The sequence below is a fragment of the Pristiophorus japonicus genome, chromosome 18 (assembly GCF_044704955.1).
Source record: "Pristiophorus japonicus isolate sPriJap1 chromosome 18, sPriJap1.hap1, whole genome shotgun sequence".
Taxonomy (NCBI): Eukaryota; Metazoa; Chordata; class Chondrichthyes; family Pristiophoridae; genus Pristiophorus; species Pristiophorus japonicus.
In genome coordinates, this window is record NC_091994.1 from 76,111,356 (window position 1) to 76,183,444 (window position 72,089).

Genomic DNA, 72,089 nt, shown 5'->3' on the forward strand with positions numbered 1-72,089 from the left:
TCTGTCAAGCTCAATTTCAACCTTCTCCCTCATCATGTATGGACCAGACCGAGCTTCATGATAGACAGGCCTTGAAGTGGAGTCCAGGTGAATCTGCACCTTGGCTCCTGTAAAATTACCAATGCCAGGTTCAAACAAAGAAGGAAACTTTTTCAATACTTGAGCACACGAAGTATCAGCCACCGAGGACAACATCTTGACATCATTCCAGTTCAGTTTGATTTTCTCGAGCCAATTCCTGCCGAACAACATTGGACCATTACCTGGGATGATCCATAATGGTAGCTCGTGAACCACACCGTCATATGACACCTCGATTGCTGCACTGCCGAGCACCGGTATGAGTTCCTTAGTGTAAGTACGCAACCTGGCATTGACTGGACTCAGCTTTGGTTTCGCAGCCTTAGTGTCCCACAGCTTGTCCAATGTCCTTTGGCTCATTATTGACAGGCTCGCATCCGTGTCCAACTCCATTGATACAGGCACGCCATTCAGCTTCACATTAACGACTATCGGCTGGCTCTTGCTCAGGAACGAATACAGTCCATTCACTTCCTCCTTGGGTTGTGTATCCGGGCCATCACTGAACTGGTCCTCATCAACCACATGGTGACCGACACCACGCTTGCTTCGTTGTGAACATATCCTGTGAAGATGCCCCACTTTAGAACATTCATTGCATGAGTATTGTCTAAACCGACACAGATGAGGCCGATGATTGCCCCCACAACGCCAACAGGGTGAAATCGGGATCGAACCAGTTGGCGGCTTCTGAGCAGCGACAGGTTTCACATAAGCAGCTCTGCCCGAAAACGACGCCATCTTGTTTACAGTACTTGCCGTGGGACTCCGACTCGTCGATGATATCTGCCTCAAATTATCATCCGTCGTCATGCATGCCTGGGCAGTCGTGATGGCCTTTTTCAAATCCAGCGTCTCTGCAGCCAACAGCTTCCTGAGGATCGCATCATGGCTGATGCCTATCACGAAGACATCACGCAGCACGTCTTCCAGCATATTCCCGAACTTACACAGCTCAGCAAGACTTCTCAGGTCGGCGACAAATCCCGACACGACCTGGCCCTCAGCACGAACATGTATGTAGAAATGGTAGCGTGATATGATGATTCCCTCTTTTGGCTTCAGATGGTTACCCACCAATGTACACAATTCCTCGTACCCTTTTTCCGCCGGACATATAGGCGAGAGAAGATTGTTCATGAGGCCGTAAATTTTCAGACCACAAACAATGAGGAGAACTGCCCTGCGCTTAGCTGCGTAGACCTCTGCCTCCATGCCGTTGGCCACAAAATACTGATCCAGACGGTCGACAAAATCCGCCCAATCCTCGCCGTCCATGAATCTCTCCAGGATTCCAACAGTGCCCATTGTGCATGCGAAGGTTATTAAATTACCTCATCGCCAATTGTAATGACTCAAGAGTCTGGTTACTGTAAACTCACTCAGGTGCAACCGGATCCATCTTTATTCCAGCCCAAGAGTGCCAGCGTGAGAAAGACATCCAGCTTATATACAGGTGACCAAGCACACATGCCACATGCGTACAGCCCGATGACCTCCGACCGCGGCGCCTTCTGGTGTCTGGTGACCCCCAAACATTAATAAATAACATATACGCTGGCAACATTTTATACAATGAGCAAAATAAATGTGAATGAGGCTTGGAGGGTTAATGTGTGAGTGTGATACTAACGCATACCAAACGTAGTGGGGAACCAAGGGGCTAATGAGAGTGAGGAAGTTAAAGTAATTAAGATCAGTAGAGAAAAAGCACTTGAGAAACTAATGGGACTAAAAATTGACAAATCCCCTGGACCTGATGGCCTACATCCTAGGGTACTAAAATGCAAGGTCGCTGCAGAGATAGTGGCTGCATTGGTTGTGACCTTCCAAAATTCCCTAAATTCTGGAATGGTTCCAGCGGGTTGGAAAGCAACCCCTCTATTCAAGAAAGGAGGGTGAGAGGAAACAGGGAACTACAGGCCAGTTAGTCTGACATCAGCCATCAGGAAAATGCTGAAATCCATTATTCAGGAAGTGGTAACAGGGCACTTAGAAAATCATAATATGATTAGGCAGAATCACCCTGGTTTTATGAAAGGGAAATCATATTGAACAAATTTATTAGAGTTTTTTGAGGATGTATCGAGCAGGATAGATAAAGGGAAACCAATGGATATAGTATATTTGGATTTCCAAAAGGCATTCAATAAGGTGCCACATAAAGGGTTATAAAGGCTCATGGGATTGGGGGTAATATATTACCATGGATAGAGGATTGGTGAATGAACAAAAAGAGTCGGGATAAACGTGTCATTTTCAGGTTGGCAGACTGTAACTAGTGGGGTGTCGCAAGGATCAGTGCTTCGGCATCAGCAACTTACAATCTATATTAATGACTTAGAAGAAGGGACCGAGTGCAATGTATACAAGTTTTCTGATGATACAAAGCTAGCTGGGAAAGTAAGGTGTGAGGAGGACATTAAAAGCCTGAAAATGGTATAGATAGTGCAAGTCACTGGCAAATAAGATGGCAGATGGAGTATAACATGTTGAAATGTTATGTTATTCACTTTGGTAGGAAAAATAGAAAAACAGAATATTTTTTTAAATTGTGAGAAACTACTAAATGTTGGTGTTCAAAGAGATTTCGGTGTCCTCGTACAGGAAACATATAGTTAGCATGCAGATACAGCAAGCAATAAGGAAGGCAAATGGCATGTTGGCCTTTATTGCAAGCGAGTTGGAGTACAAGAGTAAGGAAGGCTTGCTACAATTGTACAGGGCTTTGGTGAGACCGCACCTGGAGTACTGCATACAGTTTTGGTCACCTTATCTGAGAAAGGATATACTTACCTTAGAGGCAGTGCAACAAAGGTTCACGAGGATGAGAGGATTGTCCTATGAGGAAAGATTGAGTAGATTGGGCCTATACGCTCTGGAGTTTAGAAGAATGAGAGATGATCTCATTGAAACATAAGATTCTGAGAGGGATTGACAGGGTAGATGCTGAGAGGTAGTTTCCCCTGGCTGGAGAGTCTAGAACTAGAAAAATAGTCTCAAGATGAGGGGCTCAGCCATTTAAGACTGAGATGAGAGGGATTTTCTTTACTCAATAGGTCATGAATATTTGGAATTCTCTACCCCTATGCTGAGCTAGTTAGAATTTTGGACTCGAGGGGAATCAAGGGATATGGGGATCGGGCAGGAAAGTGGAGTTGACGTCAAAGATCAGCCATGATCTTATTGAATGGTGGAGCAGGCTCAAGGCGCCATATGGCCTACTCCTGCTCCTAATTCTTATGTTCTTATGCATATAGTGCAGGCTTATCCACCAGTCTGTGCTGCGTTAGTTAATCTCAGGGATAACTAAGCCACAACCGGCCTCAGTGACCACAGGGTAGTAAGAAGATAAATCAACCAGGATTCCTGCTCCTGATCGCTTGGCGACAACTCTTGCTGTAAAGCACACGTGAGCGGCTGTTGGGGTCTTGGTTGGATCAAATTGTTCGGTGATGCTCTCTATGGTTGAACAACCAGCCAACATGTTTGCCGTGTCAACTTGTTGTCGCGCTCCTGTTTCTGAGTCGGAAGGTTGTGAGTTCATATCCCACTCCAGGGACTTGAGCATATAATCCAGGCTGACACTCCAGTGCAGTGCTGACACAAGATTCCCAAAGCAAGCGCTCTACTCAGAACTCCTACATGGCAAGTGAGCCCCAGGTGGGCAGAGGAAACATTTCAAGGACACCCTCAAAGCCTCCTTGATAAAATGCAACATCCCCACCGACACCTGGGAGTCCCTGGCCAAAGACTGCCCTAAGTGGAGGAAGAGCATCTGGGAGGGCACTGCGTACCTCGAGTCTTGTCGCCGAGAGCATGCAGAAATCAAGCGCAGCCACGGAAGGAGCTTGCAGCAAACCAGTCCCACCCATCCTTTCCTTCAACGACTGTCTGTCCCACCTGTGACAGAGACTGTAATTCCCATATTGGACTGTTCAGTCACCTGAGAACTCATTTTTAGAGTGGAAGTAGGTCTTCCTTGAGTCCGACGGACTGCCTATGATGATGCTGAGGGTGAGGAAACAGAATTAATAAAATGCTTCTTGTTCACATTTGAACACAGGAAGCCTTGGTGATATCATGCTGCATGTCAGTCTGCAGCTTTTGTGGAGGTCATGTGATGATTTGGTGCTCCAGGGAAGTAGCTGCATCCACTGGGAGCTTACTTCCCCGAATTGTGCATCCATTGTGGCTGCAAAATCTCAAGAGACATGCGCCCAAATTCCCAATAAGCGACCCTGTTAGGTGGATCTCCGTGCCACAAACATGAATGCGAAAATTATCCTTTATAATGTCACTATTCAGCTCTTTCTATTCCACCCTTCCTTCGACCATCCGTGCTTGATAGCCCTTCGTCTACAGTCCTTACCTTTTGTAATGTATTTGCTTCATGGGTTCTGTGCTTAAGAATTTATAGCAACACGTTGCTATTAAGGGTTTATTAGCAAAGGTTTAACAATCACACTACACATTACCAGTTCATCCCTCATCTTGGATCCCCTGAACCCAACTGGCTGGGGTTTTATTGAGTCTTGTGAACATCACGTGACTGGCTAAGCCACTCCCAACTCAACAGCTCTACAAACCTGTGAGCATACTCACAGGAGCATATATCACACCTTTTCAAGTGAGCATTTAAAATCGGGTCAGAACACAATTCGATAATTTTGACCTGGTCAGATTGCAAACTTAGGATGGCACAATACAGGTCAGGTGTCAAGCGGCAGAGAGACTCAACTTCTGGTGTCATGGTGAATGAGTTTATTGGACAGAAGAAATTAATATAATCAGTTCAGTAAGGTTATGCTGGATCTATTGCTGCATCCAATGATGTGTCAGCCGTGGTCCAGTTAGCAGCATCCTCACCTCTGTGTCAGAGGTTGTGGGTTCAAGTCCCACTCCAGAGACTTAAGCACAAAACATCTAGGCTGACACTCCAGTGCCATGCTGAGGGAAGTGCTTTACTGATGGAGGTGCCGTCTTTCGGATGAGACATTAAAACAAGGCCCCATCTGCTCTCTCAGGTGGATGTAAAAGATCCCATGGCACTATTTTGAAGAAGAGCAAGGGAGTTATTCCCAGTGTCCTGGCCAATATTTGTCCCTCAATCAACATAACAAAAACAGATTATCTGGTCATTATCACCTTGCTGTTTGTGGGACCTTGCTGTGCGCAAATTGGCTGCTGCATTTCCAACATTACAACAGTTACTACCATTCAAAATGTACTTCATTGGCTGTAAAGCACTTTGGGACATCCGGTGGCCGTGAAAGGCGCTATATAAATGCAAGTTGCTCTTTTTTCGAAGAATCCTTGGTTTCTAAAATTGGAAAGTCTATCTATATAATAAAAATATAAGATTGGAGCAATTTTTTTGTCCTGCCAGTAAAGCTATTGGCCTGGTTCATAAGGGCCCTAGATGCTGTGGGATTGTGCCTGGCCATACCCAACAACATTGACCTCCCCAACTGAGTTTGAAAGGTCAATGGAAGGGCATTTCATTGGCACGGGGCTGGCGGGAGCTTACGCCACTTGGGGGCGACTCTGTGTGGTCCAGCATGCCCCAGCAGCCTGTCACCAGCCCAGGACCAGTGTGGTCCACACGTGGCCTGCTGAGGTTCGCTATGCCTCATCTGTCTCCGAATGCGGCTACCACGCTCCCAATCCAGGGCCCGGAGCAGAGACTCCCAGTTTAGGGATTCCCCAGTCCATCACTCGCCCTGTAAGGAGGTTCTGCCCCTTATAAGTCAATGTGGAAACTGGCAGGAATGATGGAGAACCGATATAACTGGAGCCCGCCCCCTCCTCAAACTCTCGGTTGGGGGTTACGCTGATCTACAGACGTCATGACTTGCAACCAGTACAACTTCCATCCAGTACAACTTCCATGACAATTCTGGGGCTAAGAACATTTAGAAACAGGAAAAGGCCATTAGGTTAAAAAACACATCATGTTTTGATCGATCAACCTAGCTACCCAGCTTCTGACTATAATCTTCAGTTCCTTCTCTCTCCAGAGACACATCATTAGCCTCTCAAACCCCTTTACACTGTCCGCTTCAGTGGCTAACTTATTGAACAAAAGTATTACCCATTGAGTGGAAAAAGTCCTACCTGACATTTCCTCCTAGTTCTCACTCCCAATTTTTGACCTAGTACTAAATTGCCTAGATTAACATCATCAAATTTCTCCATTAGCAGAATTTAGGTTATGGTTAAATCTTCACTTCTCCAACATAAACAAGTCTAACTTCCTTAATCTTTGCCCATTGCTTAATATTCTGATAGGCGAAATTGACTTTGTTGTCCCCTCCCTCTGTACTGTCAGGTTACTAATCCTCAGAAAAAGACAGACCATGAACTAAAAAGAATTTTGAGTGATACAAACTTTGGAATTAAACTGGACAATTAAGAACACCCTGTGAACAAGAAGCAAAAACTGACTTCATGTGTAATTTCATGCATAACAACAATGGAATGTTACATGAAGCCCTGAACTCGATTGACCAGGGTGGGGAAATAGCCATTTGGAGATGTCAAGTCTGTAACAACAAAGGACCACCCGCCCCCCAAGGTGCAAATTTTTGGGCTAACAGCATTTCAGCATATGGAAATATATTTTGCATACACATCAGGAGCAATTCAACCACATCACCAAACAGTTAAATGGATCATTAAATCGAATCTTGTCACAGTAAGAAACTTATTCAAAACCTGGATATATATGGACACGGACGAGCAATGAAAAACAGGAATCAAGGAAAGACAACACAGGAAGAAACACAGAAGCAACAGCTAAGCAAAAGCAGGAGGAAGAGACAGAAGGACAAGGAAAGGAACCGAAGCTGCAGTTAACTGCCAGAAGAAGAACCACGAACTTGCAGCCAGGAATGGTGATTGTATGTCTTAAGTCAATTTCTCTCGGCAGTCCAGTCCTGTAGTTCTTAGTCAGTTTTTTTGTTGCGTAATAAAATGAACACTGGGTTAAGCCTAAAATGTTGTGTCACGTGTTGTCCTTTTCCCACTATAAGTTCCAAGGTCTGAGAATCAGAGTAGAGTGAAAAAACAAGCACCCTACAGGACCCTCTTGAGTGGTGAAATATTCTGCTTATGCTTCGGTGCCTGGTACAGCACACAGTCCTCCAGATGGAAGGACTATTTATATACTGTTTATCAAGCTTGCTGAGGACATACAGATGAATATTAAAACTGCACCAACCTTTTCTCCACCTTGACCCAATATTGTACTCTGTACATAATCTGAGCTGACAGTTCAGTGCATGAAGTGCAGTCACTGTAGTACTGAGGTAATGCTACATTGCTGGAGGTACTGTCTTTCAGGTGAGATGTTAAAACTAAGACCCATCTGCCTGCCTAAAATGGATGTAAATGTTCTCGTGACAGTATTCACAAAAGAGCAGGTAACTTGACCCATGTGTGTGTCAGCCATGGCTCAATGGCTAGCGCCCTCTCCTCTCAGTCAGAAGGTCGTGAATCCCAAAAGTACCTTTGAAGTGTAGTCACTGTTGCAAAGTAGAAAAAGTGGCAGTTAATTTGCGCACAGCAAGATCACACAAAGAGCAGTGTGATAATGGGCAGATAATCTGTTTTTTAAGTGAATGGAGTAAATTATGCTGAGGATCAAAATTGTTTATACCAACTGAGCTGCAAAAGGTTGCACCCCAGGAGGATAGGATGCAAACGAACAAATTGAAAGCCACTAAAGGGAGGAAATCACACAATGAACTAATGAAATATTCATTGAATGCTATCTTGCCACCCCAGTGTTGAACTGTGGTAGTATCGGCTCCTTGTGCAGTGTCGTGATGTGAATGCTAATGGTTTCCTGTATGGTTTAATTTCACTGTCTACAGTACATGGTTATCGGGTGCTGAAGGAGACCGGCGAAAGTCAAATTTCTGTCGCCCGTGTCTGAAAGTTGCCACAAAGCTTTTCACCAATAACCAACTGCTTTGCCCAGCAGCTTCCTACTCTTTTGCAACAGTAAGCTGTGAGGAGAACACAAAGGGAGAGAAATTGCCCCGAGTGAGAGCGGTAACCTTCCGGGAAGCTCCGCGCTGTCTCCTGTGGGGGCGCTCCCGAGCCATTAGCGTGGCGCTGCGTTCAGCGCTGCACGGAGCAGGCCAGCATTCTGTGGATCCTCCACGTAGCGCTGATGTGCCACAATGCCCATCCCCATCTATTAAAGGGGAGGGCCCTTGTGCATGCCGCATGGCCGCCAATGGGCCTCTAGGGACGCGATCGACTGGGCCAGCAGCCCGGCAACCAAAACAGAGCGCTAGGCTGCACAATGGAGACCTGGTTGAAGTGAGGGCCAACAGTATCGGGCTGACCCAAGAGTCAGCCGACACATAAAGATGGCGGCCCGGGGGCGCTACAAGCCTCTCCTTTAAGTGGCGCCCCAGCAGCGAATGTCCGCCAGCTTCGCGACCCACAACCCGTGAAGCCAGCAGTGACATCCGCCTGTGCCAGCCTCGGGTCCCATGGGGAAATTTCCCCCGTGGGGCAAAAAGGAGTCAGCAGTTAGCACCCCGAGCCGGCACCCAACCGGCGATTTCAAAACTTCGACCCACTGGGCCACCAGGGAGGATTTCGGCCAGGCCAATGGCCTGGCATCCAAGAGGATGTGCCAGGCTGCCTGTTGGTGGCCCGGCCAAACCCGGGGGCATAATTGTCGGGCCGACATGTCAGTCAACTGACAAAAAAAACCATGGCGGCAGCGGCGGTGCGCCCTCCCCTTTAAGGAAAGCCGCACCACCATTGCAGAAGGCCACAGCCTCACTGGACCACCGCGAAAAACAGGTTTTGGCACCACCGGGCTGGTCGATGATTTTCACAGTGGAATGTCGCAATCGGGGGTGGGGGGGGGGGCGGTGTGGCGGGGGGGGGGTAGATGGGCAGGGATGCGGGGGGGGGGAACGGGTCACCGCTGGGAAACGTGGAGAGGACAATTGGGCTATCAGCGGCCATGTCACGAGAAGTCGCCGCCACTCCACTCTGCAGTGTGGCCGCCAATTTGCGGTGGTAACAGGCCATAAGGAAAGGGGCAATTTCGGCCCCCTGGAATATTGTGCACAGTTTTGGTCTGCTTATCTAAGGAAGGATATACTTGCCTTGGAGGCGGTGCAACAAAGATTCACTAGATTTATCCCTGGGATGAAAGGGCTGTCCTATGATGAGAGACTGTATAGAATGGGCCTATACTCTATGGAGTTTAGAAGATTCGAGATGATCTCATTGAAACATTAAAAAATCTGAAGGGGATTGACAGGGTAGATGCTGAGAGGTTGTTTTGCCTGGCAGGAGAGTATAGAACTAGGGGTCACAGACTCAGGATAAGGGGTAGGCCATTTAAGACAGAGATGAAAAGGAATGTCTTCACTCAGAGGTTTGTGAAACTTTAGAATTCTCTGCCCCAGAGGGCTGTGGATGCTGAGTCTCTGAATATATTCAAGGCTGAGAGAGATAGATTTTCAATGGAGATCAGGCAGGAAAGTTGATTTGAGGTCAATGATCAGCCATGATCTTATTGAATGGCAGAGCAGGTCCGAGGGGCCGTATGGCCTACTCCTGCTTCTATTTCTTATGTTCTCTTATATTCTTGGCATTTACTAATGCTGAGTAAAAATGAACCGACAGTTCTCGATAAAAATATCAAAATATCCGTACGTTTCTCTTCTGTAGCCGCGCAGATCAAAAAATCGGTTGAGTGCAGGTAACACTGAGCTACAATTTCATAGCCGCTGACTGTCGGGATGACAGAGAGCATGGCTTCCATGCGTGTGATGATGCAAAGAATCTTGGCGGTACGTTTTCAACTTGCCAACAGGGCGTGAAGCTGACGTTGTGGCTCGGCCGCCAGTTACACAACGGAAATGGAAATTGGGCGATCGATTGGTAACTTCGAATTGAGAATCTACCCCTGATCGCAATATAGTAAGGGTGCAGGGTGGAGAAATAGAGTGCGACAGCGGCTTAGGAAAAACAAGAGAAGGAATTCTAACAGTTGGAATACTATTGGTAAAATAAAGTTGAAAAAAGTTGTGAGATAAATAGTTTGGAGTCCAGAGGGGAGAACAGTGCTTGCAACTGGCCCAGTTCTGCTGCCCACTTTGAATTCTAATAATTTGACTCTATCATGTCACGGTAAATTTGAGAGCCTGTGACACGCTTTGTATCCTGTCCAGCAGTGTGAGAGAAATGCTCGGAGATTTCCTTAACAGATGAGATCGCCTTGAAAGAACGATTGGGCTGTCAAATCGGACAAGTTGTTTACTTGCTATATCAGAGCGGATCTAAGTGTGATGGATGTTAACCAATTTGTATTATACAACCTCAGGTAATCTTCTGGCCGAATTCAACCTAAATAGTATACAGCACTAATTCAGGGTCCAATTAGAGCCACTCTGTGCTCCAGAGATATCATCTCTTGAATAAAATAATTAGCATTCACTAGATGGTGCTGTTATCTTTCCCACAGTATTGCAATTAAGCACTTTAGCTTATCTTTTATAATAAATAATGATCCAGCCTTGTGATGGTATTTTGAATATTCTCAGTGCTATTTTTAATGGTCTATTCTGTATTCATTGGGTGAAGATGCAAGCGACTGCATCAAACACTCAAAGCTCGTGAATTGCACGCTATTCAACTCTCTCCAGACTCTGCCTGATTAATCTCGAGCAACCCCTACCGTACCAGCATTGCCATGTGCATCCCCATAGCACCTGTCCTGGTGGCCTCTCTGAATGCAATTAGCCAGTTAATCGCAACCGATGCTAAATGATGGTCTGTTTGGAGTCATAGGATGTTCACTGCTGGGAACTGGGTTCAGGTCGTCCAAATTAATTTCACCGAGGTCATTTAGCAGTTGGCAGAAGGAAGTAACTTTATTCCATCCTTCTGGGCCAGATCTGACCCCAGACTCCACGGGTAAATCTGTTGTGTTCGAAACCCCTTGTAAGCCATTGATTACTGAGTGGAAACAAGATTTCAACTGAACGTAATGTCGTCAGGACTGGCAGCAAAGTGTATCAGGGCACTGTTCTGAAATACTATTCTCTCACACTTGGGGCATGATTTTTAAACCAGTCACCAGTCCGCTCTCTACTGGCTATTAAACAACTCAAGTAAAAGGCAGTAGGCAGAAACCAAATCCGGTTCTTATTGTACCTCAACCCTGAAATCAGCTTTCAACCACATATCCACAACATAACTAACACCGCCTATTTCCACCTCTGTAATATCGCTTGTCTCCGCCCTTGCCTCAGCTTATCCACTGCTGAAGCCCTCATTCATGCCTTTGCTACCTCTAGACTTGACTATTCCAACGTACTCCTGGCTGGCCTCCCACATTCTACCCTACATAATCTAGAGGTGATCCAAACCTTGGCTGCCCATGTCCGAACTCGCACCAAGTCCCACTCACCCATCACCCCTGTGCTCCCCGACCTACATTGGCTTCTGGTTAAGCAATGCCTTGATTTCAAAATTCCCATCCTTATTTTCAAATCCCTCCATGGCCTCGCCCCTCCCTATCTCTGTAATCTCCTCCAGCCCCACAACCCCCTGAGATATCTGTGCTCCTCTAATTCTGCCCTCTTGAACTTCCCTGATTATAATCGCTCAACCATTGGCGGCCGTGCCTTCTGTTGCCTGGGCCCCAAGTTCTGGAACTCCCTGCCTAAACCTCTCTGCCTCTCTACCTCTCTTTCCTCCTTCAAGACGCTCCTTAAAACATACCTCTTTGACCAAGCTTTCGGTTAGCTGTGCTAATTGTTACTTATGCAGCTTGGTGTCAAAGTTTGTATCTCAGAATACTCCTGTGAAGCACCTTGGGACGTTTCACTACGTTAAAGGCGTTATATAAATGAAAGTTGTTGTTGATGTTGTTGTTCTAAAGCTGTCATTAGATATTAGAGAAATGGATAAACCCAAGTATATATGAATAAAATAAAGGTGCTGAGTTTCTGCACAACTTCAAGAGGGAGCTGGATCAGTTCTTGACTGAGTTGCATCATATAGTAGGTAATCGATAACAGTTGGTCCATGTGATCCCCTGGACTGCCTTTGTTCACCTTTGAGGGTTGGAGAGGAATTTTCCAGAGTATTTCATTTCTTATCGACCCTGGGTTTTGCTCTGTTATTTTTGCCTCTCCCAGGACATTAGATGGCTGCGTGGTGATGGTGGCTGGGGGGGGGGGCTGTACGGGGGGGGAGGGGGAGGGGTGCTGTGTGGGAGACTGGGGGAGGGGTGCTGTGCGGGGGGAGGGGGAGTGGTGCGTTGTGGGGGGGACGGGGAGGGGTGTGGTGTGGGGGACTGGGGGAGGGGTGCTGTGTGGGGGAAGGGTGGAGGAGGGGGAGGGGTGTTGTGCGGGGGGGGGCGGGGGGAGGGGTGCTGTGTGGGGGACTGGGGGAGGGGCGCTGTGTGGGGGGGAGGGGGAGGGGAAGGGGTGCGATGTGGGGGGGAGGGGGAGGAGTGCTGTGCGGGGGGGATGCGGAGGGGGAGGGGTGCGGTGCGGGGTGGAGGGGGAGGGGTGCTGTGCGGGGGAAGCGGGGGGAGGGGTGCTGTGTGGGGGACAGGGGGAGGGGCGCTGTGCGGGGGAGGGGGTTGGCGGGTGGAGGGGTCCTTGGCGGGGGTGGGAGGCAGAGGTAGGAAGGATCTAGTCCTGAAGTTCCAGCCATTATGAGTGTGGGCCAGGCTCAATGGACCAGCTATTCCTTTCCTGCTTGTCATGCTCCTTTGAATCCAGATATCCCACTTTAAGCCATTTCAGATTATCTGCGTAAAACGCTAATTTCAAACCAGAATCTCACCAACAGCAGATTTGATTTATCTTTATTTGTTTACATTTTTGTAGAATTGACGCTGATTGCTTTGCTGATGCAGGTTGTGTCCATTTATCATGTGAGAGTGCTGCAGGAATTTACATTGATACAATAGCGAGTCTCTTGGCATATTTGTCAAACAGGAATAGCAGTGTTACACTCTTCAGGATCAGGGTGTTTTCTTGGTCATCCCCATGTTACATAATCACATCTTACCTCTTATATCCCTCCTTAAGCATAAGAACATAAGAAATAGGAGAAGGAGTCGGCCATTTGGCCCCTCGAGCCTGCTCCGCCATTTAATACGGTCACGGCTGATCTGATCATGGACTCAGGTCCACTTCCCTACCCGCTCCCCATAACCCCGTATCCCCTTATTGGTTCAGTGGGTGTGCTATGTAACTGGTTGGGGCGGGTGCTGGAGGGCGAGGACAGTCTTGTATCTGCCTCGAGTAAGAGGTTCCGATTATTTTGTGCTTATCCTCCTTTAGGTGAAGGATGTATATCCTAGGGATTCTAATACAGGAGCATCCGTACTTTACTGTTTCCATGGAGCCTTGTGAACTACATCTAAAACTTAAATCAGTGATCCCTGAAATATCGATCTAGCTCAATCTGTGATACTGACAGATCTTTTTGTCTTGATTTGGGATTTATAAACCAATGTGACAACATCGCTTTCCAAACCTCGAGGTTTGTAAAATTCAAACAGAGCAAGAGAACAAGCAACAGTTACAAGCAGGAATGTAACAGAACAGTCTGGACTCCGTCGGCCAAATTGTCAGGGTTTGAGGGCTGGGAGTGGCCCATGGGTCATACTTTGGAGGTTCCTATTCTAACCGAACATTCCCTTTAGATGCTAAAGCATGTTAAACTGATCAGTCTTTCAACGTGATGTAACTATTTTGTTGTCCCTTTGGGACTGTCTGTTCAGTTGATCACACGCTGGCATAAGCAAGAATGAATAAATTACAATATTTCTGCAGTAGTTTATAAAGCACAGCTGAGAATGATATTACCCATTGTTGCCCTTTGGGTAGAAGACATGACCCGTTCACCGTACCACCGACTCACACATGCTTGTTCACCTATCTGGTGCCCGCCATGGCCCTATTGCACTGAGAGAGAGAGACCCAAACCCCCGAGGATATAGCCCCAAAACCAGAACTGTGGAAAAGTCCATCCAATCATAAGAACCTTGGGTCTCCCTTGTCTGTCTTTTAGCCTTAGACACAAATGGGCTGGATTTTCCGGGCCTTTGCGCTCAGGGCTTTCTCCCTGGAGCAGTGTGAATGGTGGCGGTGAGCTCCCTGGAGCAGTGTGAATGGTGGCGGTGAGCTCCCTGGAGCAGTGTGAATGGTGGCGGTGAGCTCCCTGGAGCAGTGTGAATGGTGGCGGTGAGCTCCCTGGAGCAGTGTGAATGGTGGCGGTGAGCTCCCTGGAGCAGTGTGAATGGTGGCGGTGAGCTCCCTGGAGCAGTGTGAATGGTGGCGGTGAGCTCCCTGGAGCAGTGTGAATGGTGACGGTGAGCTCCCTGGAGCAGTGTGAATGGTGGCGGTGAGCTCCCTGGAGCAGTGTGAATGGTGGCGGTGAGCTCCCTGGAGCAGTGTGAATGGTGGCGGTGAGCTCCCTGGAGCAGTGTGAATGGTGGCGGTGAGCTCTCCTGTGCCACGTCATGATCCTCCGGTCCCTTTATGTGGCGGCGCTGAGCAGCACGGCCGGGGAGAGCTGCGCCGGTGTGCAACGCCTCTGGTTGCGACAACGGCAGGAGTTTGGACCTTTGCCCGATCCGTCCGCCTGCAATGATCGCCTGGGAAATCAGTGCGGTCCGGCATAGCCGGCGGTGGTGAGGAAGGGAAAGTACGCCGCAGGTCAGTGCAAGTGTGTGTTCTTTTAAAGTTTTTAGCGTGGGTAATGTTTTGGGAATGTTTTTGTGGTTTTTTTTCAGGTACCCCCCCACCCACACCCCCATCTCCCCCCACCCCCCAGAAGTCTCTGGGAGCGCTCCCGGCCTGGCACTTTAGCTCGGGAGTTTCCCATCCTTGCGCCACGAGAGATGTACAACGCCTCCCTTAGCGCTGTGTCCCCTGACTCAGGGCCCAGATGCCCAAACTTACCGACTGAGGCGCAAGCTATTCCCGGCTGCTAACTTTCCCGCCCCGCCTCCGTTTTCACCCCGAAAACTGAAAAGCCTAAAATCCAGCCCAAACTTCTTCTGTTCCGACAATTGCTGATGCAGCCTATGGACCTCGGAAACCACAGAGTTCGAACTGTACATAAAACCTAGGTTCAGCAATCCTCCTCCCCAATTCTAGCAGAGGAGAAATAAAACTGAAGAAATAAAACTGTAAACTACCAAACGTAATATCAAACTGCAATCTAGCAAAGCTTAATACTGCACTGAAAAATAGTAAAATATTTGACTTTATTTCAACAAATAACGACAGCTCTCAGCGCTACCCACAGTCAGAGAAGAGAGATACGGAATAACGCTGTGGATAGCTTCAAGTCCCAAGCTGTTCTTCCCTCCCTTCTAACAATAACGATCAGTTTGAAAGGATACATGTAATCGTTCATCATCCTGCACCTGCAAACAGTCAGCCTGAGAGTGCAAGAGCAGTGTACCTTGCAGAACAGCAGCTCCAGCAAAATATTCAGCTCATATAACTCTTTTGAGCCCAGACCTTCTAAACACCATCCCAAATCCACGGGCTCAGTTTTCCCCAGTGATTTGCGCCGTTTTTTGGGGGCAGGTTGCTTTTTTGGCCTAAGTTGAAAAACCACAGTTTCCCCGATCAATTTGCACCAGCGTAACTCAGTTAGTTACAATTTCTTTAGGTAAGTTTTTTTTTCAGCCAGAGGGGGTGTAACCTGCCAGCCGCGCCAATTCTGACCAGTTAGGCAAGTTTGGCCAGCTGAGAGTTACTCCAGTTCTTCTTAGGCCGGCATATGTGGCCTCTGCAGAAAAACCAACTGGAGAGTTAAAGAAATCGGCGCAGGTAAGGAAATCGGTGCAGGTAAGTGCAACAGATGCCCGGACAGCAGCAGGAAAGTTAAAAGAGAGGGGGAGTGAGAGAGGTGGGGGGAGGTAGGGAGGGGGAAGCCTTTCGGGTGTAGTTAGGTGCAGGGACCAGGAGGGAGGAGGCCACTCGGCCTGGTCTGGGGCGGGGAGTGCAAGCCCTTTGTCCAGGGCTAGGGGCGGGGCTAGCTGGACCGGCTTTAATATGGAGGTAAGTTGCTGCAATATATTTTAATGTGTTTTTAAATTGATGCAATGTGTTTTAATGTGTTGCGAGCTGGCTGTATGTTTCACTTTGCAGCCTCAGCTCGCATTGTGTCCCTGGTTAGCATGGAAACCTGATCTTTATGGCGCAGATCAAGGCTCCACCCCCAAAACTAAAGGACAGGATATGCCATGCCAAAATGAAGAAATCCAACGGGGAAATTAGAACGGGCGTAAATCTTCAAGTACACCGAAAAAAATGCTTTGGGGAAAATTGAGCCCCATATTCGTACACTGTATACATTATTTTCCAATAACAAGGGCTTACACTTGTCAATAGGACTGCTGCTATCATTATCCGATCAAGAAGCTCTACTAGTGGGACAGGAGCAACAGGGCTGATGTGATGCAGAACTAAATATTGACGCAATTTATTCACAAGATTATTTTAGGAAGAGAGATCACACATAGAGGTCAGTCTCCAAAAGCCATAGATACAGCACTCATTCCTACATCACAACAGTGAGCACGCTTCAAAAGTACTTCATTGGCTGCAAAGAGCCTTGGGATGTCCTGAGGTCAGGCAAGCCACTATACAATTCCTTCCTTCCTTCCTTCCTTCCTTCCTTCCTTCCTTCCTTCCTTCCTTCCTAGATTATACCCCCTAGTCTCCCCCATCAGTGGAAACATCCTCTCTGCATCCACTTTGTCAAGCCCCCTCATAATCTTATGTGTTTCGATAAGGTCACCTCTCATTCTTCTGAATTTCAATTAGTAGGGGCACAACCTACTCAACCTTTCCTCAAAAGTCAAGCCCCTCATCTTCAAATGTTGGGCTAGCTACTATTGGGGTGTGGCACGCCACTGGGGTGCTATAACTCAAGTTGGGCCAAGGATGGGAAGGAGATAAAGAGGATCAAGTTGTCTTCAACCTGCTCTGCCCAAATGCCACTTCCAGTTAGTTATCACTGAGCTCCATTGACCACAGTCCCTTCGAAGATACCAGTACAGGCCTTTCTCCTCTTCCAGTTGGAGGGGAATGTATGGCAGAAATTAGCCAGTGGGGAGAACCACAATTGAAAAACGGTATTTCCTTTTGCTGAAAATAAGAACAAGGAGAAAAAATGAATTAGCTGAAAAGGCTTTAAATAGAGTTAACTGTCCATCACTGAACGGGTTCACATCTTAAATCATCAGCAAAGTAGATACATTAAATCCATCCATCCAGTTAATAATAGAAATACATTAATTATTCCGGTGTCTTTACCAAATATAGAAGCAGTAGCACCTTGCTGCTTGCTCACAGTCTCCTGCAGAGCAGCGAGAGTGATAGTTCCTCGCTCTCGACAGATGTTCAGCGTGTGACACTTTGCCCGTGCAGCCTCCCTCTCTCCGCTTCCCGTCAGTCCTCTGTTAGCTTTTCATTTTCAAGGAGTTCCATTTCGTAAACCAGCGAATGCGAAAGCTACAGACTAGGCCCAAACTAAAGGTTAAGATGTTATATTTTATGTATCCACTATCAAACCTGTGGAACAGAGAGCACGCTCATTAGTCACTATTATATACAATGTGAGTGACACTGAACTGAATCTAAATTGCCTAATCTGTAAACCTGGATTGTTGAAATACTCTTAACAGTCGGTAGGAACTAATAGAATTACAGATATTCTAGACTGCACATTGGTATCTAGCCTGACATGCCACAACCTTCATGATCTCTGCACTATGGGTCTGCAGCATTACATATAAACCTAAAGAAAGACTTGGATTTATATAGCGCCTTTCACGACCACCGGACGTCTCAAAGCGCTTTACAGCCAATGAAGTACATTTGGAGTGGCGTCACTGTTGTAATGCGGGAAACGCGCCGCCAATTTTTACACAGCAAGCTCCCACAAACAGCAATGTGATAATAACCAGATAATCTGTTTTTGTTATGTTTATTGAGGGATAAATATTGGCCAGGACACCAGGGATAACTCCCCTGCTCTTCTTCAAAATAGTGCCATGGGATCTTTTACATCCACCTGAGAGGGCAGACGGGGCCTCGGTTTAACGTCGCATCCAAAAGACGACATCTCCAACAGTGCAACACTCCCTCAGCACTGCACTGGAGTGTCAGCCTAGATTTTTGTGCTCAAGTCCCTGGAATGGGACTTGAACCCACAACCATTCTAACTCAGAGACGAGTGTGCTGCCCACTGAGCCACAGCTGACATACAAAACATGCAAAATTGATGGGCAGGAAAGGACAAGCTGGTCTATCAAGCCTGCCCCACATCATCATGGCTAAACATTTCTTCCTCTACCTCCCATCCACCACCAGCCATGTAACCTCCTGGGAGGGGCAAAGAAATCAGAGGAAAAAAACCCAGGGCTAATGAGGGAGAAAATACACTGGAAAATTCCTCTCAGATTCCCTCAGGTGATCAAAACCAATCCAGGCGGTCAATCCAGACTCAAGTATTATCTATAAAGATACTTAGCTTCTATATAATCAATCTTTGCCGCAGTCAAAAACCAGTCTAGATTCCTCTTGAACGCATACAGTCAGCACCCAACGCACCAGTGCTGGTCATGATATTTGGGGAGGTGCAGAGAAGACCCACAGGAATGGGAGGAAAAGTCAGAGAATGAGTCACCTGGGGGAGAGGAGGAGACGGAGAACTCTCAAGGCTGAAAATCACCAGGTGGGATCGCTTGACAGGGGAGAGATCCTTGGCCTGATGAGATTGAAAGACAATTACAAACTTGGCCCCGATTTTAACTCCAGGTGGCTTCCACGCTCAGAACTGAGTTAAAATTACCGCCGGGTCTCAATGCTGCCACAGGGCCACAACATGCACAAGTAAAGAAGGACCCTGTTGCCTCCGGCTGCCTGCTCAGGAGGAATTGCAGATGTTGCGATCATGGAGGCTTTCGGACGAGTATGAGCCAGGGTGATTTTAACTGCTCGTTCGCCTGGTTTCTGCTGAGCGAGTAGGGTTAAAATCGCTTCCTATAAAGTGGCATATGACTTGTACCGAATGTTCACTGTAAACTGTTGATTCACAGGCTCCTGGAATTTACTGAGGAACGAAACCTGAGATACTGAATCAAGAGGCACCACTGTCACCAGTTCTGAGGGTCTTCAGCAGTCTCACCCTCTGGAACAGTAAGCTGTGAAAACTACTGCTTTCTTGGTCACAAAGAAACGCTGTTTAATATCTGCTGCTGAGTACAATTTAATGAATTGTTTGGTGTTATTATTTTACTTTAATCATATAGTTCTAAGAGCTGTATTTATTTCCCACTGTGCTGATAATAAGATGTCTATATACAGGCTGAAAAACGTTCTAGTTTTCCAGTGAAATTAATGCCCCTTTAAAAGTGTAACGAAGCAACTCCTCTTGACTTAGTCGATAAAGAGCAGGTAAATGCTTGGCCTGGTAGAGGGCTTAACCAATCAGATTAGGTAAAGGCTTGGCCTGGTACAGGGCTTGACCAATCAGATCAGGTAAATGCTTGGCCTGGTAGAGGGTTTAACTAATCAAATTAGGTAAAGGCTCGGCCTGGTACAGGGCTTAACCAATCAGATCAGGTAAAGGCTCGGCCTGGTACAGGACTGAACCAATCTGATTAGGTAAAGGCTTGGCCTGGTAGAGGGCTTAACCAATCAGATCAGTTAAACACATGGCCTGGTAACTAATTAGGCCAAAAAGTTCCCCAGGCTTACCTTTGCGCTGGGCTGGTTCAGCTGATTGGGCCTCTACAATTGGCCACAGTGCCTCGAGGTTTTAGAGCAGGGTAACACAGTAGGCTTCCCACGCACAAGAGGTCAGCAGGAACAGGTGGAGGGCACCCATGCTGAGTGCTCCTACTGAATCGTATAAACAGCTGAAGTATATAGAACCTCATTTGTGTCATAGGCCGGAATTTTTGGAAGATAAATGAAAACTTTACAGAAGCTTCTGGCAAAAGATTTAATTTCAATAGAGTCCATGATAGGCATTGTCTGTGAAAGGAGCAGGTTGGTTGAAATGAATGGCCTTTTTTGGTTCCACGCCTTATGTTAAGGGCTTGAAAAAACTGGCCCATTGAAGGACCATAATTAATTGTTGTCTTTTTTTCACAAAGACTCCTCCCAAGCAAGAACTGCAAGTAAATAATGAAAGTTCCTCTTTATTTCTAGAAATATATTAAACCTTGCACGGAGCATACCTCTCCCTAGGGGGAAGGGAATGTGTTCTTCTAAGAATGTTGGCAATTATGAATGGTTCCTAAGTTCCTTTAGGTTGAGGTTGGAAGTACTTGCTTATCAATGGATGCCAAAGTGAAAAATAATTCCATTGCAAGCATGGACATCCCTGAGCTAAAGGCGGGAGATGAATGGTCCCATTATCAGGGTATCACTGGCTACTGTGAATTTGACTGAGTTCACTTTATTTCCCAGTGCAGTGCGTCATAGACAGTGGTGAAAATAAGAAAGACTTAAATTAGTCCTTGTTATACAGGATTACATAGAATATACGGCACAAAAACAAGCCATTCGGCCCAACCAGTCCACTCGAGCCTCCTCCCGTCTTTCCTTATCTAACTTTATCAGCATAACCCTCTATTCCCTTCTCCCTCATATGCTTGTCTAGCCTCCGCTTAAATGCATCTATACTATTCGCTTCAACTAGTCGCTGTGGTAGCAAGTTCCACATTCTCACCACTCTCTGGGTGTTAAGCAGTTTCATCTGAATTCCCTATTGGATTTCTTGGTGACTATCTTATATTGACGGCCTCTAGTTATGCTCTTCCCCACAAGTGAAAACTTTCTCTCTGTATCCGCTCAATCAAAACCTTTCATAATTTAAAGACCTCTATTAGGTCACCCCTCAGCCTTCTTTTTTCAAGAGAAAAGAGACAGCCTGTTCATCCTTTTCTGATATGTCTACCCTTGTATTTCTGGTACCACCATGTAAATCTTCTCTGCACCCTCTCCAGTGCCTCTATATCCTTTTTATAATATGGCGACCAGAACTGTATGCAGTAGTTTAAGTTTGGTCTAACCAAGGTTCAGTACAGATTTAGCATAACTTCCTTACTTTTCAATTCTATACCTCTAGAAATAAACCTTAGTGCTTGGTTTGCTTTTTTATGGCCTTGCTAACCTGTGTGGCAACTTTTAATGATGTGTGTATTTGTACTCCGAGATCCCTTTGTTCCTCCACCCCACCTAGACTTGCACCCTCCAAGTAATAAGTGACCTCCCTATTCTCCCTACCAAAATGTAATACCTCACATTTATCTGTGTTGAACTTCATTTGCCAATTATATGTCCATTCTGCAAGTTTATTAATGTCCTCCTGTAATTTGTTGTAGTCCTCCTCAGTATTGACTATGGCCGCCAATTTGGTGTCATCCGCAAATTTAGAAATTGTGTTTTTGATTCCAAAGTCTAAAGCATTAATGTAAATTGTGAACAGCAGTGGTCCCAGCACTGATCCTTGTGGGACATCACTACCAACCTTCTGACACTGTGAATAGCTGCCTTTTACCCTTATTATCTTCTTTCTGTCTTGAAGCCAGCTAGCTATACATTCTGCTACTTGTCCCCTGACTCTGCATTCTCTGACCTTGTTCATCCGCCTATTTTGGGGCCGTGTGACAAACCAGTCCCACCCACCCCTTCCCTCAACGACTATCTGTCCCACCTGTGACGGAGTCTGTGGCTCTCATATTGGACTGTTCAGCCACCAAAGAACTCACTTCAAGAGTGGAAGCAAGTCTTCCTCGATTCCGAGAGACTGCCTATGATGATGATGATGATGACCTGATCGAAGGTCTTTTGAAAATCTAGATAAATTATATCTACTGCATAACCATTGTCTACTCTCTCTGTTACCTCTTCAAAAAATTCAGTGAGGTTTGAAATCTGTGCTGACTATTCATTATTATATTTTTGCTTTCTCGACGTTCTTTTATTTTTCCCTTTAGTAGGGATTCCATTATTTTTCCTACCACCGATGTTAAGCTGACTGGTCTATAATTCCCTGGACATTTCGATCCCCCTTCGTAAATATAGGTATTACGTTAGCTATCCGCCAGTCCTCTGGCACTACACATTTTTCTAACGAATTATTAAATATGTGTAGTAATGCCTCTGCTATCATTTCCCAAGATTCTTTTAAAATGCATGGTTGCAGGGGTTTTATCCTCTTTGAGTTTGATTTATTTAATATAATCCCCTCTTTTTATTTTAAATGCACTTATCTCATTACTAATCTCATCTTCCAATGTCTTGGCCACCTGTTCGATCTCCCTTGTAAATACTGAAACAAAATAATTATTTAATATTTCTCCCATCTCGCTATCTGTGGTATTACCCTGTCTATCCCGAGTCCCATCCCAACCTTCCTTTTCTCATTGATGTGCCTATAAAATATTTTACTATTTTGTTTTATGTTCCTCGATAATTTAATTTCATAGTCCTCTTTGCCTTCCTAATTGGTTTTTTGACATCTCTCCTAATCTTTTCGTATTCTCCCTTATTATGCTCTCCCCTGCTGTCTATGTACTTGATGTATGCCTCTTTCTTTACCCTTAATTATTGCTGAAGGGGTTAACCCCTCTTCTTACTGCATAAATAATATGAACTGGATCGGATGCAAATATTTAGCAAGCAGAATCATGGCTGATGGATTCATGGTAAAATGAGGGACTTATTAAACTTTGTTGTTTTAAGTAAACTTTCCATAAATATTTTATGTCGTTTTTTTCAAAAAAAATTGTCACCAAGATTTTTTTCCTGCTGGTGTGATTGATTATCTCAGCCTAATGTGCAGCCTCTGGGTGTAAGCAAAATAAAAATGATCAAACTGGAGGTTTATAATAAGCCTCAAGCATAAGTTTTGAGCTGCTTCACGCTTATTAAGATTCAATAGGACACTTGTAATGTACAATTTACTGTTAGCATTGCTGTGAGAATGTTCTGAGATTATTACATCCTATCTATTACATAGCTAAACAAATTGCTTTGCTTTAATATATAAACAGACACAACAGGTTGAAATCAGTTGCACACGGAATGCAAAAAGCAAAGGAAACGGACCCGTCTACATAGCACGTTGTCTCTGTGTGGATGCTTCATTAATATGATGCTATAAAAGATACACAAGGGCAGAAGCATTACAAGATAACATTTAGGGGATGATTCCGTGACCCTGCAGGAATGACATTTGAAAGGAGTCCGTTGTCGGAAATCACGGGCAACGCACCCATGCTTTCCCAAAAAAGACTGGATTGACTAGGCTTATATTCACTGGAATTTAGAAGAATGAGAGGGGATCGCATAGAAACATATAAAATTCTGACGGGATTGGACAGGTTAGATGCAGGAAGAATGTTCCCGATGTTGGGGAAGTCCAGAACCAGGGGTCACAGTCTCAAGATAAGGGGTACGCCATTTAGGGCTGAGATGAGGAGAAACTTCTTCACTCAGAGAATTGTGAACCTGTGGAATTCTCTACCACAGAAAGTTGTTGAGGCCAGTTCGTTAGATATATTCAAAAGGGAGTTAGATGTAGCCCTTATGGCTAAAGGGATCAAGGGGTATGGAGATAAAGCAGGAATGGAGTACTGAAGTTGCATGATCAGCCATGATCATATTGAATGGTGGTACAGACTCGAAGGGCCAAATGGCCTACTCCTGTACATATTTTCTATGTTTCTATGTTTCCTGTGAGTTCTTCTCCTGGCTAGATGCACTGGATTGTGGAGTCACCCCTTTAATGACATAATGTCTTAACTTTTGCGAGAGCGTGGGAATCTCGCGGCATAGCCTGTGTAATGTTGTTGTTTCATGGGTTCTTTGCTTAAGAATTCAAGCAACACATTGCTATTAAGAACGAGTTGGTTTATTAGCAAAGGCTTAACAATCACACTACACGTTAGCATTTCATCCACCAGGCTCACAACCACCTGCTTTATCGTGGATCCCCCGAGCCCAACTGGCTGGGGTTTTATTGAGTCTTGTGAACATCACGTGACTGTCTAAGCCACTCCCAACTCAACAGCTCTACAACTCTTTTTGGTTGTAAACAAAAAAAAATCAATTAAATCAAGTGCCCCCTGATTAAAAGGGTGGGGGGGGGAGGGGGGGGGGACATTACAAACACTTTTGAAATGCCCTCTTTTTTAGGGCAGTAAAAGCACACAAATTATACAAGTGTAAAGGGCGGGGGGGAGGGGGGGGCGGTGGGGGAGACACTAAAACCCGGCACAATAAACCAATTAAACTTTAAAACATATCAAATCAAATTAAATTTAGTTGCCGGGGGTGATGATGCACTCCAGTCCCTCCGGCGTCCACCTCTCGCGGAAGGCCGTGAGCGTACCGGTGGACACCGCGTGCTCCATCTCCAGGGACACTCTGGCTCGGATGTAACCGCGGAAGAGAGGCAGGCAGTCAGGCTGAACAACCCCCTCGACCGCCCGCTGCCTGGACCGGCTGATGGCACCCTTGGCCGTGCCCAGGAGCAGTCCTACGAGAAGACCCTCGGACCTACCCGCTCTCCCCCCACATAGGGTGCCCAAAGATCAAGAGTGTGGGACTGAAGTGCAACCAGAATTTGAGGAGCAGCCCATTCAAATAGTGGAACAGGGGCTGTAACCTCGTACATTCCATAAAAATGTGGAACACGGACTCTTCCAGACCGCAGAAATTGCAGGCAGCCTGGGAGCCCGTGAACCGACTTAAAAATTTATTGCACGGGACTGCTCCGTGCACCACCCTCCAGGCCAAGTCCCCGATAAATAGTGGGAGGACTCCCGCGTAGAGTGCACTCCATCGGGGACCCCCGCCTCCTCCGGACGGCAAGATGTTGCGCCATGGCGTGTCCGGACGGCAGACGAGGATGGCAAGGTTGAGAGTGTGCAGGTGCAGCCCGTACAGGAAACCCTCCGCGCAGAACTGAAAGGCACAGAGGGGATTTCTCCGAGGCTGCTCAAGTTGTGAGGTGCCGACTTCTGAGGGAGGTTTCGAGGCTTGGCGCCGATGAGGAATTCCGTCCGGACGGGGGTCAGTTCGGACGGGATCTCCCCACGTGCTTGAGCCTCTCGACACACCTAACGGAGTCAGGGCCCAGAGCTGCTTTTAGTGACTCAATGGCATCGGCCACGCGGCGGGCAGCGGCCCAGTTTAGGCACCGTGCCAGCATGTCTGGCACCATCCAGCCCACTCCTCCACCATCGAGCAGGTCCTTGATCCTGGTCACCTCGCCAACCACAGCCCTCTCGTCCGCCTGCCATCTAAAACCTCGGTCGTGGAGGTACGGATTCCTGAGCAGCGGCTCCTGCAGGACAGCCGCCACTCCAGCCGGTGGAGAGCTGTGCTTGGTGGCGACTCTGTTCCAGACCCTGATGAGTTCCCTCAACAGCTCTACAACTCTTTTGGTTGGAAACAAAATTAAAACAATTAAATCAAGTGTCCCCTGATCTGGGGGACACTCCAAACATTTATCAAGGCCCTTTTTTGTTTTTTTTGGTGGTTTTTTTGGCACTAAAACCATAAAATTACAAGTGCCCCCTATAAAAAGGGTGGGGGACACTAAAACCGGCAATTAAAATAAATTAAACTTTAAAACATATAAAATCAAATTAAAATTTGGTAGCCGGGGGTGATGATAGAAACATAGAAATATAGAAAATAGGTGTAGGAGTAGGCCATTCGGCCCTTTGAGCCTGCATCGCCATTCAATGAGTTCATGGCTGAACATGCAACCTTAGTACCCCATTCCTGCTTTCTCGCCATACCCCTTGATCCCACTAGTAGTAAGGACTACATCTAACTCCTTTTTGAATATATTTAGTGAATTGGCCTCAACAACTTTCTGTGGTAGAGAATTCCACAGGTTCACCACTCTCTGGGTGAAGAAGTTTCTCCTCATCTCGGTCCTAAATAGCTTACCCCTTATCCTTAGATTGTGACCCCTGGTTCTGGACTTCCCCAACATTGGGAACATTCTTCCTGCATCTAACCTGTCTAAACCCTTCAGAATTTTAAACGTTTCTATGAGATTCCCTCTCATTCTTCTGAACTCCAGTGAATACAAGCCCAGTTGATCCAGTCTTTTTTGATATGTCAGTCCCGCCATCCCGGGAATCAGTCTGGTGAATCTTCGCTGCACTCCCTCAATAGCAAGAATGTCCTTCCTCAAGTTTGGAGACCAAAACTGTACACAATACTCCAGGTGTGGCCTCACCAAGGCCCTGTACAACTGTAGCAACACCTCCCTGCCCCTGTACTCAAATCCCCTTGCTATGAAGGCCAACATGCCATTTGCTTTCTTAACCGCCTGCTGTACCTGCATGCCAATCTTCATGACTGATGTACCATGACACCCAGGTCTCGTTGCACCTCCCCTTTTCCTAATCTGTCACCATTCAGATAATAGTCTGTCTCTCTGTTTTTACCACCAAAGTGGATAACCTCACATTTATCCACATTATACTTCATCTGCCATGCATTTGCCCACTCACCTAACCTATCCAAGTCACTCTGCAGCCTCATAGCATCCTTCTCGCAGCTCACACTGCCACCAACTTAGTGTCATCTGCAAATTTGGGGATACTACATTTAATCCACTCATCTAAATCATTAATGTACAAAGTAAACTGCTGGGGCCCCAGCACAGAACCTTGCGGTACCCCACTAGTCACTGTCTGCCATTCTGAAAAGTACCCATTTACTCCTACTCTTTGATGGACCCTATATAATTGCAATAAGAAGTCTTTACTCTGATACTCAAATCCTCTTGTAATAAAGGCCAACACACCATTTACTTTCTTAATAGCTTGCTGTACCTGCATGTTAACTTTCAGTGATTCATGTACAAGGACACCCAGGTCCCTCTGAACACCAACATTCCCAATCTTTCACCATTTAAAAAATATTCTCCTTTTCTAGTTTTCCTACCAAAGTGGATAATGTCACATTTCTCCACATTATATTCCATTTGCCATGTTCTTGTCCTTGCACTTAGCCTGCCTATATCCACTTGAAGTCTCTTTGCATCCTCCTCACAACTTACACTCCCACTTAGTTTTGTATCATCAGCAAACATGGATATATTGCATTTGGTCCCCTCATCCAAATCATTGATATCAACTGTGAATAGCTGGGGCCCAAGCACCGATCCTTGCGGCACCCCACTACTTACAGCCTGCCAACCCGAAAATGACCTGTTTATTTCTACCTTCTGCTTTCTGTCTGTTAACCAATCCTCAATCCATGTTAGTGTATTACCCCCAATCCCATGAGCCCTAATTTTGTTGAATAACCTCTTGTGTGACATCTTATCGAATGCCTTCTGAAAATCCAAATACACCACATCCACTGGTTCACCCTTAATCTATTCTGGACTTAGCTTGGAAGGAAGGTAGCTGAGAGATGATCTTGTAAGTGGCATGTTAAATGTATAGAAAAACATAACCTGGAATATTATTCCAAATTGAACTGTGGGTAGAACAATGGGGCATGCATTTAAACTCATAAAAGGTAAATTTAGGACTGATATAATTAAAGAAATATTTGGCTGCTGCAATGGGTGGAGTTTAGAATTTCTCTGGACGGCTGAATTAAGATGGGCCGAAAGGCCGCCTTCGTGTGTAATTATTTTGTGATCTTATAATACATACATACAAAAACTTATTGTGTTTGCTTGAAATTCCTCTCCTTACTATTTCAGCACCCCATTTAAACGGGTTAATGCCACTTTCACACAATGGAGCGAGAAATTGGAAATTACTGAGCCTCCAGGGCTTAGTTTCCCACAGTGCTGTCTTTTATTTCTCTGAGTTTTGATGTGTGGTAACAACATACATTCACAAACTAGAACGTGTCGGACTTTCTCTTTGATTTATATCCCCTTTTTCCCGGACATCTGTGTCTCAGGCTGGGATCTGGCTCCTCAGCCACCAGAGGTCCTCAAGCCCAGTTGGACAGTTTTTCCGAGTCTGGACAGTGAGTGGAGGTGATCTAGCTGAGCCCAGTCCCGACCTCATCTGGAATCCGCACATGTGCATTGCTCACTAGAGGTCACACACGGGTCATCGATCAGGAATAGGAGCCTGCGGCTGATCCATCCCCTGTCAGCTGTGGCTCAGTGGGTAGCACTACCTCTCGCCTCTGAGTCAGAAGGTTGTGGGTTCAAGTTCCACTCCAGGGACTTGAACATGAAAAATGAAGGCTGACACTCTAGTGCATTGCTGAGGGAAGTGCTGCACTATCAGAGGTGCCGTCTTTCAGATGAGATGTTAAACTGAGGCCCCGTCTGCTCTCTCAGGTGGACGTAAAAGATCCCGTGGCACTATTTCGAAGAAGAGCAGGGGAGTTATCCCCGGTGTCCTGGCCAATATTTATCCCTCAATCAACATAATAAAAAAACAGATGATCTGGTCATTATCACATTGCTGTTTGTGGGAGTTTGCTTTGCGCAAATTGGCTGCCGTGTTTCCCACATTACAACAGTGACTACACTCCAAAAGTACTTAATTGGCTGTAAAGTGATTTGAGACATCCGGTGGTCGTGAAAGGTGCTATATAAATGCAAGTCTTTATTTCTTTCTCCAGGGGTGCTGAGGCTAATGGTAGCAGTCAGCCAGCTGTCGAGGCTATGAACAACTAGACTGAGAAACCAACCTAGAACGTTGTAGACCCAGGCGATGCTGGACAATATGTCTATACACAGAGGCATCAGGGTGGTTTATCCTTTTTTTTAACACTGTGACCAGTAAGCATTTTGATTTGAGAACATTGCAGAAATTCCTCTGATTCTAATTTACAATCAGCATTGCAAAGCATGGAAGATTAATTTCTGCTTTCTAACAGAAAATAACCATTATTTTTATTGCTGCACAAGCTTATCAATTTTGGCATATTAATTGTAGCTGGAAGGATATGGACTCTTTTATACAGCCCATAATCATAGATTTAGTGAACTTCTTATTGCTTACAGTCAATGAATGTAATTCTTTTATATCGAGCATAGTTAATTACTCAAAGCTGCAGTGCGTTTTGGCTTTGTAATCTGCGGACTGTGGGGGCATTTTATGGATCTTATTTCGTTTTAATACTTCCAATTTTTACACCTCTCTCTTTTATTTTATTCCTTCCCTTCCCCTAGCTGTGAAACGGCAACAGTTTTCAACAGGGCAACGAGGAAGATTAAATCACACACGAGAGCAGTCAATTTCAACAGCAACAACAACTTGTATTTATATAGCGCCTTTAATGTAGTGAACCGTCCCAAGGTGCTTCACAGGAGTGTTATGAGTCAAAAATTTGACACCGAGCCGCAGAAGTAGAAATTTGTGCACGTGACCAAAAGCTTGGTCAAAGAGGTAGGTTTTAAGGAGCGTCTTGAAGGAGGAAAGAGAGGGAGAGAGGCGGAGAGGTTTAGGCAGGGAGTTCCAGAGCTTGGGGCCGAGGCAACAGAAGGCACGGCCACCTAAGGTTGAGCGATTATAATGAGGAATGCTCAAGAGGGCAGAATTAGAGGAGCGCAGACATCTCGGGCGGGGGGGTGGGTAGTGGGGTTGTGAGGCTGGAGGAGATTACAGAGATAGGGCGATTATTACAGTGAGTTGGAGATCGGTGGAAACACTACAACCCTACAGAAGGACAAGGGAAAGAGGAAACGGTGGATGTTTTCCTCGGTGAGTGTGCAAATGAAAATCAGGTAGAAAGGGATCAAAGTACTGGAGGGATGAACCTTCAACCAATAGCACAGGCTCAGATTTTAACTCCCCTTGCCTGGCGGAAACTGGGCGGGGGAGGGGGGAACTGTTAAAATGAGCTCAGCAACTTACCCACTCCAATCCCGCTGCATTCCCGATGGGTCCGAATATAAACTGGCTCATTTGAGCAGGCTTGCGGGACAGGCAACCCAAGCCGGCGTGGTCCTGTTTAAATAAAATTAATTACAGCTGTTTCAGCTGTGGCTCAGTGGGTAGCACTCTCACCTCCAAGTCAGAATAGTTGTGGGTTCAAGTCCCATTCCAGGGACTTGAACACATTAATCTCGGATGACACCCCAGTGCAGTGCTGAGGGATCGCTGAGTTGGAGGTTCTGTCTTTTGGATGAGATGTTAAACCGAGGCCTCGTCTGCTCTCTCAGGTAGACATTTATGGCTGATCATGCAACTTCAGTACCCCATTCCTGCTTTCTCTCCATACCCTTTAATCCCTTTAGCTGCAAGGGCGACATCTAGCTCCCTTTTGAATATATCTAACGAACTGGCCTCAACAACTTTCCGTGGTAGAGAATTCCATAGGTTCACAATTCTCTGATCACATGGCACTATTTCAGAGAAGAGCAGGGGAGTTATCCCCGGAGTACTGGCAAATATTTATCCCTCAAACAACAAAACAAAAAAAAACCAGATTATCTGGTCATCACCATAGCTGCTTGTGGGATTAGCTGCCACGTTTCCTACATTACAACAGTGACTACACTTCAAAAAGTCCCTTTGGCTGTGAGGCGCTTTGAGACATCCGGTGGTCATGAAAGTCTTTCTATATGCAGATTGGGCCCCGATCTGTTACATTAGTCTGAGGCCTGAGCGAGGGGATGGGTGATGGCTTCTCTCAGCAGCCCAAAACTGCCATGTGGGCCTGAAGAGGCCCAGGCAGGTAAGTCTTTAACTTTTTTTCGCGGTGACCTCGTGGACCAGAAGGAGCAGGAGTGCACCTCCCTATAAGGAAGGTTTAGGCCTTCCTTGCCATAGGCTCCGTGTCCACTTCCCCCCCAACCCCCCACCCCCGACCCCCAACCCTGATTGCATCCGGAGACCTCACCACCAATATTTGATTGCTGGAGGCCAAGCTCGCCCCTCATATTCCTCGCTCCCGCTGTCTGTGGATCCGGCCTAGGTTGGGCGGGAGGCAGGGATAAGTTATGGTAATGAGGACTGGCCGTTGAGATCGGCCGGCTCCTCCATTCCCCAGACTCTCCAGGATTGCAGCTCACTTCAAGGCTTGCGCTTACCATCCCAGCACTCATGCCCTAACTCCCTACCCGTTATAATCGGACCCATAGTCTTCATTTTCAGAACTGCTTACTGTACCACATTACTTCCGATTCATTGCACACAATCATAGAATGCTACACCCAGAAGGTTTGGCCCATCATGCCTGTGCTGGCTCTTTGGTAGAGCTATCCAATTAGTCCCACTCCCCAGCTCTTTTCCCATTGCCCTGTAACTGTTTTCCTTTGATGTATTTATCCAATTCTCTTTTAAATGTTACTATTAAATCTGCTTCCACCTTCCTTCCAGGCACATTATTGACCTTGTGTATTTAAACTGATACTAAAATCCCAGTCTATGGGGAAAGCCACAGAATCCTGGGGCCCTGTGCCACCTATTAATGTAAGGTGAAATTACCTTGGGTTCTTCTGCAAATTGTCTTTGCTGAGCCTGCAGTGATGACTTTGCAGTGAGGTCCGGTGCATGTCTCGGTCATCATTTACCGGCTCATTGAGAAATGCGTACGAGAGAAAGAATCAAGTCACTGGCACTTTAATCTCATGGTTAGTGAAGCAACTAAACCCTTGGACCAAGTTAGGACTTTGTAACTCATTCTCCGAGATCGATTCTGCACCTGAGAGAGCTCGCCAAGATGCCCCAAGGGCGGAGAATCCACTGTGCAGTGTGATACTGAGCCAAAGATGGGCAGAGGAAGCATTCCAAGGACATCCTCAAAGCCTTCCTGATAAAGTGCAACAACCCCACTGACACCTGGGAGTATCCCTGGCCAAAGACCGCCCTAAGTGGAGGAAGTACATCCAGGAGGGCACTGAGCACCTCGAGTCTCATCGCCGAGAGCATGTAGAAATCAAGCACAGGCAGCGGAAGGAGCGTGTGGCAAACCAGTCCCACCCATCCCTTCCCTCAACAACTATCTGTCCCACCTGTGACAGAGACTGTGGTTCTCGCATTGGACTGTACAGCCACCTAAGGACTCATTTTAAGAGTGGAAGCAAGTCTTCCTCGATTCCGAGGGACAGCCTATGATAACTGAGGTCTAGTCCAAAGGCCCAGCTCCTCGTCCATGAATTGTTAGCTCATCTTCTTCTGTCACAAGGTAGTAGCAAAGTAAATCAAATGTCAATATCTAAGTCAGATCTCCGGGTCAAAGCTCCCGGTGTAACAGCGTGGATATCTTGTAGGCTGCCTGAGAATTCCCTCTGAGGGCAGTGATCAATGATGTGCTCCAGGGTCTGATTAGGAGCTCCACAGTCACATGATGGGAATGCTTTAATCTTCCACTTATGAAGAAGGTGGCAGCATCGAGCATGACCGCTTCTGAGGCGGTTGATGGTTGTCCATTGTTTGCGAGGAAGGTTTGATCCTTCAGGTTGTACTGTGGGCTCCTCAATAAGGAAACCATTCCGTATGTCACAGATCTTCCAAGATTTTTACCATCAGTCATCAAGGTTGAGGGAGATCGCTGAAAGGCTTCGGTGACGGTGCAGAATGGCCTTCTAGACTTGAGACAGGTTGGTGGCAGGTTGTTCAAGTCGGCCTGGATCGGCTGATCTTGCTGGGGTGGGGTTGAGGGGCTGTACAATGGGACTCCGTAGGGGCGATTTACAACTACCCATTTGTCATATGAAAATCAGGGGCCTGGCAACTGATAATTCTGGAAGTGGGGAGGGGAAACACTTCGGCCGTCCCATCGATTCCCAAGCCTCACCTGACACAATTTTCAGGCGGGCGGAAAGGCCTGCAACAGGCTGCTCAAATATGAACACTGGGGTCCTACGCAGGTTGCAGGATCCCGATTGCGATTGGGTGGATCGTGGGCCACGCAGGCTCCGCCCCCTTGTACCAGGTGGTGACCAATCTAACCAGCCAGCCTTAAAGTGGCCGCACAGAAAACAGGAAATGTTAATTTTAGTTTTGGTGGGGCGAAGGGAAGCATAAGTGTTCCTGCTGGGCCCACACAACCTGCATTTATATAGCGCCTGTAATGTGGCAAAAGGTCCTAAGGCACTTCACAGGGGCGTTTTTATCAAAATTGTCACCGAGCCACAGAAGCAGATATCAGGACAACTGACCAAAAGCTTGGTCAAAGAGATGGGTTTTAAGGAGCTTCTAAAAGGAAGAAGGAGAGGTAGGGAAGTGGAGAGGTTCAAGGATGAATTCCAGAGCTTAGGGCCTAGGTAGCCGATGGCGCGGCCGTCAATGGTGGGGTGAAGGAAGTGGGTGATGCACAATTGGAGGAACGCAGAGGGTTGTAGGGCTGAAGGAGGTTACAGAGATGGGGAGGTGCGAGTCTATGAACACACGGATGAGAATACCGGCCCTACGAAGCCCCCCACCCCTGCCCCATTGGGGTTGTTTCTCCCTCCCTCCGACATCTCCCAGACCCAACTCCCCAGCCGCAGTGGAAATGGTTCACGTCTCCTGCCATCGGCAATGAGGGGGATTGTGGGTGCTCTGCACCTGTTTTGGGCTGAGGGTGAAGGATGGGCCCCAGTGACTCTGCGATAAGGAACGGAGAGGTCAGCCCATCCCTAGTTGCCATCGAGAAGGTAGGGGGCCTCCATAACCAGTGCCTGCAAAGAGATGCTCGGTTACTCAACCAGGGAACACCAGGACTGGTTTGATGAGAATGATCAGGAGATCCAAGAGCTAATAGATCGCAAGCGCAGAGCATTTCTGAGCCTTAAACAACAACCCAACTCGGGAGCAGCGAAGCAGCATTACAGACGGCTTAAGGCTGAGGTCCAACAAAAAACCTGGGACCTAAAGAATAGGTGGTGGATGGAGAAAGCACAGGAGGTACAGCAGCTGGCCGACAACCATGATGTGTGAGGATTTTTCATCGCAGTCACCTACGGGCCAAATACCCAAGGCCCCACCCCACTGCTGGCTAAGAACGAGGAAACACTCATTAAGGACACCAAGGCAGTCAGGGCCCGCTGGAAGGAGCACTTCGAAGATCTCCTCAATCGAGACTCTGCCTTTGACATGTGTGTCCTCGACTCCATCCCGCCACCAACTCAGTGAAACTCCAACACTGCATGAGGTAGAAAAAGCCATAAGACAGCTTAAAAACAATAAGGCTACGGGTGTGGACGGAATCCTGCTGAGGCATTGAAGTATGATGGAGAGGCACTGCTGGCGTGAATACACAACCTCATCTCTCTCATCTGGAGGGAGGAGAGCATGCCGGAGGATCTCAGAGATGCAGTGATCGTGACCATCTTTAAAAAAATGGACAAGTCCGACTGCGGCAACTACAGAGGAATCTCCCTGCTATCAGCTACTGGGAAAGTCGTCGCTAGAGTCCTCCTCAACCGTCTTCTCCCTGTGGCCGAGGAGCTCCTCCCGGAGTCGCAGTGCGGATTTTGTCCCCTCCGGGGCACAACAGACATGATTTTTGCAGCACGACAGCTGCAGGAAAAATGCAGGGAACAGCGCCAGCCCTTATACATGGCCGCCTTCAACCTTACAAAGGCCTTTGACACTGTCAACCGCGAGGGTCTATGGAGCGTCCTCCTCTGTTTCGGATGTCCCCAAAAGTTCATCACCATTCTCCGCCTGCTCCACAACCACATGCAGGCCGTGATTCTTACAAACAGATCCATCACAGACCCAAACCACGTCCGGACCGGGGTCAAGCAGAGCTGCATCATTGCCCCAACCCTCTTAATCTTTCTCACCGCCATGCTCCACCTCACAGTCACCAAGCTCCCTGCTGGAGTGGAACTAAACTATAGAACCAGTGGGAACCTTTTCAACCTGCGCCGTCTCCAGGCCAGATCCAAGACCACCCTAACCTCTGTCGTCGAGCTACAGTACGCAGACGATGCCTTCTTCTGCGCACATACAGAGGCTAAACTCAAGGACATAGTTGACATATTAACTGAGGCATATGAAAGCATAGGCCTTATGCTAAACATCCGTAAAACAAAGGTCCTCCACCAGCCTGTCCTCACCGCACAGCACTGTCCCCCAGTCATCAAGATCCACGGTGCGACCCTGGACACCGTGGACCACTTCCCATATCTCGGGAGCCACCTATCAACAACAGCAGGCATCGACGACGAGATCCAACACCGCCTCCAGTGCGCCAGTGCAGCCTTCGACTGCCTGAGGAAAAGAGTGTTTGAAGACCAGACCCTCAAAACTGCCATCAAGCTCATGGTCTACAGGGCTGTAGTAATACCCGCCCTCCTGTATGGCTTAGAGACATGGACCATGTACAGTAGACACCTTAAGTTGCTGTAGAAATATCACCAAAGATGTCTCCGCAAGATCCTACAAATCCCCTGGGAGGACAGGCGCACCAACATCAGTGTCCTCATTCAGGCTAACATCCCCAGCATTGAAGCACTGACCACACTTGATCAGCTCCGCTGGGCAGGTCACATAGTTCGCATGCCAGACACGAGACTCCCAAAGCAAATGCCCTACTTGGAGCTCCTTCATGGCAAATGAGCCAAAGATGGCCAGAGGAAACGCTACAAGGACACCCTCAAAGCCTCCTTGATAAAGTGCGACATCCCCACTGACACCTGGGAGTCCCTGGCCAAAACCGCCCTAAGTGGAGGAAGTGCATCTGAGAAGGCGCTGAGCAGCTCGGGTCTCAACGTTGAGAACATGCAGAAATCAAGCGCAGGCAGCGGAAAAAGCGTGCGGCAAACCAATCTCACCCACCCCTTCCCACAATGCCGACTATCTGTCCCACCTGTGACAGAGCCTGTGGCTCTCGTATTGGACTGTTCAGCCACCAAAGAACTCACTTCAGGAGTAGAAGCAAGTCTTCCTCGATTCCGAGGAACTGCCTATGATGATGATGCCTCTCTGTCCTCCTTTAAGACATTACCTAAAACCTGCCTCTTTGACCTTTGGTCATCTCCCTAAGACTTCTTGAACTGCTGCAGTCCATGTGGTGAAGATACTTCCACAGTGCTGTTGTTAGGGAGGGAGTTCCAGGATTTTGACCCAGCGACAATGAAGGAACGACGACATACTACCAAGTCAGGATGGTATGTAACTTGGAGGGGAACTTGGAGGTGGTGGTGTTCCCATGTCCTTCCAGGTGGTAGAGGTCACGGGTTTGGGAGGTGCTGCCGAAGAAGCCTTGGTGAGTTGCTGCAGTGCATCTTGTAGATGGTATGCACTGCAGCCATGGTGCGCCGGTGGTGGAAGAAGTGAATGTTGAAGGTGGTGGATGCGATGCCAATCAAGTGGGCTGCTTTGTCCTGGATGGTGTTGAGCTTCTTGAGTGTTGTTGCAGCTGCACTCATCCAGGCAACTGGAGAGTATTCCATCACACTCCTGACTTGTGCCATGTAGATGGTGGAAAGGCTTTGGGGAGTCAGGAGGTGACCTGCTCTTGTAGCCAAGGTATTTATGTGGCTGTCCAGTTAAGTTTCTGGTCAATGCTGACTCCCAGGATGTTGATGGTTGGGGATTTGGCGATGGTGATGTCAAGGGGCAGTGGTTAGACTCTCGCTTGTTGGAGATGGTCATTGTCCTCCTTTGTGCTAGGTATGACTCCAGCCAGTGGAGAGTTTTCCCCCTGATTCCCATTGACTTCAGTTTTACTCGGGCTCTGTGATGCCACTCTCAGTCAAATGCTGCCTTGATGTCAAGAACAGTCACTCTCGCCTCACTTCTGGAATTCAACTCTCTTGTCCATGTTTGGACCAAGGATGTAATGAGATCTTAAGCTGAATAGTCCTGGCGGTACCCAAACTGGGCATCAGTGAGCAGGCTAATGGTGAATAAGTGCTGCTTGATAATCAATTTTGATGATACCTTCCATCAGTTTGTCGATGATTGAAAGTAGACTGATGGGGTGGTAATAGGCCAGATTGGATTTGTCCTGCTTTATGTGGACAGGACATACCCGGGCAGTTTTCCACATTGTCGGATAGATGACAGTTTTGTAGCTATATTGAAACAGCTTGGCTAGAGGCACAGCTAGTTCTTACAGACAGAGGAGACTCTAACCTCCCAATCTAGTCTGGATTGGAACACAAGTGCAAGAGGTGAAAGATCAATGTACAGACACAGCGAAACATTTAGCGTGGGTGTAGTTACCTTGAGCAACTTGCTGCTCGTCCTCTGAGCTCCCAAGAACCGAAACTTCATTTGTAATGGCTTAGAGCTAGAGCATGCTTTCTCATTGTAACCTACTGTTACCGGGACCCAGATGGAAGATGCCTCTTCAGTCCCAAACGTGCTCAGTTATATCCTTCAATGATGCATCTGTGCACCAGCAATTCCTTACATTTTACAAATCTTTTGCAGCTAAATTTCGGATTATGACTAAGCTGTGCACTCGCCATCAAAAGTGATTGTGGACTAAAAGCAGTGGAACTCGTTTCACTTCATCACCGGTCATACCCGGGAAACAAATCAACGTGGCAGCAGTAAGTTTCATTTTTAGTAGCAAATGTCCCCAGTTGTTATAGTAGACCAAATATTGGAGGAGTTTGAGATCAGTGTGCCAGAGGTGTGATAGGGCTGAAGACAAATAATCCTCTGGGCTAGGTGGCATCCAGGGGTGTTGAGGCAGATGAGTCAGTCTTGTGGAAGGTTTTTTAGTTCTGGTGAGATATCCCTGGATTGGAGCGGGGGGCAAGTGTAATATTTGTTAAATTGTTAAGAGAAACAAATCCAGTCCAGGCAACGAGGCCTCTATTAGTCCAATTTCAGTCCCAGGCACAGGCGGAGAGATACCTGTATATAAATAATCTCATAACTAGAGCACCAAAAGAAGATTAACTGGTTATTTACCTCAATCATTTTGTGCGAGTTTCTGCACAAAATGTCTGCGATGTTTACACACATAGCAAAGTACTTCAATGTATTGAGAAACACTTTGGGATATGATAAGGTGGCGTATACACTCAATTCTTTCTTTAATAAGAAATAACCAACGTGCAATCAGAGGAGGACGTTCATGCCTAACAAACCTCCATGACTTCTTTGAGATAAACTAAATTGTGACATTCCCGATGAAATTGATTGTTCAGATTTTGAGAAAGCTTTATCTAAGGTTCTGTAAGGGCTGTCAGACTGGAGAGAGTCATTGATTACACTGATGTAGAGGCCAGTCTTTGGACAGCTGATGTTTCTCATCTTCCGAAGATTACCAGGATTTGAGATCAATTGTCAAATTTCCAGATGACTCTAATGTAGCAAGAGCAGCAGAAATCAAAGTGTAGCTGCGGATTTGCAGAAGTAAATGTAATACTGACAAATGCACATTGGACAAGACAGTATGTGACACAAATATACAATGAATGGAATAGAAGTAGCATGGGGGAACTTAGGAAAGAACTTGGAATTAATAGCTGTCTTGCCATTGTTAATGGCTGGACAAAGTGATGAGATAATTAATAAGTAAATGTTGGGATATATAAAGAACAAATTGCATTTCTATGGCACCTTTCACAAACTCAGGATGTCTCAAAGCACTTTACAGACAATTAGTACTTGTGAAGTGTAGTCGCTGTTGCAAGGTAGGAAACACAACAGCCAATTTTCGCAGCGAGGTCCCACAGACAGTAATGTGATAATGACCGGATAATCTGTTTTAGTGGTATTGGTTGAGGGATAAATATTGTTCAGGACACTGGGGAGAACTCCTCTGCTCTTCTTCGGAATAGAACTGTGGGATCTTTTACATCCATCTGAGAGGGCAGATGGGGCCTCCATTTAATGTCTCATCTGAAACACCTCAGACAGTTTAGCGCTCTCTCAATACTGTACTGGAGAGCAAGCCTCGATTTTATACACTAATCTCTGGAGTGGGGCTTGAATCCACAATCTTAATAAACAAATACAAAGAGAAACGTGAAGAATTGGGTCTTTCATCATTAGAATAATGCAGGTTACAGGGTGAAATGGTAGAAGTGCTTTTACAATTCTGAAAGCACAGAGAGCGTAGATAGAAGGAAACAATTTCCAGTCACCGAGGGGTCAAGACAAGAGGCCATAGATACACGATTAAATGTGTGGGATTTAGAATAGAGAATAGGAGAAACTTCTTCCCACACAGTGTTTTGAGGCTGTGGAATTTACTTCTAGGATCAGTGGTTGTGGCAAAAACTATGGGCTGAATTTTTCGGGGTGGTACTGGGCGAGTCGGGTGAGAAAGTTATTATTTTTGACAGCGAGTCTTCATCTCTCTCCCATGCGCCTCTCCCCTAAGCGTGCCTGTCATCGTAAAGCCGACCCAACCAGCAGCGGCGGAGGACACAACTGAGATCATTATGAGTTACATTACCAGCACTTAAGAGCCTTTTTCACTTACTTTTTAAATTTCCCTGCATGGTCACAGGATTCATACAGCTCGGGAACCATGTCAGTCACCCTGAGGCGGGAGTTCCGTGGCCATTGCTCCAGCTGATTTCTTGACAACTTGGAAAACAAACCAAAATAAAAAAAATGTCAATTACACCAGCTAACAGATTGATGGAGATTCTATTGTACTTGAAAAGCTACTGGTAAATGTTAATTTTTCACTGGCCATTCTCGGCTGTTGCCTTCCAATCAACATTAATTGCCGTGAATTGATCTGCCCTATAAAAAACTTCATATGTCATTTAAATAAATTGTTGTGCTGTTTTTGGTCAGGTTTTTCTCACAGTATACTGTGATTGTCTGGTTACACATTAAGTCAAGTCCTCAACCATAACAATTTCATTCTCATCACTCATTCCACTGGTTCAATTTGCTTTCAGTCCCTGAATATGGCAAATTTAATTTTTCAGTCTGAGACTTTAGGGTAGATTTCTGCGGTAGTTCTTTCATTTGTCCATTGTTAACTTCAACGGAAGAGCTGCAGAAATCCAAAAAAGTTGTAAGCACCACTTACACTGCTTGTCAGGGATTCCGCAGCTCCTCTGCTAAACTTGCATAAGATCCAACTTTTTAAACTTACATTTAAAATCTGCTAATTGTATGTATTACCTCGACACACATATCTTTTATTTGTACCAGTTACTGATACAAAAGTCTATGGGCCCGAGTTTGGTCAAGCCTAAGTTCCGCACATTTACCACTAAGATCCTGCTGGTACTTTGGGCGGAAGTTTGGTGGAAAAATGGAAAAAAAATTGCCCGGCGTAAAAAATAGGTATTTCACGCCGATTCTGGGCGGCAGCGGGTGGTAGGTCACATTCTGGCAGCAAATGCGATCCTCGGCAAAGTAACGCCGAGGATAGAGTCGTGCCCAGGGAGGGGGAAACGGGGAAAAAAAAATCTTCAACAAATGAAAAACAAAACATGACAAATCCTTCAGAAGACCCTATCAAACAAAATTGCTGCAAAAGAACTAAACTAAACCAAACCATTTCACTAACCGTTTCTTGCAGGTCTTCATACCGACCGTTCAGGTAAGACCTGCCTCCACATGGCGGTCCCTTCTGCTGCTGGAGCGAAGGATCGCCCGGACCAATCTGGGGAGGAAGTGGGCGGGAGGACTATTGTCGGCGTTGCACACCAGCGAACGCTCCCCAGCGGTCTTCTCTCGCCGCCAGTGTGAGGGTCTCACCAAACTCACTCGGAGGGGTGAGCGCCGAAAAAAACAGGAAAACCGCAGAGAAAACTCGGTGGCAGCCGGCGGTAGGTTCACCAAATTCGCCGACTAAAGCGACAATAACTTCCCAATGAAGATACTTTTTAAATGATGTTCTTGATTGTATTTGTAGATAGTGTCATATTACTTAATGATAACTTTATTTAAATATTTCTTTGTCACTCATATATACATGTTATTATATTATTGTCGAGTAAAGTTTCAATACCCACTATGTTAGATTGAACCTAAAATGTAATGTGGCCATGGTCTCTTTAAGGAACCCAGCTGAAAACGCATCATGAATGATGTCACCAGACCCACTCCATCTAATTGGGCCGGGTAACATGCTGAGTGGGTTTAATAAGTTAAATTCATTTTGTACAGCGGGATGGAGCCAGCAGCGGGGTTACGACCCACCATGGGTAGCAGCCGCACTGGACCCGCCAAGGTAAGGAAAATTCCGCCGATGTCAAAGTTCAAGATTAGATAGGAGAGGTAGGTGAAGGAAAAGGAGATAAAGGGATAGGAGAACAGATAGATGCAATGTAATTAGGGCTGTCTGCTCGCATGGAGGAAATATTCTGAGATGGATTGGTTTGGCCAAATGGCTTGTTTCTGTGTTGTGACTTCTGTGCTACTGCCTGGAATAAACGACTAGGAAGGGTTCATAGAGACACGAGATGTTCTTCTATTCTTTCCATATCCAAACAGACACCTGGGAAGGGAAAAGAGCTCTACTGCATGATGAATGTATGCCGGTGCTGACACCCCTCACGAGCCTCCTCCCACCTCATTTCATCTAACCCTATCAGCATATCCTTCTCTTCCTTGCTCATTCATGTATTTATCTAGCTTCCTCTTAAAGGCATCTCTGCTCTTTGTCTCAACTACTCCATGTGCTAGCGAGTTCCACATTCTAACTGCTCTCTGAGTAAACAAGTTTCTCCTGAATTCTTATTGCAGCTGCAACCATCCTGTGGAGAGGCAAGTGGAGAGTATTCCATCACACTCTTGACTTGTGCCATGCCGGTGGTGAAGAGTCAAGTGTGGTTGTGTCGCTATGGATAAAGAGTCCATCTCGCTCTCAGAGATGGAAACTTTACAGAAGTGTGTTTCTGCATTATTTGTTTGAAGATTCTGAAACTTGCCGAAGAATTTTAAAACTAGGCTGACTTCAGAATAAAAGTGTAACTTGACATGAAAGCGGATTGATATCCAATGTAAAATCAAGAGGCCTGAACCATTGCATAAGAAGAATAATTCCCATTGGCAAGTATCAGTGTTAGAATTGCCTAGGGCTTCGCCTAGATGCAGTGCTGTCTGCTTTGAGCTCTACAATTCAAAAGGAGCATTCATAGTCCTTGATGCTTTCTTGTATCATGTTGTAATTTGCTACTTGTGTATGAAAGAGGCAAATTTCAGCGGTAAATAAACAGTTAACCTGATATAAAGCCAATTAATACTCCTCATAAACCATGCAACTATTTGACTGTGTGCAATGGACTGTAGTGGATACAATTTCTTTTTGGTTCAATTAACGCTTTATCCAGCTGCCTTTCATGCTACACTTTGTAGACGGTGCTTTTCATTTCAAGCTGTCAGTATAATCCAGAGTGAATCTCCACAGTGATGTGCAACAGAAGCAGCCAGTCTTTTCTCCATGGTAACTGGGATCTGTGGTAAATCCCACATGTGATTGCTTTGTAGTCATGGAGAACTCCCACAGTTCCCCAGTGTGAAACAGCACTGATACCGGAAGGTAGTTTTATTATTAATGGCATCTTGGCAATGCAGAATGTCCCTGAGCTACAGCATATAATAACTTATGTTAATGTCAAACTGTCTATTCCATTTTAATATTAATCCTTTACGTACTGCTTTCCTTTTGAAATTATTTCCACAGTGTAACAACTTTGAAATGATACATATAAGGATTGCGGTCTCACTTACCAATGTATCTCGTGGATTGGTAAGTGGATCCACTTGACTTTATCATTTGAAAGCTTCTTCATACCCGTGAGATGTCTGAAGATAGGACTGTCCCGGCAACTTCAGAATGGCTCATCGAATGGGAGGTGCAAAATACATCATGACAGCTCCCCTGGTGGCTTTAGTGGGTAAATGCACCACGGTCCTGGTCTGTCCTGCCTTGGCTGATCTTAATCAGTGCAGCAGCTACATCGCTAAATTTGGCCTCAGTTCCCCAGGCTGGAAAAAAATCAGCCAAGCCTCCCAGTCCTGATCACTCCCTGCTGGAATGTGTGTGCATGTGTTTGTACATGCGTGTGTGTGTGCGTGCATGTGTGTGTATGTATACACGTGTGTTTCAGCTGATGAGTTGATGTCAAGTCAAAGCTCCCAGCTGATTCAGATGTCTTCCCTGAGCCACTAGCTTCTCTAAACGGCATTTCCATTACAGATTCAGAATGCTGCAAGTCTTTACGTAAGTCTCCATCCAGTCAGACCTTATTACCTCTCCCACCATTGACAGATCGCTTCTGTCATCTCTATTTCACCTGCCATCTATTCCATTGGTGCACTTTACACTCTCTCAACTTGCTCCTCAGAATCCCACCACAAACAGCCCAAACAAAGGTATCACCATGCACACCAGCAACACCAACAACATCACCAACCTTCTCCGCACTCACCTGATGCTGCACAGGACACAGGGCATCGGCACCCAACCACATTGCTGCCTGGGACGCCAGGGATGGCCTCACCATGGCCACATTTATTTCACTTGATGCTGTACACCCTGGCTGCCTCATGATGCCTGCAATGCCCAAGCCATTCATTTCACACTCATCACCATTGCGGGGTGTACCATTGTGTCCCAACATTCACTACAATTCACTTCCAAAGGTGCACGCAAATCTGTCCAAAAATGTAAAGTCTTGAACATAAAGATTTCAATGTTTGACAATACATTTACAGAAACTTTACATGAACATTGGCTAAAACGCACAAGTGCCTACCCTTGTGTGTTAGTTGGTATGATTATGCAAGGATGAGGGTGAGTGTGAGGGGTGGCTAGTGAGATGGGGAAGTAATATGTAGATAGAGAGGGATGGGTGGAGGTGCAAGTTAAGTTTGTGTGAGTAAGGATGTGCAGGATAGGGTAGCGAAGGCAGAGTGATGGAGATGTGATGAGTGGCACAGCAGGATAAGGTTGAGTGTGGCTTTGCAGTAACATTTCATGATCTACTGAGATCATTGAAAGGTTTGTGCCACTGTAGCCTGGTCCTCCTGACCACATCCTATACAATGTGAAACCAGGCTGCATTGGTGTCTTGGGGAGGTCTCTTCCATCCCTTAGAAGGGAAGGGGACCTCCTTGTGTGCTGTGACTCCCTCCATAAGCATCTGGAGATATAATTCCAATTGCTCTGCCTTGTAGCTGCTCAATTGACAGCGGCTATAAATTTCTTGGATCTGCCTGAGAGCAAATCACCGGGCAATGGTGTTGCTGCCATTAACCAGAGCATTACGTACTCCCGACTCCAGGAGATGACTGATATATTGCTCCAGACGGCTAATGGGTTCATCCATTTTCCTGGGAGTCTTCAGAGATATTTGCTGAAAGGGGAAAGTTTACGATGGCTGGATATGGAAGGCTATGACCCTGAGGTTATCAGGGTATCATCAGTTACTCTGATGGCGTATAATAACCATAGGGCTCTCTGTTCCCTTCCTGAGCAGGTGTACTGTGATGATAAGAAAATCATCCTCCGGGTGAATACTAAACTCCTTTGATCAAATCAGCATTTATTTATCCTGACACTCCCTCAGTTAGTTGGAAAGGGTGACTATCTACAAAGAGTTTTTTTGCAAGACAACATGCTATCACTGAAACCATGAATACTGGTGCCATTTTCAATCCCTTGTATGCCAATTGAACATTTGTACAGTCCCAAGCAACAACTTATTTTTATTGATTATTGATTTTCATTTTTCAGTGGCTAGATGAACACCTTGGATTGACCCCAGGCTCAGTAATTCTTGCCACTGAATCAGAAGGTTAGAGGTTCGAGCTCCACCCCAGTGGAAACAGGAGTTACCAGCTCTGAATACTGGGTTAACATTGAGAGGGGTACTGGAGTCCGATGGGAGTACAGTGGTTCACCCCTTCCCCACACCCACCCCACCACTCCATCACATCGAGTTGGTCCTCCAGGTAACGGGTTGTGAATCAGGTTACTTAGTTACAGAACCAACCCACGGCTCAATCTTCTGGAGGTAAAAGAGTGGAAGAAATGTGTGGTCTAATGGAAGACAAAAAGAAGATATGAACACTTTGAAGTTCACTTTGGTTAAACAAAGCCTCGATTTCAAAATTCTCATCTTTATTTTCAAATCCCTCTATGGCCTTGCCCCTCCCTATCTCTGTAATCTCCTCCAGCCCCACAACCTCTCGAGATGTCTGCGCTCCTCTAATTCTACCCGCCTGAGCATCCCTGATTATAACCGCTCAACCATTGGTGGCCGTGCCTTCTGTTGCCTGGGCCCCAAGCTCTGGAACTCCCTGCCTAAACCTCTCCGCCCCTCTACATCTCTTTCCTCCTTCAAGACACTCCTTAAAACCTACCTCTTCGACCAAGCTTTTGGGCACCTGCGCTAATTTCTACTTATGTGGCTCGATGTCAAACTTTTATTGCATAATACTCCTAAGTGCCTTGGGATGTTTCACTACGTTAAAGGCGCTATATAAATACAAGTTGTTGTTGTTTTAATGTTCCCGAAAGACGGACTGGTGAGACACGCTGTTACTCCTGAGACAGAATGGAGGCAATAGTCTACCCAAAAGTTTCGTGAAAAGGATTTCATCAGGAGGAAGCTAAGCACCCTTTTCTTTCACCCACTCAACCTTCAGTTGAAATTTTAGGGCTGTCAAGGTGCAGGATTTTAATTGCAGGGAACAGAACCATTTTCCATCGGCCCCGAGTGTCACCATCAATCACGGTCAGATCTGCCATGGCACTGACACATGCACCTTCCTGTCAATACACAGCGATGCTGTGAAGTGCAGAGCAATCGAGCGCACACGTCTCATGCTGCCGGAATAGCAAGTCAGTGAGACTATTGCAGCATTATTCAATGTGCCTCAGTTGTGCCAGTAGGTTAGGGATAACTACAGCACTGAAAGGTGCCCCTGTAGCGTTGTGTGGGTGTTGGGTAAGTAGAAGTGCTGCAAGAGCTGCAGAGCATTTATTCTGTGCAGTACTTGTAGCTCCAATATGAAAATGAATGAGAACGCAACATTAACATTTATTTTGTGTGGGATAAATCAACATATTATTTAATTCCTTAATGCAGACCCAATTCAGAGAAACAATTAGCACTTCACCAAGGTCTACAAATCGGATGACATCACATTGAGCAGCCACATCCATATTCAATCTTAGCCATTCCTGTCACTGGATATCTCACCCGCAGCTGCGTTAAAAGTATTGAGGGCTGTTGTCAAACTGCTGCTCTATTGTGCCGGCTATGTGTGGGAAGCCCTTCATTGTATAATCAGGCTGCATCGTGACAATAAAAATTCTGCAGACTTTTCAATATGTTTCCAAATCTCCTCTACCCATTATGGATTTATGAAGGGGAAGTCATGTTTGACAAATTTGCTGGAATTCTTTGGGATGTAACGAACAGGGTGGATAAAGGGGAACCAGTGGATGTGGTGTATTTGGACTTCCAGAAGGCATTTGACAAGGTGCCACATAAAAAGTTATTGCACAAGATAAAAGTTCACGGAGTTGGGGGTAATATATTAGCATGGATAAAGGATTGGCTAACTAACAGAAAACAGAGAGTCGGGATAAATGGTTCATTCTCAGGTTAGCAACCAGTAACTTGTGGGGTGCCACAGGGATCAGTGCTGGGATCTCAACTATTTACAATCTATATTAACGACTTGGAAAAATGGACTGAGTGTAACGTAGCCAAGTTTGCTGACGATGCAATGATGGGCGGAAAAGCAATGTGTGAAGAAGACACAAAAAATCTGCAAAAGGACATAGACCGGCGAAGTGAGTGGGCAAAAATTTGGCAGATGGAGTAAAATGAGGTCATGCACTTTGGCAGAAAAAAATCAAAGAGCAAGTTATTATTTAAATGGAGAACGATTGCAAAGTGCCACAGTACAGTGGGACCTGGGGGTATTTGTGCATGTAACACAAAAGGATAGTATGCAGGTACAGCAAGTGATCAGGAAGGCCAATGAAATCTTGGCCTTTATTGCAAAGGGATGGAGTATAAAAGCAGGGAAATCTTGCTACAGCTATACAGGGTATTGGTGAAGCCACACCTGGAATACTGCGTGCAGTTTTGGTTTCCATATTTACGAAAGGATATACTTGCTTTGGAGGCAGTTCAATAGGTTGATTCTGGAGATGAGGGGGTTGACTTATGAGGAAAGGTTGAGTAGGTTGGACCTCTAGTCATTGGAATTCAGAAGAATGAGAGGTGATCTTATCGAAACGTATAAGATTATGAGGGGGCTTGACAGGGTGGATGCAGGGAGGATGTTTCCATTGATGGGGGAGACTAGAACTAGAGGGCATGATCTTAGAATAAGGGGCCGCCCATTTAAAACGGAGATGAAGAGAAATTTCTTCTCTCAGAGAGCTGTGGAAGTTGGGACATTGAATAAATTTAAGACAGAAATAGACAGTTTCTTAAACGATAAAGGGATAAGGGGTTATGGGGAGCGGGCAGGGAAATGGAGCTGAGTCCATTATCAGATCAGCCATAATCTTATTGAACGGCGGTGCAGGCTTGAGGGGCCATATGGCCTACTCCTGTTCCTATTTCTTATGTTCTTATTGCAGTTTTTAAAATGAGACGGAAGAATTACAAAAATATATTTATTTGTTGCATGTGAAAAACCATCTTAATTATTATTAATATTTTAATTTAATTTCTATTTTAACTTTTAAATTTTAATTAATATTTAATTTCTTGTATCGGAGAACTTTGCCGGTGAGGTTGGCGGGAGTATTTTGCCATTCTTAATATCGCATGCCTGATAGTGCCTGCAAAAACAACATGGCTGTTGATCAGCATGTTCTGTAGCATGATCTTCTCTGTTTTAATTGATGGGATTGAAGGCCGATAAATCCCCAGGGCCTGATGGACTGCATTCCAGAATACTTAAGGAGGTAGCCTTGGAAATAGCGGATGCAGTGACAGTCATTTTCCAACATTCCATTGACTCTGGATCAGTTCCTATCGAGTGGAGGGTAGCCAATGTAACCCCACTTTTTAAAAAAGGAGGGAGAGAGAAAACAGGGAATTATAGACCGGTCAGCCTGACCTCAGTAGTGGGTAAAATGATGGAATCAATTATTAAGGATGTCATAGCAGCGCATTTGGAAAGAGGTGACATGATAGGTCCAAGTCAGCATGAATTTGTGAAAGGGAAATCATGCTTGACAAATCTTCTGGAATTTTTTGAGGATGTTTCCAGTAGAGTGGACAAGGGGGAACCAGTTGATGTGGTATATTTGGACTTTCAGAAGGCTTTCGACAAGGTCCCACACAAGAGATTAATGTGCAAAGTTAAAGCACATGGGATTGGGGGTAGTGTGCTGACATGGATTGAAAACTGGTTGTCCGACAGGAAGCAAAGAGTAGGAGTAAATGGGTACTTTTCAGAATGGCAGGCAGTGACTAGTGGGGTACCGCAAGGTTCTGTGCTGGGGCCCCAGCTGTTTACATTGTACATTAATGATTTAGATGAGGGGATTAAATGTAGTATCTCCAAATTTGCGGATGACACTAAGTTGGGTGTCAGTGTGAGCTGCGAGGAGGATACTATGAGGCTGGAGAGTGACTTGGATAGGTTAGGTGAGTGGGCAAATGCATGGCAGATGAAGTATAATGTGGATAAATGTGAGGTTATCCACTTTGGTGGTAAAAACAGAGAGACAGACTATTATCTGAATGGTGACAGATTAGGAAAAGGGAAGGTGCAACGAGACCTGGTTGCCATGGTACATCAGTCATTGAAGGTTGACATGCAGGTACAGCAGACGGTTAAGAAAGCAAATGGCATGTTGGCCTTCATAGCGAGGGGATTTGAGTACAGGGGCAGGGAGGTGTTGCTACAGTTGTACAGGGCCTTGATGAGGCTACACCTGGAGTATTGTGTACAGTTTTGTTCTCCTAACTTGAGGAAGGACATTCTTGCTATTGAGGGAGTGCAGCGAAGGTTCACCAGACTGATTCCCGGGATGGCAGGACTGACCTATCAAGAAAGACTGGATCAACTGGGCTTGTATTCACTGGCGTTCAGAAGAATGAGAGGGGACCTCATAGAAACGTTTAAAATTCTGATGGATTCAGACAGGTTAGATGCAGGAAGAATGTTCCCAATGTTGGGGAGGTCCAGAACCAGGGGTCACAGTCTAAGGATAAGGTAAGCCATTTAGGACCGAGATGAGGAGAAACTTTTTCACCCAGAGAGTGGTGAACCTGTGGAATTCTCTACCACAGAAAGTTGTTGAGGCCAATTCACTAAATATATTTAAGAAGGAGTTAGATGAAGTCCTTACTACTAGGGGGATCAAGGGGTATGGCGAGAAAGCAGGAATGGGGTACTGAAGTTGCATGTTCAGCCATGAACTCATTGAATGGCAGTGCAGGCTAGAAGGGCCGAATGGCCTACTCCTGCACCTATTTTCTATGTTTCTATATTTCTATGTTTAACGTTTCTTCATTTTAAGAACATAAGAAATGTAAGGGTACACATATTTTTCTTGGAACAGGGCACAGGAAGAGGCCATGAACAAACTGTTTTGAAATAAAAACCTTTGGACTACCTGGGAGGGAAAAAGGCGCCAGGCTGAGACAAGTGGTGACTCATCACCCATTAAGAACAATCTCTGTGGTCAAGGACTAAACTTGCTTATGCGTAAAGACAACGAGATCGATACCATCTATCAGAAGAGCCCCGGAGTTGACCTCAGAGTTCACCCCAGAGATCACAAGTCTGCAAGAAACCAGTACTAAAAGGACCCTACGAAATGCACATTTTTGGATAACAGGACATTAAGGATAAAGAGTTATCTTTTGCACTGTCGACTCTGTGTGCAAATTAGTAGCCATTTAAACTCACCATAGCCAGTTAAACCATTCCCCACATCGATCCAGATGCATTAATCGGACCCCGGCCCAGTGGCAAACTTATTCATACTATGGATATAAATATATCAACACAGAAACACCGAAGATGAAATGAAGAAGGACAAACAGAGAGACAGAAGGACAGGAATGGGAACAGCACTGCAGAAAACAGACAGAAGAAGAACCAACAGGTCACGGAATCAACGACCACGAACCTACAATAGCTACAGGGCTGGTGATTGTATGTCTTGAGTCAATTTCTCTCAGCAGTCTAGTCTTGCAATTTTAGTCAGTTTTTGTTGCGTAATAAAACTAACACTGGGTTGAGCCTAAATGTTGTGCCACGTGTTGTCCTTTCCCACTATAAGTTCCGAGGTCTAAGAATCCGAGTAGAGTGAAAAACAAACACCCTGCAGAAATAGGAGCAGGAGTCAGTGTAGTGTTCTCAACTCGAGAACATATTCACACGAGGCATATGCTGCAGACAAGGTCACTCATGACCTGCACCTTTATTCCCCGGACCAAGGAGTGCTGAGCCTGCGTGGAATCTCCCTTTAAGTACCTGGCTGACCAGGTAAGGAGTGTCTCCCACAAGTTCACCCCCTGTGGTCAAGGTGTGTATTTCACAGTTGTCTGCAGTGTACAGTGTTGGTTACAGTTATGTGAAGGTTACAAACATGACAGTCGGCATTTGGCCCCTTGAGCCTGCTCCGCCATTTAATGAGATCATGGCTGATCTGACCTTGGCCTCAACTCCACTTCCCTGCCCGCTCCCCATTACCTTTGACTCCCTTATCATTCAAAAATCTGTCTATCCCCTCCTTAAATATATTCAATGACCCAGCCTCCACAGCTCTCTGGGATAGAGAATTCCAACGATTCACAACCCTCTGAGAGAAGAAATTGCTCCTCATCTCCGTTTAAATGGGCGACCCTTATTCTGAGACTATGTTCCCTAGTTCTAGATGCCCCCATATGGGGGAAACATCCTCTCTGCATCTACCCTGTCAAGCCCCCTCAGAATCTTCTATGTTTCAATAAGATCACCTCTCATTCTTCTAAACTCCAATGAGTATAGGCCCAACCTGCTCAACTTTCCTCATAAGACAACCTCTTCATCTCAGAAATCAACCTCGTGAACCTTCTCTGAACTGCGTCCAATGCAAGTATATCCCTCCTTAAATAAGGAGACCAAAACTGTACGCAGTACTCCAGGTGTGGTTTCACCAATGCCCTGTACTGTTGGAGCAAGACTGAGAATAGGCCTCGGGGATAGATTTTCAACTTGCTGATCAGCTGGCATTGTCGATGGGCTGTACATTTGGAAATGTCCACCTTTTCACTCCCATTCAAAACAACGCAAATTAAAATCATGCGGTTTGTATAATGAGTGGCCGATTGACAATGCTAGTTTAACGCCCGGGCAACAAGTTCAAAACGTACCCCCTCCTCTTTTTAATAAAATGTTCACCATAAAAGGTGTGAGGGGAAGAGAGTAATTGAAAAAAAGAAAAAGTTGAATTTATATAGTGCCTTTCATGACCACTGGACGTCTCAAAGCGCTTTACAGTCAATAAAGTCTTTATACATAAGAACATAAGAAATAGGAACAGGAGTAGGTCATATGGTCCCTCGAACCTGCTCTGCCATTCATTAAGATCATAGCTGAGCTGATCTGATCATGGAATCAGCTCCACTTCCCTGCCCGCTCCCCATAACCCCTTGTCTCCTTATCGGTTAAGAAACTGTCTATTTCTGTCTTAAATTTATTCAATGTCCCAGCTTCCACAGCTCTCTGAGGCAGCGAATTCCACAGATTTACAACCCTCTGAGAGAAGAAATTTCTCCTCCTCTCTGTTTTAAATGGGTGGCCCCTTATTCTAAAATCATGCCCTCTAGTTCTAGTCTCCCCCATCAGTGGAAACATCCTCACTGCATCCACCCTGTCAAGCCCCCATAATCTTATACATTTCAATAAGATCACATCTCATTCTTCTAAATTCCAACGAGTAAAGGCCCAACCTACTCCACTTTTCCTCATAAGTCAACCCCCTCATCTCCGGAACCAACCTAGTGAACCTTCTCTGAACTGCCTCCAAAGCAAGTATATCCTTTTATAAATATGGAAACCAAAACTGCACGCAGTATTCCAGGTGTGGCTTCACCAATACCTTGTATAACTGTAGCAAGACTTCGCTGCTTTTATACTCCATCCCCTTTGCAATAAAGGCCAAGATACCATTGGCCTTCCTGATCACTTGCTGTACCTGCATACTATCCTTTTGTGTTTCATGCACAAGTACCCCCAGGTCCCGCTGTACTGCAGCACTTTGCAATCTTTCTCCATTTAAATAATAACCTGCTCTTTGATTTTTTCTGCCAAAGTGCATGACCTCACACTTTCCAACATTATACCCCATCTGCAAATTTTTGCCCACTCACTTAGCCTTTCTATGTCCTTTTGCAGATTTTTTGTGTCCTCCTCACACATTGCTTTTCCTCCCATCTTTGTATCGTCAGCAAACTTGGCTATGTTACACTCAGTCCCTTCTTCCAAGTCGTTAATATAGATTGTAAATAGTTGGGTCCCAGCACCGATCCCTGTGGCACCCCACTCGTTACTGATTGCCAACCAGAGAATGAACCATTTATCCCGACTCTCTGTTTTCTGTTAGTTAGCCAATCCTCTATCCATGCTAATATATTACCCCCAATCCCGTGAACTTTTATCTTGTACAGTAAACTTTTGGAGTCTAGTCACTGTTGTAATCATCATAGGCAGTCCCTCGGAATCGAGCAAGACTTGCTTCCACTCCAAAAATGAGTACTTAGATGGCTGAACAGTCCAATACGAGAATTACAGTCCCTGTCACAGGTGGGACCGACAGTTGTTGAAGGAAAGGGGGGGTGGGACTGGTTTGCCGCACGCTCTTTCCGCTGTCTGCGCTTGATTTCTGCATGCACTCAGCGATGAAACGCGAGGTGCTCAGCGCCCTCCCGGATGCACTTCCTCCAGTTAGGGCGATCTTTGGTCAGGGACTCCCAGGTGCCAGTGGGGATGTTGCACTTTATTAGGGGGGCTTTAAGGGTGTTATGTTTCCTCTGCCCACCTGGGGCTCGCTTGTCGCGAAGGAGTTCCGAGTAGATATGGGAAACGCAACAGCCATTTTGCGCACAGCAAGCTCCCACAAACAGCAACGTGATAATAACCAGATAATCTGTTTTTGTTAGGTTGATTGAGGGATAAATATTGACCAGGACACAGGGGCAATTCCCCTGCTCTTCTTTATAATCTTCTTTAAATAGGATTTTTTACCTCCCTGGGGATGTGCTCGCACAATGCCCCAGCCATGGGTTCATAGAATGTAAGGTCACATCCATGATCATGGGAGAAATTTAGAACTCAGCAGAGGAGGACAAAGGGTTTGATTAGGGCAGGGAAAATGGAGTACGAGAAGAAGCTTGCAGGGAACATTAAGGCGGATTGCAAAAGTTTCTATAGGTATGTAAAGAGAAAAAGCTTAGTAAAGACAAACGTAGGTCGCCTGCAGTCAGAATCAGGGGAAGTCATAACGGGGAACAAAGAAATGGCAGACCAATTGAACAAGTACTTTGGTTCAGTATTCACTAAGGAGGACACAAACAACCTTCCAGATATAAAAAGGGTCAGAGGGTCTAGTAAGGAGGAGGAACTGAGGGAAATCTTTATTAGTTGGGAAATTGTGTTGGGGAAATTGATGGGATTGAAGGCCGATAAATCCCCAGGGCCTGATGGACTGCATCCCAGAGTACTTAAGGAGGTGGCCTTGGAAATAGCGGATGCATTGACAGTCATTTTCCAACATTCCATTGACTCTGGATCAGTTCCTATCGAGTGGAGGGTAGCCAATGTAACCCCACTTTTTAAAAAAGGAGGGAGAGAGAAAACAGGGAATTATAGACCGGTCAGCCTGACCTCAGTAGTGGGTAAAATGATGGAATCAATTATTAAGGATGTCATAGCAGCGCATTTGGAAAATGGTGACATGATAGGTCCAAGTCAGCATGGATTTGTGAAAGGGAAATCATGCTTGACAAATCTTCTGGAATTTTTTGAGGATGTTTCCAGTAAAGTGGACAAAGGAGAACCAATTGATGTGGTATATTAGGACTTTCAGAAGGCTTTCGACAAGGTCCCACACAAGAGATTAATGTGCAAAGTTAAAGCACATGGGATTGGGGGTTGTGTGCTGACGTGGATTGAGAACTGGTTGTCAGACAGGAAGCAAAGAGTAGGAGTAAATGGGTACTTTTCAGAATGGCAGGCAGTGACTAGTTCTGTGCTGGGGCCCCAGCTGTTTACATTGTACATTAATGATTTAGACGAGGGGATTAAATGTAGTATCTCCAAATTTGCGGATGACACTAAGTTGGGTGGCAGTGTGAGCTGCGAGAAGGATGCTATGAGGCTGCAGAGTGATTTGGATAGGTTAGGTGAGTGAGCAAATGAATGGCAGATGAAGTATAATGTGGATAAATGTGAGGTTATCCACTTTGGTGGTAAAAACAGAGAGACAGACTATTATCTGAATGGTGACAGATTAGGAAAAGGGGAGGTGCAACGAGACCTGGGTGTCATGGTACATCAGTTATTGAAGGTTAGCATGCAGGTACAGCAGGCGGTTAAGAAAGCAAATGGCATGTTGGCCTTCATAGCGAGGGGATTTGAGTACAGGGGCAGGGAGGTGTTGCTACAGTTGTACAGGGCCTTGGTGAGGCCACACCTGGAGTATTGTGTACAGTTTTGGTCTCCTAACTTGAGGAAGGACATTCTTGCTATTGAGGGAGTGCAGCGAAGATTCACCAGACTGATTCCCGGGATGGTGGGACTGACCTATCAAGAAAGACTGGATCAACTGGGCTTGTATTCACTGGAGTTCAGAAGAATGAGAGGGGACTTCATAGAAACGTTTAAAATTCTGACGAGTTTAGACAGGTTAGATGCAGGAAGAATGTTCCCAATGTTGGGGAAGTCCAGAACCAGGGGTCACAGTCTAAGGATAAGGGGTAAGCCATTTAGGACCAAGATGAGGAGAAACTTCTTCACCCAGAGAGTGGTGAACCTGTGGAATTCTCTACCACAGAAAGTAGTTGAGGCCAATTCACTAAATATATTCAAAAGGGAGTTAGATGAAGTCCTTACTACTCGGGGATCAAGGGGTATGGCGAGAAAGCAGGAAGAGGGTACTGAGTTTCATGTTCAGCCATGAACTCATTGAATGGCGGTGCAGGCTAGAAGGGCTGAATGGCCTGCTCCTGCACCTATTTTCTATGTTTCTATGATTCCTAGTACTGCTCATTCCTAATCTTACTAGGAGAGGGTCTGAGCTGAGATTAGTAGCTTCCCAATGGGAGGGAGATTTGGAGGGTGAGTCACTGACCTTGTGCCACCTTGCAGTCAGGCATCATGAGAGAACGGGGACTCAGTCGCTGCCCTCTGGGTGGTGCAATGGCTTGAGCAAATGATACAGTGCAACAACATTGAGGTTCTGCATTGCTTCCTGTGTTGCCTCAATACTGCAATTCTACATGATGCGCCTGACTGACAGCAGAGGGGGCCAAAATTTCCTCTCCCCTTAAGGCCTGCTACCACCACAAATTGGCGGCCATGCTGTGGAGTGGAAAGGCCGCTGATAGCCCAATTGTCCTACCGAGGTATCCTGGCAGTGCCCCGATCGCCCCCCCACTGCTCCGCTGCTGCCGATCCGTGTTAAGCACATCATCACCATGCGCACCGCCGATCTACCCCCCACAACCCCCCCACCCTCGATGGTAACAATCCCCTCCGAAAATCTTTGGCCCGCCCGGCAGTGCCAAAACCTGTTTGTTCCCAGTAGTCCAGTGAGACTGTGGCCTTCTGCAATGGCGGTGCAGCTTCCCTTAAAGGGGAGGGCGCACTGTCGCTTCCACCAAGTTGATTTAATGACGAGATTCAATAATACCGCCTGCCCACTTTTTTTGTCGTAAAGAGCATATTTACCAAAACTAGTGCCACTTTCACCACCTCGCACACATATCGCCCACAATAGCACTCGCCCAAAAAAGCGCCCAGTACAAGTGGAACTAACCGGAACTAATCACAGCGTTATGGACATCATGTTCTACATCACATGTCGCATCCTTTAAAAGGCTGCTGTGCTTCAACCTCGGGGGAGTTTGGATGTACTCTGGAGGTCGTTGGAGTTGATGTGAACCTCTCTACAAACATGTTGAACATACTGTGACCGATTGGAATTGAATAGGTGTCTTCGTCGGGACATTCATTGTTTGTGACCACTCAGTGGAAAACAGAGCTACTGCAATGGGGCCTGTCCTTTCTCACCCTCTCTTGGTGAGTAATTACATGCAGCAGACTTGAGGTCACCGAAGGTACGCTCCACAACATGATGTGCCCAATGTAAGAAATGCCAGACTGATGAGGAGGAACAGACATTACACCACACGCAAGTACAGGGAGAAACAGTCTTACTTTGACTTGCCCGACACCACCTACCTTCGGAGACTGCGCTTCCACAAAGAGGTTATTGTTGTGTATCTGTAAAGCATGCACTCCCATGTTCCGCCACCAGGGAGCTCATCCCCTGAAGTTCCAAGGGATCCCAGCATCCCTTGGGAGCACTATATATAAGCCGGCCACTAAGGCCTTTTCCTCACTCTGGAGTGTCTTATTAAAGACTGAGGTCACTATTACTTTAACATCCCTGTGTGCAGCCTCATCTGTGTTAGGAACACAATAACTGGCGACGAGAATACGAATCCAATGCAAAGATGCAGCAAGCTGTGGGCATCCTGGAGAAGTTCTCGGAGGGTGAGGACTGGGAAGTCTATGTCAAACGGCTAAACCAGTACTTTGTAGCCAACGAGCTGGACGGAGAAGGAAGCGAAGCAAAAAGGAGAGCGGTCCTCCTCACAGTCTGCGGGGCACCGACCTACAACCTCATGAAGAATCTTCTAGCTCCGGTGAAACCCACAGATAAGTTGTATGAGGAGCTGTGGACACTGGTTCGGGAGCATCTTAATCCGAGGGAGAGCGTGCTGATGGCGAGGTATCTGTTCTACACGTGCCAGCGATCTGAAGGTCAGGAAGTGGCGAGCTACGTCGCCGAACTAAGGCGACTTGCAGGACAATGTGAGTTTGATGGCTACCTGGAGCAAATGCTCAGAGACTTTTTTGTACTGGGCACTGACCACGAGACCATCCTCCGAAAACTTTTGACTGTAGCGACACTAACCCTCAGTAAGGCCATTGCGATAGCACAGGCGTTTATGTCCAACTGTACAGGGCGGAACCCACGAATCTGCAACTGCCAGCAGGCCTCAGGTGACCCAGATGACTCAGAGTCCCCAACAAAGGATGAATGTAAGGCAATCCACACCTTGTTGGCCTTGTGGAGGCTTCCATTCAGCCTATTCATGCCGCTTCAAAGGGTATGTTTGCAAGAGCTGTGGAACAATGAGGCACCTCCAACGAGCTAGCAAACAAGCTGCAAGCTCTGCACAACCTGCTAATCATCACGTGGCAGAGGAAGATCGGTCCATGGTGGATCAAAGCAATTTCGAGCCTCAGAGAGGCTGAAGTTCATGGGGTGCACACATTTTCGACTAAATGTCCATCTATAATGCTAAACGTAAAATTGAATGGGTTACCCGTAGTCATGGAACTGGACACTGGCGCTAGCCAATCCATCATGAGTAAAAAGATGTTTGAGAGACTGTGGTGCAACAAGGCACTCAGACCAGCCCTGAGCCCCATCCACACGAAACAGAGAACGTACACCAAAGAGCTTATCACTGTCCTGGGCAGCGCCATGGTCAAAGTCACCTACGAGGGCATGGTGCACGAACTGCCACTCTGGATTGTCCTGGGCAATGGCCCCACACTGCTTGGAAGGAGCTGGCTGGGCAAAATCCGTTGGAACTGGGGTGGCATCCGAGCGCTATCACATGTCGATGAGGCCTCATGTACCCAGGTTCTTAACAAATTTCCTTCCCTTTTTGAACCAGGCATGGAAACTTTTCTGGGGCGAAGGTGTGGATCCACTTGGTCCCAGAGGCACGACACATTCACCACAAGGCGCGAGCGGTACCTCACATGATGAAGGAGAGATTGGAAATTGAGCTGGACAGGCTGCAACGCGAGAGCATCATCTCCCCAGTGGAATTCAGCGAGTGGGCCAGCCCGATTGTTCCAGTACTCAAAAGTAATGGCACGGTCAGGATTTGTGGCAATTATAAAGTAACTATTAATCATTTCTTGCTACAGGACCAATACCCGCTAGCTAAGGCAGACGACCTTTTTGCGACGCTGGCAGGAGGCAAGACATTCACCAAGCTCGACCTGACTTCGGCCTACATGACGCAGGAGCTGGAGGAGTCTTCGAAGGGCCTCACCTGCATCAACACGCACAAGGGACTGTTCATCTACAACAGATGCCCATTTGGAATTCGGTCGGCTGCAGCGATCTTCCAGAGAAACATGGAGAGCCTACTCAAGTTGGTACCACACACGGTGGACTTTCAGGACGACATATTGGTCACGGGTCGGGACACCGCCGAGCACCTACAAAATCTGGAGGAGGTCCTCCAGCGACTGGATCGCGTAGGGCTGCGGCTGAAGAGGTCGAAATGCATCTTCATGGCAACAGAAGTGGAGTTTTTGGGAGAAAGGTCACGGCGGACGGCATTCGGCCCACAGACACCAAGACAGAGGCTATCAGGAACGCGCCCAAGCCACAGAACATCACGGAGCTGCTGTCGTTCCTGGGACTCCTCAACTATTTTGGTAACTTCCTACCGGGGTTAAATACCCTTTTAGAGCCCCTACATGTGTTATTGCGCAAAGGTGAGAACTGGGTATGGGGAAAAAACCAATTGCTTTTGAGAAAGCCAGAAACATTTTATGCTCCAACAAGCTGCTTGTATTGTACAACCCGTGTAAAAGACTTGTGCTAGCCTGTGACGCGTCGTCGTATGGAGTCGGGTGTGTAATACAACAAGCTAACGTTGCGGGGAAGTTGCAACCTATCGCCTATGCTTCCAGGAGCTTGTCTAAGGCTGAGAGGGCCTACAGCATGATTGAGAAAGAGGCATTAGCGTGTGTGTTCGGGGTAAAGAAAATGCATCAGTATCTGTTTGGCCTCAAATTTGAGCTGGAAACTGATCACAAGCCCCTCACATCCCGGTTCGCTGAAAACAAGCCCGCATACAAAGGTGGGCACTCGCGCTATCAGTGTATAACTATACCATCCGCCACAGGCCAGGTACCGAGAACTGTGCGGTTGCTCTCAGTCGGCTACCATTGCCCACCACGGGGGTGGAAATGGCGCAGCCTGCAAACTTGTTGATGGTGGCACAGCCCGCAGACTTGTTGATGGTCATGGAAGCGTTTGAAAATGATAAATCACCTGTCACGGCCCGCCAGATTAGGACTTGGATCCTCTGCTGTCCCTAGTAAAAAAACTGTGTACTGCATGGGACCTGGGCCAGCATCCCCGTTGAAATGCAAGAGCTAATCAAGCTGTTCCAGCGGCGAAAAGATGAGCTGTCCATTCAGGCAGACTGCCTGTTGTGGGATAACCACATAGTGCTACCAAAAAAGGGCAGGGAGACGTTCATCTCGGATCTCCACAGCACACACCCGGGTATAGTAATGATGAAAGCGATAGCCAGATCCCACGTGTGGTGGCCCGGTATTGACTCTGTCTTAGAGTCCTGTGTACGGCAATGCAGCATGTGTGCTCAGTTGAACAATGCACCCAGAGAGGCACCACTAAGTTTGTGGTCCTGGCCCTCCAGACCATGGTTGAGGATTCATGTCGACTGTGCGGGCCCGTTTCTCGGTAAAATGTTCCTGGTGGTGGTGGATGCTTTTTCAAAATGGGTTGAATGTGAATTAATGTCGGGAAGCACCGCCACCGCCACCATTGAAAGCCTGAGGGCCATGTTTGCCACCCACAGCCTGCCTGGCATACTGGTCAGTGACAACGGGCCATGTTTCACCAGTGCCGAATTTAAAGAATTCATGACCCACAATGGGATCAAACATGTCACCTCGGCCCCGTTTAAACCAGGTCCAAAGGGCAGGCAGAGCGGGCAGTGCAAACCATCAAACAGAGCCTTAAACGAGTCACAGAAGGCTCACTCCAAACACGCCTGTCCCGAGTACTGCTCAGCTACCGCACGAGACCCCACTCACTCACAGGGGTGCCCCCGGCTGAGCTACTCATGAAAAGGACGCTTAAAACCAGACTCTCGCTGGTTCACCCCAACCTGAATGATCAGGTAGAGAGCAGGTGGCAGCAACAAAATGTCAATGATGGTCGCGCCACTGTGTCATGGGAAATTGATCTGAATGACCCTGTGTATGTGCTAAACTATGGACATGGTCCCAAGTGGATCGCGGGCACGGTGATAGCTAAAGAAGGGAGTAGGGTGTTTGTAGTCAAACTGGACAATGGACAAACTTGCAGAAAGCACCTGGACCAAATGAGGCTGCGGTTCACAGACTGCCCTGAGCGACCCACAGCAGACACCACCTTTTTCAAGCCCACAACACGCACCTAAAGGATCAACGACACCACACCAGACCAGGAAATCGAACCCATCATGCCCAATAGCTTAGCAAGGCCAGGCTCACCTAGCAGCCCTGCAGGGCCTAAAACACGCCAGCCCAGCGAGGGCACAGCCAACACACCAGAACAGACATTTGTATCGAGGCGGTCCACCAGGGAAAGAAAGGCTCCTGACCGCCTCACCTTGTAAATAGTTTTCACTTTGACTTTAGAGGGGAGAGTGATGTGTATCTGTAAAGCATGCACTCCCATGTTCCGCCACCAGGGGGCTCATCCCCTGAAGTCCCAAGGAATCCTAGCATCCCTTGGGAGCACTGTATATAAGCTGGCCCCTAAGGCCTGTTCCTCACTCTGGAGTGTCTTAATAAAGACTGAGGTCACTGTTACTTTAACCTCCCTGTGTGCAGCCTCATCTGTGTTAGGAACACAATTGTTATCACTGAGTTATGCCAGCTGATAAGGCGAGATCTGCAGCCTGCCAGCACCATCAGTACTGCACTGTCCGTCGAGGTCAAAGTCACTGCAGCACTGTCGTTCTATGCCTCGGGTTCTTTTCAGGCCACAGCTGGCGACATTTGCGGACATTCTCAGCATGCCACACATTGCTGCATTAGACAGGTCACTGAAGCCCTGTATGCATGCAGGAGGGACTTGATCAGCTTCCCTGTGACCAAGGAGGCACAGAGTGAGAGGGCTCTAGGATTCTCCAGAATTGTAAACTTCCCCAAGGTCCAAGGAGCAATAGACTGTATGCACATCGTGACGCGGGCACATTTTCAGGAACTGCAAGGGATTCCACTCCCTGAATGTCCAACTGTTTGTCGACCACCAGCATATTATATTGCCACTTAATGCTCAATTTCCGGGCAGCATCCATGATGCTCACATCCTGCGTGAGAGCACTGTATCTGACTTGTTTAACAATCAACCACAAGGTCACTGCTGGATGCTTGGTGACAAAGGATATGGCCTTGCCACTTGGCTGATGACGCCCCTGTGTAATACCCACACCGAAGCTGAGAGGCGATACAAGAAGAGCCACCGAGCAATTCGCAATAACATGGAGAAAACCATTGGAGTGCTGAAGCAGCCCCTCAGATGCCTGGACCACTCAGGAGGCAAGCTCCAATACCACCCTGAGCAGTTAGCTCAATTCGTGGTGGTGTGCTCCATGCTGCACAACTTGGCTATCAGGAGGGGACAAGAATTGCCTGATGAGTCTGACGGTCCACCTCACCAGAGAGAGGATGAGGAGGCGGACGCTGGCATTGGCCCAGACAATTAGGCTGACGCTGAAGCTATGCCCCCCTGTAGACCGCATGAAAGGGCCCGTGGTGGCATGATAGCTGCAAGAGCCTTACGTCAAGAGCTCATCAATGATTGCTTTGCCTGAAAAAACATTGGTGTTATTTACAAGGCTGACACACTGCTGGGTGTGCAGGTGATACATCAATGGTGGGCATCAGCTTGGTGACAGTTAAAGTTTAAGTTGATTGAAGCCAAGTGTCATTATACCCTTTGAAGTTACGTAATCACAAGCATGTAACGGTGCAGCTATCTGAGCCAATGTGCAACAAGGTTTTGTTAAAAAAAAATTTAAACTGAACATTTGTCTGAAATCATTAGTATTTCTGTAAAAAACAACCCTCCCCACTCCCCTCCCCCCCCCCCCCCACCCCTTACCCTCCTAACTCCAAGCCACCTGGTCAAGGAGCTCCTCAGGCGATGCTTCAATGGGGTAACGGGGGGATGACGGCCGAATTGCTGCTTGGACGGATATGGGAGAGGACGGTCCCGAGGTGGGAACGTGCCCTGAGCCAGAAGCAAGATGTTGCTACTGACTCTCATGTGTGGTTGCCATTGGGGGTGTGGCACCTTTGGGCCCTCTGCCACCAGTGTTCCTGGCTACCAGCTCCAGGGCCTCCACCATCCCTTCCATGTTATATCTTATTTGTTGCATAAAAACTCGGTGCCAACTATGTTCTTGGTGCTTAGTAGGCTTTTTGCTGCTGATGACTCTCCCTTGTGCCTCCCACAGCAGCCAAACAAGCACACACCACAGCCACACACGCCTTCAGTCCCTCTGAGCTCCCTCTCTCTCTGTCTCCTCTTCTACGCATGTCATGATTACCCTTGACCTCCTGAATCGCGGGAATCGAGCGTTGCCATATCATTGCTAAGCTCGGCGACACTTTACGGCAGGAAAAAAAAAATGTGATGTTACCGCCCATTTCATATCGCTCGCGGTAACACCCATTTTCAAAAATGGAGACTAGGTGCTTTGAGAATGGGCGAGAAGCCGGCGATCTGAAAACCCTTTTTTACTGCCCACGCCAGAAATATCGCCCATTTTGGGGCGATAAGCACAAAAGTGTAAAATCTAGCCCATGGACTTATTTTGTCATATTAACAAATCAAGCTTAACCACTTGTTTTCTGTATTGTAGAGGATACCGTTGCTTTCGAATAGAACTTCCTAAAAGGTATCAAACTTAGACTCATTCTCGGCTAATCCTGAGGAATGTTTTGCTCCAAAGGATGCCCTTGATTATATTTGAACTCTCTACAACTTCAGACTGTTTGCCTAACTCGGACTCAAACTTAAATTCTGACTTTCTCTTGGACTTGTTTCTAGTACATTTGATGTAGGATATGCTATTAGTACTGTATTTGTAATAAGACTATCTGATGAGTTAGAAATAATCGAATCATTCCAACTTTCAATTGCTTCCACATCTGTAGGTAAAATATGATCAATGTGAACAAACCTAACCTTTCCATGATCAAACATCTTGACCAAATATGTGCGAGGACCACATATTTTCACCATTCTTCCTGGTAACCACTTGAACCATTTATGGTGATGGTTCTTCATTCTCACCTTCTCATTTAATTTCACACTTCCCCCTTTTACTCTATCTCTATCATGATTCTCTTTCTATCTTAATTGTATCTCTTCTACTGTCTGTGCCAAGTTTGTTTTTAACAACGAGAATCTGGTTCATGGCTGTCGCTTGAGAAACAACTCTGCTGGTGTTCTGCAATAGTTGCATGAGGAGTATTATGATATGTAATTTGAAAATTAGCCAATTTGTGGTCCAATGACAACTGTCATTTCTTTGGATTTGGATCCAACATCTGTTTGATGAGGGCACGTTTTGCAATTTGTACAGTGTGCTCTGCTGCACCATTTGAAGCAAGGTGATATGGTGGAACTTTGGTGTGTTTCACACCATTTTTGCTTGTGAACTGTGCAAATTCTTCTGAACAAAATTGTAGTCCATTATTGGGCACAATTTCTTCTGGGAGGCCATATGAAGAAAATAAGCTTTGCAAAATGTCTCATGTTTTAATTGTTATTTTCCAGCATTGGTAAGACCTCTACCCACTTCAAATGGATATCAATCACAATGAACAATTGCTGTCCTTCTAGCTCAGCAAAATCGATATGTAACCTTTGCCATACCCTGGGAGGCCCTTTCCATGGCTGTAATGGCACAGATGGTGGTTTCTTGCTTACTAATTGACATGTAGTACACTGACTGATGATGTAGTCTATCTCTTTATCTAGACCTGGCCACCATAAGTAACTGCATGCAAACCTCTTGGTCAAGCACATTCCCAGGTGCTGGTCATGAAGATCTTCAAATAATTTGGACCTGAATTTATTTGGTATAATCATTCTTGCACCCCACATGATACAATCTTTATCGACTGATAATTCATTCCTACGAATGAAGAGTGGATGAATAACTTTCTCTGTTACCTGGTTTGGCCAGCCATTTGCAATAATAATCATACACCTTTGATTGCTCTACCAATCTCTTCAGCTGTGACTGGCAGTTCATCAATGTATGAAAAATAGAACACCTCTTCCCTAATCGGGTGTGACTTGTGATGGGGAAGGCAATCTAGACATAGCATCAGCATTACTGTCATCAGCTGATCATCTGTATTCAATATCAGGGAGGTGTTACTACAGTTGTACAGGGCCTTGGTGAGGCCACACCTGGAGTATTGTGTACAGTTTTGGTCTCCTAACTTGAGGAAGGACATTCTTGCTATTGAGGAAGTGCAGCGAAGGTTCACCAGACTGATTCCCGGGATGGCGGGACTGACATATCAAGAAAGATATGTCTAAGGATAAGGGGTAAGCCATTTAGGACCGAGATGAGGAGAAACTTCTTCACCCAGAGAGTGGTGAACCTGTGGAATTCTCTACCACAGAAAGTAGTTGAGGCCAATTCACTAAATATATTCAAAAAGGAGTTAGATGTAGTCCTTACTACTAGGGGGATCAAGGGGTATGGCGAGAAAGCAGGAATGGGGTACTGAAGTTGCATGTTCAGCCATGAAGTCATTGAATGGCGGTGCAGGCTCGAAGGGCCGAATGGCCTACTCCTGCACCTATTTTCTATGTTTCTATGTTTCTATATGTATATGCTGACAAAATCAAAGCCCATCTCTGCATTCGGGCTGCAGCTAATGTTGGAACTGGGGACTTTGGATGGAGGATTGCTGTTAGGGGCTTATGGTCCGTAACGATGGTGAACTTATGACTTTACAAGTATTTGTGGAAATTCTTGACCCCAAATATGAATGCCAAAGCTTCCCTTTCAAATTGCGCACAATTACATTCATTGGCACTGAGTGTGCGTGAAGCAAAAGCAATTGGTCTCTCCTCCCCACTATGTTGTACATGAGAGATCACTGCCCCAATTCCATATGGAGAGGTGTCACATGCTAGCTTAATCTCCTTAGATATGTCATAGTGAACTAACATAGTGCTCTCTACCAATTTGCTTTTACACTCCTTGAATGCTGCGTCACATTTTTCTGGCCACTTCCAATGGACTTGTTTTTTCAAAAGTTCATTCAGTGGATGTAGCACTGTAGCCAAATTTGGTAAGAACTTCACATAATAGTTCAAAAGACCCAAAAATGATCGAAGTTCAGTGACATTCTTGGGAGTGGGTGCATTTCTGAATGTATCCAGCTTTCCCTTGGTTGGATGTAAACCATCTTTGCCTACTCTAAGTACTCGACTCACCTTTTGAAATAACTCACTTGCGAGCAGTCACTCGTATTCTGTGCTTCTCTAGCCGTTTGCAGACTTCATTCAAAATGTTATTATGGATTTGCCTATTTGATGCTGAAATTAGTATGTCATCTAAATAACATACTACACCTTCAATACCTTGCAAAATTTGGATCATCACCCCTTGGAATATGCCAGGGGAGGAAGATAGTCCAAACGGTAGCCTATTAAATTGATATAGGCCTAGGCGAGTATTTATAATGAAGCATGAATCGGACACCCGCGGACAGCAAACTGATCCTCCAAGGTGACTTCAACGCCAGGGTCAGCAAAGACACAGCCCTCTGGGGAGGCGTGATTGGAAGAGAGGGGGTAGGGAAAGCCAACTCCAGCAGTACCTTACTCCTGACAAAATGTCTCGAGCATGAACTTGTCATCACCAACACCCTGTTCTGCCAGAGGGACAAATACAAGGCGTCGTGGCAACACCCTCGCTCCAAACACTGGTACCTGCTCGACTATGTCATCGTCCGAGCCAGGGATCGCAAGGATGTACACATCACCTGTGCCATGACAGGAGCTAACGACTGCTGGACGGACCATGGCCTAATCCGATCTATCATCAACATTAACATAGCCCCAAAGCAGAGGGGAAAGCAGAAGCAGTGCCGCAAAAAAGGCAATGCCGGGGCACTTAAAGATCCAGCTAAGAGAGCCCTATACAGCCAGCGCCTCACAGCTAAACTGGCGTGCCTTGATGACCCTGAGATGCTGAATGCCCACAGCGCTTGGATTGCCGTCCAGGCCTCCATAACCAGTGCCTGTGAAGAGACACTTGATCACTCAACTAGAAAACACCAGGACTGGTTTGATGAAAATGATTAGGAGATCCAAGAACTAATAGATCGCAAGCACAGAGCATTTCTGAGCCTCAAGCAACAACCCAACCCGGGAGCAGCAAAGAAACGTTACAGACGGCTCAAGGCTGAGGTTCAATAAAAATCAAAGGACCTAAAGAACATGTGGTGGATGGAGAAAGCACAGGAGATACAAAAACTGGCCTACAGCCATGATGTGCGAGGATTCTTCATCGCAGTCAAGGCCACCTACGGTCCAAACTCCCAAGGCCCCACCTCACTGCTGGCCAAGAACGGGGAAACACTCATCAAGGACACCACGGCAGTCAGGGCCCGCTGGAAGGAGCACTTTGAAGATCTCCTCAATCGAGACTCTGCCTTTGACTCGAGTGTTCCCAACTCCATCCTGCAGCATGTGACCCGCCACCACTTCAGTGAAACCCTAACGTTGCACAAGGTAGGAAAACCATAAGACAGCTCAAGAATAACAAGGCAACAGGAGCAGATGGAATCCCTGTGGAGGTGTTAAAGTGTGGCGGAGAGGCGTTGTTGGCATGGACACATGACCTCATCTCTCTCATCTGGAGGGAGGAGAGAATGCCGGGAGATTTCAGAGATGCAGTGATCGTGACCACCTTTAAAAAAGGGGGACAAGTCCGACTGCGGAAATTACAGGGGAATTTCCCTGCTATCAGCCACTGGGAAAGCTGTCGCTGGAGCCCTCCTCAATCATCTTCTCCCTCTGGCCGAGGAGCTCCTCCCGGAGTCACAGTGCGGATTTCGTCTCCGATGGGGCACAACGGACATGATCTTTGCAGTGCGACAGCTGCAGGAAAAATGCAGGGAGCATGCCAGCCCTTATACATGGCCTTTTTCGACTTTACAAAGGCCTTTGGCACTGTCAACCGCGAGGGTCCATGGAGTGTCCTCTTCCGTTTCAGATGCCCCCTAAAGTTTGTCAACATCCTTCGCCTGCTCCACGACGACATTCAGGCTGTGATCCTTACCAATGGATCAATTACAGAACCAATCCAGGTTTGGTCTGGGGTCAAACAAGGTTGTGTTATCGCTCCAACCCTCTTCTCAATCTTCCTCGCTGCTATGCTCCACCTCACAGTCAACAAGCTCCCCGCTGGAGTGGAACTAAACTACAGAACCAGTGGGAAGCTGTTTAACCTTCGCCGCCTCCAGGCCAGGTCCAAGATAACCCCAACCTCTATCGTTGAGCTATAGTACATGGACGATGCCTGTGTCTGCACACATTCTGAGGCTGAACTCCAAGATATAGTTGACGTATTTACTGAGGCATACAAAAGCATTGGCCTTACGTTAAACATCCGGAAGCCAAAGGTCCTCCACCAGCCTGTCCTCACCGCACAGCACTGCCCCCCTAGTCATCAAGATCTATGGCGCGGCCCTCGACAATGTGGACCATTTCCCATACTCAAGAGCATCTTATCAACAAGAGCAGACATTGATGAGGAGATTCAACACCACCTCCAGTGTGCCAGTGCAACCTTCGGCCACCTGAGGTAAAGATTGTTCGAAGACCAGGCCCTCAAATCTACCACCAAGCTCATGGTCTACAGGGCTGTAGTAATACCCGCCCTCCTGTATGGCTCAGAGGCATGGATCATGTACAGTAGACACCTCAAGTCGCTGGAGATATTTCACCAACGATGTCTCCGCAAGATCCTACAAATCCCCTGGGAGGACAGGCATACCAACATCAGCGCCTCATCGTGGCTAACATCCCCAGCATTGAAGGACTGAACGTACTTGATCAGCTCTGCTGGGCAGACCACATAGTTTGCATGCCAGACATGTGACTCCCAAAGCAAGTGCTCTATGCGGAGCTCCTTCATGGCAATCGAGCCAAAGGTGGGCAGTGGAAACGTTACAAGGACACCCTCAAAGCCTCCTTGATAAAGTGCAACATTCCCACTGACACCTGGGAGTCCTTGACCAAAGACCGCCCTAAGTGGAGAAAGTGCATATGGGAGGGCGCTGAGCACCTCGAGTCTCAATGCCGAGAGCATGCAGAAATTAAGCGCAGGCAGCGGAAAGAACGTGCGGCAAACCAGTCCCCTTCTCTCAATGACTGTCTGTCCCACCTGTGACAGAGTCTGTGGCTCTCGTATTGGACTGTTCAGTCACCAAATAACTCACTTCAGGAGTGGAAGCAAGTCTTCCTCAATTCCGAGGGACTGCCTATGAAGATGATGATGATGATGGACTCCTCATCTTGTTCAAGCTGTAAGTAGGCATTTATGAGATCTAACTTTGAGAAGATCTGACCATCTGTCAGCGTTGTGAACAAATCTTCTACATTTGACAATGTATTGGGGAGATTACTCTCTCGAACGTGATTTATGGTTACTTTATAATCACCACAACCTTACCTTCCTATCTGACATAGGTACAACAACAATGTGTGTAGTCCAATTACATAGATCCATCTTAGAGATAATGTTCTCAGTCTCTAGTCTTTTGAGTTCTTGCTCAACTTTCTCTTTGAGTGCATATGGTACGGAACATGGCTTGCAGTAAACCGATCTAGCGTCCTTCTTGTCATATATTCAACTTTCATTGTAACCCATGTATAAGCTGACCTAAGTTGTGCACCTTGAGAACATTGACCACAAGGGGCAAACTTGGGGGAGACACTCCTAACCTGGACTCTCAGGTATAAAAGGGGAAGTTCCACCCACCTTCATCACTTGAGGCCTTGGTAATAAAGGTAACTGGTCTCAGAGTGACCTTCTCTCAAGTATTGACCTCGTGTGCATTTATACTGTGTAGTAGGGACATATCATTGCGGACGAGAAACTGGGATTTAAACCACGCGAGCATGGCCACGAGCAGCACAGAAGAGAGGTACTGTGTTGGTGATGATTGGGACGACTTTATAGAGAGATTACAGCAAAGTTTTGTCACTAAGGAATGGTTGGGATAGGATTCGGCCGACAAATGCAGGGCTCATCTCCTGACGGTTTGTGGATCCAGAACATACTCCCTGATGAAGGACCTTCTAGCGCCAGAGAAGCCGGCGGACAAGACATTCGAAGAGCTCAGTAAGTTGATCGGGGGACAACTTAAACCAGCGAGCAGCATGCACATGGCGAAACACTGGTTTTATGCGCACCGGCGGCGAGAAGGGCAAAGCGTCCCAGACTTCGTGGCAGATCTCCGGCGACTGGCGAGCCTATGTAAGTTCCCAGATGCATGCAGAGCGGAGATGCTGCGAGACTTTTTTATTGAGGGCAACGGGCACATTGGGGTTTTCAGGAAACTGATTGAGACCAAAGACTTGACCTTGGAAGCAGCGGCTCTGATAGCCCAAGCATTTATCTCAGGGGAGGAAGAGACCAGAATGATGTATGACAAAAATCTTGGCTCAAATGTGGCAAACGACCAGGGAGTCAACATTGTTAACGCGACACACAGTTCTCTAGGCAGACAAGGACAATCGGACATGCCCCAGCATGTAGTCGAACCCAAAGGGGGAATTCAACAGAGACAATGGCGAGCTGAGCGGCGATTCCTGCCATCGCAATGGACAATGCGGCCAGTAATGGGGCCATCAACACCTGTTAATGGTGCGCTTAAGGACAGTTACAGAGACAGTCAGAGACGATCGACTGGTAATGGACCTTTTGTTTCCAACAACGGGGCCTCCAGCTCATGCTGGAGGTGTGGAGGCAAACACTCAGCCAAAGCTTGCAGGAATCAGCAATATACCTGCAGAAACTGCAACGTCAGCGGTCACTTGGCGCGTATGTGCAGGAAGCCTGCAGCCAGGTTGATGTACGAGGAGGATGGGCCTAATGTAAGCCCTACAAGACCAAATGAATACTGAGGGAAATTACTGGAAGCTGAAGTTCAGCGAGTTCATGTGGAGCACATATACAGTTCATATACCAGGACGCCACCGATAATGATGGAAGTGCTCCTCAATGGCATCCCAGTATTAATGGAGCTAGACACGGGGGCTAGCCAGTCCCTAGTGAGTATCAAACAGTTCGAAAGGTTGTGGGTGTCCAAGGCCAGGAGGCCAAAATTATTGCCGATTGACGCACAGCTACGGACATATACAAAGGAGATCATTCCGGTGCTAGGCAGCGCCATAGTAGTTGTGACCCACAAAGATTCAGAGAACAGTTTACAACTCTGGATTGTCCCGGGGGATGGTCCCACACTACTGGGGAGGAGTTGGCTTGCTATCATGAACTGGAAATGGGGCAATGTCAATGCAATTTCTTCTGTGGAGCAAGTATCATGCTCACAGGTCCTGGACAAATTTGACTCATTATTTCAACCCGGCATCGGCACTTTCAGGGGGGCCAAGATAGTGATTCACATAAACCCGGACGCCAGGCCAGTACACCACAAGGCCAGAGCGGTGCCATACGTGATGCGGGAAAAGATAGAAGGCTAATTGGACCGCCTGCTGAGGGAAGGCATCATCTCGCCAGTCGAATTCAGTGACTGGGCGAGCCCGATTGTGCCGGTGCTCAAGGCGGATGGGTCGGTCAGGATATGTGGTGATTACAAGGCAACCATCAATCGGGTGTCACTCCAAGACCAGTACCCGCAACCGAGAGCAGAAGACTTCTTTGCCACGCTATCCGGTGGCAAACTTTTTTCAAAATTGGACCTGACCTCAGCTTACATGACCTCGGAGCTGGCGAGTGAGACAAAGAAGTTGACCACCATCACAACACACAAGGGGTTGTTTGAGTATAACAAATGTCCGTTCGGGATTCGTTCGGCCGCCACGATCTTTCAGCGAAATATGGAAAACCTCCAAGTCGATTCCAAGGACGGTGGTTTTTCAAGACGACATCCTCATCACGGGTCGCGGTCATGATACTGAAGAACACCTCCACAACCTGGAGGAGGTGCTACACAGACTGGACCGGGTAGGGCTGCGACTGAAAAAGGCGAAGTGAGTTTTCTTAGCTCCAGAGGTAGAATTCCTGGGGAGGAGGATAGCAGCAGACGGGATCAGACCTACTGTGGCCAAAACAGAAGCGATCCAGAGAGCACCCAGACCCCGTAACATGACGGAGCTGCGTTCGTTCAAGGGGCTCCTGAACTATTTTGGTAACTTTCTTCACAAATTGAGCATGCTGTTAGAGCCGCTACATGTGCTCCTATGCAAAGGTCGCGATTGGGTCTTGGTAGACAGTCAGGAAAGGGCTTTTCATAGAGTACACAATTTGTTATGCTGCAACAAACTGCTAACGTTATATGACCCGTGTAAGAAGCTTGTTTTAACGTGCAATGCATCGTCCTATGGGGTCGGGTGTGTGTTGTAGCATGTGAATGCCAATGGTCAATTACAGCCGGTAGCTTATGCCTCCAGAAGTTTGTCCCGGGCAGAAAGGGGCTACGGGATGGTAGAAAAGGAAGCGCTAGCATGTGTATATACAGTAAAAAAAATGCACCAGAACCTGTTTGGCAGGAAATTTGAGCTGGTGACAGATCACAAACATCCATTTTGGCCAGACAACAAGGCCATAAATGCGAATGCATTGGCCTGCATACAGAGGTGGGCACTTACCTTAGCTGCCTATGACTACACAATTCGGCACAGACCGGGCACTGAAAACTGCGCCGATGCACTCAGCAGGCTCCCACTAGCCACCACTGAGGGGTCAACTGAGCATGATGCTGAGATGGTCATGGCTGTTGAAGCTTTCGAAAGCGAAGGCTCGCCTGTGAC